The sequence below is a fragment of the Aplidium turbinatum genome, chromosome 10 (assembly GCF_918807975.1).
Source record: "Aplidium turbinatum chromosome 10, kaAplTurb1.1, whole genome shotgun sequence".
Classification (NCBI taxonomy): Eukaryota; Metazoa; Chordata; class Ascidiacea; order Aplousobranchia; family Polyclinidae; genus Aplidium; species Aplidium turbinatum.
Window position 1 is genome coordinate 22,630,821 of NC_137481.1, and position 72,089 is coordinate 22,702,909.

At 38.3% G+C, this 72,089-nt stretch overlaps 4 protein-coding genes across 5 annotated transcripts in view; 2 read left to right on the forward strand and 2 right to left on the reverse strand.

Annotated features, from left to right (window-relative positions):
• Positions 1–18,151: 18,151 nt before the first annotated feature.
• LOC145778683 (uncharacterized) lies at positions 18,152–37,337 on the forward strand. The gene is made up of 5 exons (XM_082590232.1): positions 18,152–18,170; positions 32,008–32,134; positions 33,439–33,605; positions 34,407–34,528; positions 35,515–37,337. The coding sequence occupies exons 2-5, from the start codon at positions 32,040–32,042 to the stop codon at positions 35,725–35,727; spliced, it is 597 nt and encodes a 198-aa protein (XP_082446358.1). The 5' UTR covers positions 18,152–18,170; positions 32,008–32,039; the 3' UTR covers positions 35,728–37,337.
• A 1,610-nt stretch (positions 37,338–38,947) lies between these two features.
• Positions 38,948–45,758, forward strand: LOC145779073 (uncharacterized). The gene is made up of 5 exons (XM_082590645.1): positions 38,948–41,303; positions 42,308–42,409; positions 43,081–43,195; positions 43,607–43,677; positions 44,436–45,758. The coding sequence occupies exons 1-5, from the start codon at positions 38,948–38,950 to the stop codon at positions 44,654–44,656; spliced, it is 2,865 nt and encodes a 954-aa protein (XP_082446771.1). The 3' UTR covers positions 44,657–45,758.
• Positions 45,759–45,804: 46 nt separating this feature from the next.
• Positions 45,805–61,165, reverse strand: LOC145778457 (prostaglandin E2 receptor EP4 subtype-like). The gene is made up of 10 exons (XM_082589934.1): positions 60,968–61,165; positions 60,412–60,513; positions 58,297–58,434; positions 57,495–57,656; positions 51,732–51,829; positions 49,674–49,693; positions 48,812–48,927; positions 48,084–48,197; positions 46,851–46,975; positions 45,805–46,544 (listed from the first exon to the last, which is right to left on the reverse strand). The coding sequence occupies exons 1-10, from the start codon at positions 61,130–61,132 to the stop codon at positions 46,412–46,414; spliced, it is 1,173 nt and encodes a 390-aa protein (XP_082446060.1). The 5' UTR covers positions 61,133–61,165; the 3' UTR covers positions 45,805–46,411.
• A 5,319-nt stretch (positions 61,166–66,484) lies between these two features.
• LOC145778478 (protein SAND-like) overlaps positions 66,485–72,089 on the reverse strand; it is a 14,499-nt gene continuing 8,894 nt past the window's right edge. For both annotated transcript variants that reach the window (XM_082589960.1, XM_082589961.1), the window contains exons 7-11: positions 69,172–69,306; positions 68,433–68,576; positions 67,692–67,818; positions 67,194–67,349; positions 66,485–66,764 (exon numbers count right to left, since the gene is read on the reverse strand). In XM_082589960.1, the coding sequence (XP_082446086.1) occupies positions 66,624–66,764; positions 67,194–67,349; positions 67,692–67,818; positions 68,433–68,576; positions 69,172–69,306 (703 nt within the window). In that variant the 3' untranslated portion in view covers positions 66,485–66,623. The remainder of the gene's footprint in view (positions 66,765–67,193; positions 67,350–67,691; positions 67,819–68,432; positions 68,577–69,171; positions 69,307–72,089) is intronic.

Consider the following 72,089-nt stretch of genomic DNA (forward strand, 5'->3'; position numbering starts at 1 on the left):
AGACGCAATGCTAAAAATATTAAAACTTGAAAGTAGGCTAAACAGTACAGAATTATGAGAACGTTGAACTGCACCGCAGAATACCAGCTGGTGACGAATACGAGACAGCAGTCGGTACAAAACTATGTTGTATTGGTGTAACATACTGTGATACAGAATTTAGTGTCGTGAATATTCTTTTAAGGCAAAAATGAAAGATTAGAATTAGGCTAAAATGGAATAGCAGAAATTATTATATTGCAAATGTGCAGTAGCTTACATGACCTTAAAAGGGCACCACTGCCCCTCCTGCCCCCCATCCACAGAAAAATTGAGGGCAGGGGTGGCATCCACCACCCCCTGTCCCCCCGCTTCCGGCGCCCCTGTCACAACCCCCCAAGGAGTCGCGTAACAAACTTCAGGGGTCGCAGAGAGTTTGCCAATTTTACATAAAGTACTGCATATTAACACTTCTGTGCAAGTTATTAGCTGTAACCAAACGCGTTGAGAGTAACGCACCTAATAGCCTACACGTATTTTTGCAAATTGGTGTGGTAAAACAGAATCTGAATTCAAAACCCTGTTATTGCAATGTGAAGTAAACGGCTTTCAAAAGTTGAAGCTAAAAAGGTTATTAGTGTTGAAAATTGAAGTCGTGATTTTTCTAACGAAAAAAAATGCAGACCTTGCCCATCATTTTCGCAATGACATCTGGTTCTTGAAATTTAGCTATTTAGCCTATCAGATTTTCTTAAAAACTGAACGAACTTAATTTGCCTCTCCATAGAGAAAACATCTATGTTTTTTAAATTTGTTTTACATTGCAATCTAAAGTTAAAGCGCTTATCAACACATTAACGTCTGGAAACAAGAAGTTGAAAATGATTTATTTGAAATGTTCTGATTTACAGAAAAGTTTTTGGCTAATAATGATGTGCAATCAAATGTTATTAAGCCTTTGGTTATTAAACGTCTGTCAAATCTGTTGACAGTTTCAGAAGTATTTTTTTCCAGAATCGGGTAATACCAAATTTTCTGAATTTACAATGTGACTTTTGGCCACGTCTTTTCCACTGTAGAGTAGGCCTCCAAAGCCACATCCGACTGGAAATAAAACCAATGCTCGGACACGAGCTGGAGCCTACAGTGCGAGTCAGCGTTTTTAACGTTGATGAACAGACATCATCAAAACTAAGCAACGTTCAAACCGCCCTGGGACCAGCATTAGCCAATTGAACCACGGCTGGACTTGCTTTGTAACAAAAAACGGTCGCATCCATCACACTCATAAGTCATAGGCTACCCATCTGAATAAATGAGTTTGGTTCTTTGTTTTGTTTCCAGTAGGCTACGTGTAAACTGTGAAGTAACAGTCATTGAGTAGGCTCAGTGGCGTAGCTAGGGGGAGTGGGGGGGGGGGGGGCGGACCGCCCCGGGCGGCACGTCTGGGGGGGCGGCACTTTCAGACAGGACGTTTTGTTGTTTTGTTGATAATGCAAAAGTACAGGGAAAATAAAAGCAAACAAAATGGCAACGTTCAAAACAGTGGCGTAACCAAGGGGGAGGAGGGGTTTGGGGGTTACAACCCCCCCTTTTGGAACGCATGTGACGTTACAATATTGAGAATGATGCTTTCAGTCTCTATGTCTCCAAAACAAAGTTTGCCTAATTTTAAACGAAACTCCATTAAAAAAGCGAGTTTTACCAATACCAAACATTCAAATATCTCAGCCAGGAATTAGCAACAAGAAAACATAGAGACTTAGCTTTATTAAGTTACCGAAAAATTCCCAAAAAAACATGATCTTATCCTTTTGCTATGCCACCGGACAGCACCATTTTACAGGAATATTTATACTAGGGGATTTATACCCACATTTTTGTTGAAAATGTCTCAGAATGCACCAAATCCAAAGTAATTTTTCAAAATTTTCTGTGGGAGGCCCCCCAGACCCCCCGCCGCTGGGTGTCGTCTTTGACGAGGACGCCGTCGGGCTTCGCCTGCCGGCCCTTAAAAACCCCCCTTTCAAAATTACTGGCTACGCTACTGGTTCAAAACATACAATAATTCCACTTTAAGTCAATTTAAAAAATTTCATTTTCACATGCTTTTTCTTGAAGGGGCGGCAAAATCTAAATCCGCCCCGGGCGGCACATTCCCTAGCTACGCCACTGAGTAAGCTACCGTCAGCTTGTTTTAAGTTTTCATTTGAAAATATCACAAATGTAGGCTATATTTCGCACTATGTGTCATTTTGACCGTGAAGGGTTGCGAAAAGTTTTGGAGATGAAAAGGGGTCGCGAGCAAAAAAGTTTGGAAAGCCCTGCAGTAGACAGTGGGTACTGGATAGTCTGATCAGCATTATAAGAACAAATTAGAGTGTTTATTTAAACGCCAAAAGTTTTTTTCCAACAACTAGTTTTTTAGCCTATTATTAGAGCTGGGTTTTAATTATCAAAAAATAATAAAGAATTGCATTTAGTGAGACGAAACTGCTATAATGAACGTAGCTTCGAAAACGTGACAAAGTGTCTAAATTTCATACGTAGGCTATACCGGTATTGAATCTATTTTCATAGCATTTGAATCTATTTTCATAGTAAAAAGGAAAACCCCCCGACGTGGAAAAATTTTTATTTTGTGGTATTTTTATTTTTCAGCCTTTGAAGTTTCTGCACAATGCTGTGCAGTGCATGACGTAAGACGTCAAGTTCAGTAGACAATGGTTTTATCAGACAAAAGGGTAAAAATTTTCCCACAGCATTCACTCACTGAACTGCAATTGACAAGCAGCACAACTTGTACATTAGAAGAGTGCCGCACCAAAACTTGTGACCACGAAATATCTTAGGCCTACAGGCAGGGCCTTCGAGAGAAATCAGAACTAGATGGGAAACAATACGAAAAATGGGCCTCCAAAAAACAATTTCCAAAAATAAAAGCGACAAATTTGTGTCAAACGTTGCATCATATCTCTTAAGCTAAATGGCCTACTTTTCTTAGTGTAAACTTGAATTTGTTTAAAGTTTAGAGTTTTACAATGTATCGTTATAAAAAAAAACTTCTTCAACATAAAAATCAACCCAAATCACTCGATTCAGGCGCGGATCAAGGATTTTTTCTGGGAGGGGGCAGAAAATTTGAAAATGAATTGAAAAGAAAGAAAAAGATAAAACAGATATGAACAATCAGTGGCGTAGCCAGGAATTTGAGGGGTTTTGACGGCCGGCGGGCGAAGCCCGACGGCGTGTTCGCCAAAGACGACACCCAGCGGTGGGGGGTCTGGGGGTCCTCCCCGAGAAAATTTTGAAAAATTACTTTGAATTTGGTGTATTCTGAGAGCATTTTCAACAAAAATTTGGGTATAAACATTTCTGTAAAATGGTACTGTCCGAGTGTCCGGTGGCATAGCAAAAGGATAAGATCATGTTTTCTCTGGCATTTTTTCGATAATAAAGCAAAGTTTCTATGTTTTCTTGTTGCTAATTCCTGGCTGAGATGGTTGAATGTTTGGTATTGGCAAAACTCGCTCTTTTAATGCAGTTCCGCTTAAAATTAGGCAAACTTTGTTTTAGAGACATAGAGACTGAAAACATCATTCTCAATATCGTGACGTCACACGCGTGCCAAAGGGGGGGTTGTAACCCCCCCCCCCCTTCCTTGGCTACGCCACTGTGAACAATGATACTACGACATATACGATATGCTATAAAATAGACATTAAAACAGTCATGTTCATCAACAAATTTTGCTGGAATAAAAATTGCTAAGCATGCAAAGTAAACTTGAAATCTGGTTTAAAACCCTGTATGCAGTGTCCATGACCAATTCGATATTTGTATGTTTGCAGACATATAGCCTACGGTAATTGATTGAAATTATGATGAAGGCTAAAAACTATAAAACAATTCAGGTTTCAGATTGTTTCAACTGACGTCATTTGGCTTAGCGTTGGTTTCAGCTGAGCCAGCTCCAACAAATGTTGCTATTAAAATGTATAGCCTAATCGATGGATAATTTCAACCTTAATAATAACAAAAAATAATCCTCCTCCCCGGGATAAGTTAAGTCCGCTGTGGAACTAATATCAGCTGTTTAGAAGCATATCAAACCATTCAACAATTTCTCACAAAATTTCGGGGTAGATCCGCGCCTGACTCGATTACAGTTGCATCAAAATTCCCATTGCTCCTCATTATTTTTTCTAGAAAAATTGTAGTAGGCCTATAGTCGTATGGTGTGCGCATCGCATATGCGATGCCTCAAAAATATCATCACATGCGTGTGAGCTACTGCTCCATATTTAGATTTTAGTGGATGGACAATCCTTGACTAGGTCATCGACGTCTTGAAAGTTGGATTCGCAGTGTGAGCATTCAGGGCTGCTGAGAGTAGGTCTACCCAGGGGCGTTGACATGGGGGTCTAGGTGGTACTTTTGGACTTGGGACCGAAATATTTAAGGAGCCCGGATTTAAAAAATTCCCCGCGACTTCAAACATTATCAAGATCTTAATATAATCAGATCTAAAGGAATTGCCATCAGAGGTTAAAACAGCCATTTCAGCCGTCAGATGGTAAAGTACCGGGTCATCTTCTGGGTACCGGGCCCATTGAGCTCTCTGGTGGTAAAATAGCCACTTCAGCCATGAAACAGTAAAATAAAAATTTAGTCTAGTACCGTATAGTGACTTCCCTAACCACGAATATTACTCGAAACACGAATTTCAAAATAAACAGGCTAATATTTGTTCAAACTCAAAAACTAAAATGGCACAGGTAAGAAGATTGCTATCACTATTTCTGCACTAAAAATTAGACCAAAACCGCTTTTCAGATTGCAGCAATTAGCAAATGTTTGACCTAAGACCGAAAACCTTTCCCAAATCAAATTGAAAACTTTCTGACTGTCTGCACTACCTTTGGTGTAAATTCTCTTCTGGAGAGCCTAGAATAACCAGTGAAATATCAATGGAATCTGGAAGTAATACTCTAGCGCCATGTGACAAATAAAAGTTCAAAAAAGCAACCACTAGATAGAGATAGTAAGTTTTGCGGTTCAAGAAATTTCAAGATTGTGCAAGATTTGTTAAAGGACCATGCTTAAACGACATCAATAAAAGTTTGTACACAACCTTTATATTCATAACATTGTTGATGAAGGGGCCCCGAAAATAAATTAGTACCGGGCCCGACAAATCCTGTCAACAGCCCTGGGTCTACCCCATATAAATAGTGTTTGGGCAGTGCGGGCGTGTTTGCTGATGATCCTGTTAGCTGTTAGGCTACCCATTCTTGTCTGTGGTCACAGCGGTAAACCATAATCTCTTCGTGGGAAAATTGTAACGTAAGATTCCCAAATCCGTTCGTCTGCATGCAATGACCCAAAAATAAACACACTTTCGAAACGTCTATTCAAACAGTGTATTCCAGTAAAATTAGCCCGAGGCTATCGAAAATAGGTGTAACGCCTACACCTCTAAAAAAACTGTCACTACAATACAGATTAATTGGATAAAAGACGGAACCTTTGTCCAGCTAGCAAGCACTAAGCCAACAGTTAAATGTGCGGCCAACTTTCAAACAATCATTTTACGAATGACCAGAATAGATATCAATATCTCAAATTCACGTAGAAAATAACTGTGACGCAATAGAAAGACATTGTCACGCAATTCAAAACAGGTGTTCGAGCTAGTGAACCAATGCATTCATGTTTAAACAGGCCCAAACAGGTCTGACACAAGTCTTATTAACGATGGTGCAATTTTGGAACACTTTCCAGCAACTTCCATGACGTAATATTCAGAAGACTTGAACTGTTTTTATATGACGTTTGAATAGGTGAAAATTGTCGGGAACAGTCTGTTCGTTGTGTGAAGTTCTAGAAAGTAACGTCTCCTCCCCTTGACAAGTCTGCGTGCCAAGCCAGTATTAGTTCCAATCTTGGTGCGCATCGAAATTGTTGTAGCTTGTAATTTTAGTATAGCCCAGATTGAGAAAACTTTGTGAGCACACAATAGGTTGCTGGCAATAAAAATAGCTTAACAAAGTATTCAATCCACTCCGGACCTTTGGCAATGCAAAGTTGTGAGTCACAGCATCAAATGCAACGTATAATTTAGTGCACAACTTGTAGGCTACTGGCTGCGCAATCGGTTTTGAGTCATGGTTTACAAGCAGTTCTTTACAATTCCTTACAAATTTCAGTACCGTCTGCTAAATCCACGTTTTAAACACGCAACCGTTGGAGGTACCGGTTTACGTATACATAAGCCGTTCCGTTTAGCCTACGTAAAAGATTCTCAAATCAACAAAAATATTTGAAGAAGTGTCTCGAAAGTTGCGATTAATGATTTCCTTGAGTAAAGATCATAGGTGACAAGTTCCGGTTTGCAGCTCAAGTTTTCTGTACGGTAGGCTACAGCTTTCTTTCAAAAGTAGGCTAGGCTATCAAATCATCTAAAATGTCATTATTACAACTTGTTTAAATTTGTTCTACATGCTTGCAAGTTGCAACTAGGCTACACATCAGACATACGATAAAATTTCCATAGAACTTTAAACTAATCGATAAAGTGTAGCGTTTGCTGATACATCTGTTACTAGACAATTAACAGCTAGCTAATCTTTTCCAACATAGCCTACAATAGAATAGGCTAAATTTCGTTTGTTTGATTGAGCCGGTGAAGCGGTTTTGTAGGAGCTTTCCGTCCCCACAATTTCTTTTTCATTCATATTTCCCACAACAAATTTAGCTTGCGAGTAGCTTAGTCTTTCCAGCTTGCTCTAATTTTGTTTACATCTTCCTATAATTTCATTAAATTCATCAGCTGATTGTCTATTGAGCAGTCCTTTCGCTGTATGAATAAGTTAGTGGAGCGAATCTCGTTTAGGACTGTAATCCACATAATGACATAGATTTTAAACAACATTTTAAACTGTAAGCTGCAAGTGTGCTGCTTAAATAATGGGACAGTTTTCTTTAGAATTTCCAATCTGGCCGGTTACAATCGACAATGACACAAGCTTATATTCGATCAATTATTCCAAAATTGATATGACATCTGGACAACACTATTGTTCCAGACAATTGTTTGTACCGACTGCTGTCTCGTATTCGTCATCAACCAGTATTCTGCAGTGCAATCCAACGTTCTCATAATTCTGTACTGTTTAGCCTACTTTCAAGTTTTAATATTTTTAGCATTGCGTCTGGCAGCACTCGCCAAGGGTGACTGATTTCGCCTATAAAACAGGCTGGTGTGGTAATCTTCTTTCTTTTCAATCAACAAACTTCTGATGGAATGACGTGACGTTTCTGAATCCGCCTTGATCGCTTCACACGTGGCGTAATACAAGATGTACTTCCTGATACCAACAATCTAGTGTCGTTGTCAGCCACTCTTAGTCAGAAGCATTCAACCGGCTTTAACCTCCTCTGTTACAATGGTGCCCCGATATCAACAGAACTCACGACTTGGGAACAAGACCTCACTCCATTTCAATAGAACTGACGACTTTGGACCAAGATCTCAGTCCATTTCAACGGCGGCTGGTAATGCTACCATGCGTTTTTTATCTTTCTTTAAGTAATTGCAATTAACTACCGTCCTTGTAATTATCTAGCACTGGAGCATACATTCACTATTTTCAACCACATAGGCTACAAATTCTATTCCATGGTACCTTACTCTTGTGGTTGCTATAGAAACCACTGCATACAGATTTTTTTTAAGTATCTGTACAAGAATCATCTAGTAGCTTACTGTAGCCTACATTAATCGTTTTCAACCACTTATAAATAATTTCTATTCCATGGTACCTAATTCTTGTGGTTGCTATAGAAACCACTGCATACAAAATTATTTTTTAAGTATCTGTACAGTAATAATCTAGTAGCTTACTGTAGCCTACATTAATCGTTTTTAACCACTTATAAATAATTTCTATTCCATGGTACCTAATCCTTGTAGTTGCTATAGAATCCACTGCATAAATTTTTTTTAACTTGTCGCAAGTAACTAGTACGGTAGCCTACAGGTAATTGCCGCCCTTATTCCTTATCAATCTCCCCATTATGCATCGATTTCCTAACAACTGCCACGTTTATAACACGTCATGATGTCTCTCTGCGCTCACGTAACTTTGTACACTCTTTTACTTAAGCCTACTGCCACCTTGTGTTATACTTAACGTCATCTTGCCGCAACTCGTGTTGCTGTTTTGTATTTTATTTTGCCTAAGTAGGCCTATCTAAGCTTACGCCATGACCACGTCATGCTACGTCATTACAACATTTTTTTATGCTCGTGTTTGTCGCTTTTTTTTGATGAGTGCTGAGCCTACTCAGTACCTATACTACGACTCTCATAGTTTCATGTCTAGTTTCCTACCTATCATCAGCCGGCATTTGTTGCCATGACCACGTCATGCCTTGCAACTTTAACAACTTGTATGCCCGCATGTATCGCTATTTTTTTTGTAATGTGTCGTTGTACTGCTTTCTAGCGGATGCTACTTTGTATCAATTTTATTTCAGACGCGCCCATCAACACGGTTGCTGCGAGACTTGATGCGCGACTTCAATACAGCACCACGATGATGTCACGACAAGCTCACTGATGAGACCACTTCAACATGGCACCACAGCACTCCATGTTCTCCACGACTTGCACTGAGTTGAACAGTCCCTCATCACATACCTCAACCACGAGATGCCTCCACGGAGATGACTTTCAATACGGCTATCCACAGCTACCGACGCAACCAACATGGTAAATCCCATGTCTGCCGCTACTTCCTGCGACACACCTTCGACGTGCAATTGCTGCATCGTTCATCACTCAAGCCTTCTCTGCGTCAGAAGCACACTGCGACGTTTCAAGCCTTCTCCACGTCAGAAGCACACCGCGACGTCAACCAAACCAGTGCCGCTATTTGCGCCACTTTCGACATGCAATGGCTGCATGTCACACAGCTTGCAATTATACAAGCTGGCCTCTTTCGTGTCATATTCGGCACACATCAACGGACTCACAACTCAACAGCTGTCGTGCTCGTCATCCATCAATGGACTACTAACTGAACTGCTTATCACCTGCTGTCGTGCTCATCATATATCATCGAACTTTCACATCAACTGCTGTCTCGTCCTCCCTCATCAAAATACTCGAACTAATAGTATGACTTTAGAACATCCTGTCTCGCACAACCGAGCGCGCAACGTTAGGCTACATACATTTTTTTACTATTCTGGTTTGCTTCCATGGGTGTCAGGTCCTATCTCTTCGGAGGCAGGACATGGACAGCCATGGACGCTTACCTGTTTGTATACATGCTTAATTTTTTTCTCTAAAAACGCTTGTAAATTTTTTTCTCATGGCTGATTTTACAGTTGCGCCCCAGTATTCAATTTCAGTTTCTAACCCTAAATCATAACTTACTGTTTTCGTCATTCACGACATCTCTCCTATGTTTCAATGTCGTTTTGACTGGGGCCAACGTATGTACCGACTGCTGTCTCGTATTCGTCATCAACCAATATTCTGCAGTGCAATCCAACGTTTTCATAATTCTGTACTGTTTAGCCTACTTTCAAGTTTTAATATTTTTAGCATTGCGTCTGGCAGCACTCGCCAAGGGTGACTGATTTCGCCTATAAAACAGGCTGGTGTGGTAATCTTCTTTCTTTTCAATCAACAAACTTCTGATGGAATGACGTGACGTTTCTGAATCCGCCTTGATCGCTTCACACGTGGCGTAATACAAGATGTACTTCCTGATACCAACAATCTAGTGTCGTTGTCAGCCACTCTTAGTCAGAAGCATTCAACCGGCAATCCCAGTAACGTTACATGTTCACCAAATCAAACGTCATGTAAAACCGTTCAGGTCTACTGAATCTTAGCGTATTACGTAATGGAATATTTCTAAAAAATGAGCAAATTGCATTATCGCTTGCAAGACCTGTAAAACATTGCAGCTGCAGCAAACATTACATCATCGTTAAATCTTTAATTACTTGAACAGGTGTAAGCCAAACTTGAACAGCTGCTTGAATAGCTTATCATTGCTTTTTATTATTACGTCACAGTAACTGCCTACGTGCGTTTGAGATATTGCAATGTATTCTCGTCATTCTTAAAATTGTTACTTGAGAGTTGGTCGCATATTTAACTGTTTTGCTTAGTGCTTGCCAGCTGGACGAAAATTCCGTCTTTATCCAAGTAATTTGTTTTGTAGTGACAAGTTTAGTGGTGTATCGCGTTGCACCCAGTTTCGACGGCCAGTGGGCTATTTTTTACAGAAATACAATTCTTGAATAGACGTTTCAGAAGAGTGTTTCTTTTCGGTCATTGCATACAGACGAACGAATCCGGGAATCTTAAGTTACAATTTTCCCACGAAGAGATTATGGTTTACCGTTGTGACCATAAAAAATAAAGACGGAATTGTTTCTGGTTAGTAGCCTACAGAAGCAAAGAATAATAAAGACGATTTGTTGCTGGTTGGTAGTCTACAGAAGCACAATAATAAAGACGTTTCTTCTCAGTTGGTACTGAAGAACTTCAAGCTAAAAATTAAAGACGTTTCTCTATTGGTTATCAAGAAAAACAACATTGACATTCATTGGCAAGAAAAAAGATTAAAGACAATCGATCTGTGCTTGAAGATTCAAGTGGACGAATCCAAGCAAATTTTGTGAAAATTTAGGACTTTATATACCCCTACAACTACGGTACTGTGCATTTAAATTCTTTTTGTATTTATACGGTCTTTGCAGTTAAGTATTTTATAACTTAATAATTTGTGAGTTTGTGTAACTTAATTTTTTAAATGTTAAATTTAGCCCCAACATTTTGATATATCTACACTCGGTGGCGACAGGGACTCGGCCGCCGTCGACTCGACTGAATTTAAGCCTGATGATCGGGCAGGCCATTCTGGGGAGGGACCCAGTAACGATGAGGCTAAGTCAGTTTGAGAGGCCCGGCATCTTAGAAGGGATATTTTAACTCAAATTAGGGAACTTTCTGTAGCCCTAGGTTCTTTGAGTGATAAGCAGGAACTGTTAATTTTTCGATCTAACTTATCTACTTTAGAAGAGGAATTACGGCATTTCCATGCTCTTTTGAGTAAAATTTTCAACTCTGCAATTTTGGCAGAACTTCGTGATAGGGTAGATCCCGAATTTAACTCGTTAAAAAATAACTTCGAACAAAAAGAAAGTGAGTTTTCAGATATGTTGGATGCTGACATACATCCTGAGGATAGCGCCTCAAATGTAAGCACTAGGATGTCTAGGAGCTCGTCACGGATAGTTGCACAAATTGACCAACCAATGACCAAGTACTGCAGCTTAGACGAGAGGAGCTCCAGATACAAGCCGAGGCCGAAGCGAGAGCTGCTGAGGCCATACGAGCTGAGGCCGTACGAGCAGAGGCCATCGCGAGAGCTGAGGCTGAAGCGAGAGCTGCAGAGGCCACCGCGAGAGCTGAGGCCATACGAGCTGAGGCCGTACGAGCAGAGGCCGTCGCGAGAGCTGAGACCGAAGCAAGAGCTACTGAGGCCGCCGCGAGAGCTGCTAAGTTCGCACTTAAAGATGCCCAGTTGAGGGCTGAACAACGTAAGGAGGTAGCTTTAGCTGAATATCGATCAGAGGTGGGCTCCCGACGTAGCTCTAAGAAGGGATCTTTTAGGCATTCCAGAAGTGAACATCAATCGCGGTTAAATTTAGATAACCTTTTCCAGACACCTGTTCAATCCGTAAGTGGTCCAGTACAATCTACATGTTTTCAAGCTGTTTCAGAAGGTCTCGGGGCTGCAGCTAAGGATCTTCCGAAGGATCTAAAGCCAAGGCCTGCGAAATATAGCCGGACTCCTCCCCCAGAGCGTACAGGTCACGGGGCCGCCATTAGAAGTAATGTTTTGCCCTCTTCACAGTTTTCTGCGCCGCTAATTTTTGATCGCCCAGCTACACGTAATTTGCGTGATTGTGAGAGGCGTGTCGCGTCTACTGATTTTAACGTGTGTGAGGATCGTGATCGGCTGTGCATGTGACTGAGCCCCCTCAGCCTCTTAAGGGATATAGCTTGTCTTCTCCTGCTAAATCGAGTTCTCAATAGCAGGATTGCTTTTTTGAATACCAAAATAGTAGGACGTTTGTTGATAAGGCGGCCTTGATTGGTTACGATGGTAATAATATGACATTTGTCTTCTTTAAAAATCGTATTACGGCCTTGATGGCAGCTTCGCCCTTTAAAAGGACTCGTTTGACTTTGTTACAAGCAGCTTGTGTTAGAACAGCTGCTCAAACGATTGCTAATTTGGTTTCCGACACTCCTGGCTTGTCAGAGGAAGACAGGATAGAAATGTCGTTATATCGCTTGTCCCAACGTTTTGGAGTTCGTGGAGGTCTTTTCGCCGAACCAGAAATTAGAAAGTATCGCCATGGTAGCAAATTAACTTCGATCTCTTCTAGTGATTTGAAAGAGTTTAAAGATGAATTGTCGCAGTGTCTGCTTTACGCGCAAGCTTATGGTCAGCGCGATAAATTGGAAGGACGTTTTGTTTTGGATTTGGCTAAGCGACTCCCGTTTGACGCTAAGCAGCGTTATCTTGACTTTTTAGGTGATTAGTATGGTGGCACTAATGAGCCTACTTTTCAGAGTTTGTTCGATTTTGTAGTACGGGAGGAAACGCGTAAGTCGACTGATTTTAGCATATGCTAATGGGCGATTCTGGTGAGTCGCAGCATTTTAAAAAGTTTGGCAAAGGAAAATTGCCTTCATATCCGGTTGGGCAGACGTCGGTAAAACTCCATGATAATGTGATTTCAGGAAGTTTGCAGTACTCGACTGTTGTTGGCGTACCGCGCGGTGGTGTGGCCAGACGTAGAGACATGCCGGCATGTTTTTATTGTTCGTCACGTGGTCAAGTTGAATATCATTTTTTGTCTAACTGTAAAAATTTTTTGCGCTTGACACCTAAAGATCGGAGAGATGTCATTGTGAAAGCTGGAAAATGCTTGAATTGTTTGCGCCAGCATATGGTTAGGGACTGTAATCATTCAAACAACTGTTGTTAATGTGGGCCTAACAACGATAGGAAACACTATTTTCTTCTGCATGATTTTTATGTGACGTCACGTGATTCTCTGGATTCGATCGGCAAAGATGATGCTTTTGCCAGAGTTCATGTGCGTAATGTTAAGATTGGAAATGTTAAAGCAGCTTTTAACCGCATTACTGCTGCTCGTGTTTTGAATCCAATAACTGGCAAATCGAAGTTGGTGTATTGTCAGCATGATCCTGGTTCGCAGTTAACGTTTGTTTCGAGTGATTTAGTGTGCGAACTTGGCGTTAAACCGTATGATAAAGCGTCGTTTAAAATGGATACTCTGGCTGGTCAGAAAGCTACTTGTGCTAACCTTGTTAAACTCAACATCCAGTCGTTAGAGACAGATGAACTGTTTTGTGATATAACTTCGGTGGTTAACCCAGCTTGGGCTGACGATGTTAAAACTTTACCGCATAAGCAGGATTTAAGTGGTTTCCGTCATTTTCATGACGTGAATATGTTTCATTTGAATGATTGTAGTACTGTAGATGTAGGCTACTGATTGGCAACGACAACGCTTATTTGATGTGGGCTAAAGAAGGGCTTGTTGGTGAAAATCGTAGTGAACCGCATGCTTAACTCACTCCTCTCGGTTGGTTGGCTTGTGGTGGTAAGTCACCCTTAGATGAAAGCGTTGCTAATGTGTGCAGAGTGCAGACGTCTTCAGAGTCGGATGTCATCTCTGGCTTTCAGCGTAAAATTGAGTCTCGTGATATGGAAATAGCAGACCTGAATAAAGTTATTCAGGATTTGACCTTGCAAAATGAAACCTGTGAATTGTCTCGCAATGACATTTTGGCTAGAGAACTTGTTGAACCGAATATTGAGTTGAAAGATGGTCGATTTGATATACCTGTACCGTTGAAGGAAGATATTGATTTACCTAACAATTTTGTGTTGGTGTCAGATAGAGCTGCTGCTTTAAGGAAGAAAGCTTTAAAACAACCTGAACTTTGTGATTTCCTCACTGACACCATGAAGGATCTTAAATCTAATGGTTATATCGAGAGTGCTGGTGAAGCAGAAAATGTAAAGGGATTTGAGTGGTATTTACCATACTTTGTGACGTCTCAGTTAAAAAAGCGCATTGTTTACGATGGCAAGTCTGAATTCCGAGGAACTTGTTTTAATGATGTAATGTTTTCGGGTCCTGACTTGTTAAACCCTCTGGTAGATGTCTTGGCTAGATTTCGGCTTGGTAGATTTGGTTTCGTGGCCGATATGACGAAGCAATTTTTTCACATTTTGGACACTTCAATACGCAAGCCCAATTTTATTGAACTGCTTACGTACACGAGCAGTGCTGTTCGGATCGTGAACGAACGCCCTTTGGTACCTTTGAGTGACGACCCTAGGGATTTTACTGTCATCACCCCTGCCTCACTGTTGACCCCATACTTAGACCCATACTGTGATATTGGGCAACCACATGATCGTGACCAACTAAGAAGGGATTATCGGTTCAATTTGTCACTTTTTCAGCAGTTTTGGAGCAAATGGATAGATTTTTACTTGCCAGGGCTTTAGGGTCGGAAAAAATGGTTAAAAATGGCTGAGAATTTGGAGCCTGGTCAACTTGTAGTGGCGGGTTCTCTCCAAGACATTGGAAAATGTGGGAAGTATCAACTTGGGAGGGTGCATGAGGTGGTCCCACAAATTAGGAAAGGGAAGCCTGTGGTTCGGAGAGCTGAAGTTGCCGTCTGCAACTATGATGACAGTACGAGGAAAGTGAAAGTAGACTACGTGTTGAGGGATATTTCGTGCCTCGCCCCCGTAAAGAACATTTAAGTGTTAGGGTTTGAGCCTGGTTCTGTCTGCGGTGGTCGACCTTTGTCTGAGCCCAGAACAGTCGGTTATTATCGCAACAATTGAAGAGCTTGTTTCCAAAACCGCTTACATCCACTTTCGTGATTTCGAGAAAACCACGATAAACATTTATGCGCGTAAGTGGTTTTGGAAGAAAACGCATTTTTTAGTGTCGAGTTTGAAGCAGAAAGAGAAGATTTTGGAAAAAATAGAATGGATAGTAGGTACCTATGGTAATACTCTACCTAATGACACTCTAAACACAATTTTGGTAAAATGGAGCCTAAGCGGTTTTGGAACGGGAACTTAAAGAAAACGGGAACTTAAAGAAAATATATATTAACTGTGACGGCCGTTGAGACGGAGAACTTGTGACGGCCGTTGAGAGGATATTTTGTGAATAATATATTAACTGTGACGGGAACTTAAAGAAAATATACGTCACAGTAACTGCCTATACGTGCGTTTGAGATATTGCAATGTATTCTCGTCATTCTTAAAATTGTTACTTGAGAGTTGGTCGCATATTTAATTGTTTTGCTTAGTGCTTGCCAGCTGGACGATAATTCCGTCTTTATCCAAGTAATTTGTTTTGTAGTGACAAGTTTAGTGGTGTATCGCGTTGCACCCAGTTTCGACGGCCAGTGGGCTATTTTTTACAGAAATACAATTCTTGAATAGACGTTCCAGAAGAGTGTTTCTTTTCGGTCATTGCATACAGACGAACGGATCCGGGAATCTTAAGTTACAATTTTCCCACGAAGAGATTATGGTTTACCGTTGTGACCAACTATACACTATGAACCTAACTAGATTAAAGCAATGCCATCCACAAGCAGAAAATATGCAGGAAGGGTTTACCCTACTTCCTTTAATCTTGCTTGACAATCTTTCACCTTCCCAGACATGTTTGTTAATTTTATAATCGCCTTGAGTATTATGTCAAGTACCAGCCGAACAAGCAAGTCTTGTTGTTTTAAGAAAACCTTTAAAACGTCAATCGTGTTTTCGTGTTGATAGAATTATTACGTTACTTTTACAGACATAAAGCTTGTGTTTACTTAAATCCATATATCTCTTTCCACGGAGTTGGTGATCTATCGAATTGTACGAAAACAATTTACATTTTTAGCAATTCCTTATTCTTCCCGAAACACAAGTTTAAATAATTGCTGTCAGTTTCTAGACAAGAGACTGGGCTTGCAAGGGATTGTAACTCATGAAACGGCACCAGAGTATCTGTAGTGTGTTGTTTTAAAATGCTATTTTTAACTCTACTGCTCTAAAAAACAATTTTATGTCATCTTGTGGGCTGAAAATTAATCATTGTTTTTCATCATCCATTTAAATGTTGGCATAGCATGGCCAACGTTAATTCAACGTATAAATGCCGTGTGTCTGTATGTGACTATAAATACTGGCTAAGCGCGTTGTTTCTTCGAAGCCTTTCGCCGCATCTTGAAAGATGTTGTATGAACGTTAGCGAACGATTGTTATCCGCTTGCTTTCTTCAACCAAGGCATATTACTGAAGCTATTTTTTCTTATCGTTGTCTTTATATAACGCATCTTCTTTGTGTTTTGCAATATCAGCATAAAAGGCTTAGCAAAGCGAACGTTTGAGAGCATAGACCAGAAATTCCGTTGAGTTTTGTAGTAGCTGCATTTGATAAAACGAGATGTTTAATGTTAATTCTTAAGCATAAATTGAGAAACTTTATGTTAAGTATTTCTTGACCATTTACTAATTGTAAATTTTGTATTCTATTTGAATAAGATGCACTAGTAGAATCAATTGCTGTATGACTGTTACGACTTATTATTATTTGGATTATTATTTGTACGGATTATCACTTCAAGCCCTGATTGCTGTCTCGGTGAGTCTGAACTATAATCACCAGCTCTATCTAGAATTGAAGTAGCCTATATCTGCCCACTAAGTTTGTTAAACAACCTTGCGACCTGCAACCCCGTGATCTTGCAATCTATCTGCCACAATAAACTAACAGAACTCAAGACCGTGTTCAGATTCAAACTACTTGGCTTGTTTTTCTGTCTGTTGTAGGCGCATAACCGTATTAACTGAGCGACGCATATAATAATCCAATCCACTGCTTGGCGCCAGTGAGAAAGATATTCTTTAACGTAGAATTCGCGTCAAAATTCTACAATGTTCGATCAATATGCCTTGCCAACGTAGGCTAGTGTTTGAAGTCAAGGTTCAGTTGGTCAAGCAAGAATACTAATCTTTACGCTAAGCCAGGGCTACTCAACTGGCTGACCGCGGTCCGAATCCGGACCTTCTAGGTGTTGATGGAGGACCTTGAGCTTTTGGAAGAATAACCTCATAGCCACGTTTCAGGACTTCTGTAAACAGATTTCTACTGGGAGGAAGCAATTTTTACTGTGATTATTTTAGTTGCTGGGGGAGGGGGGGGCTTCGACTCCCAGACTCCCAATACTTTCTCAGAAATCCAATTCGAGTTACATTTTACCTAAAAAAGTGGTTTGGTCCGGATAGTTTAACTTTCGTGGTTGCGTGTGAAATAACTTATTCACCTGACCGCAAAAATATTCAACTTGTCAAACTAGCCCTTTGTTAAGGTTAGTTGAGTCAGTGCCGGTCTTAGGGTATTTCGGGCCCTGTGCGGAATATTCTTTGCGGGCCCCAATGACAATGATCCAATTCAGTAGCGTAGCTAGGTATTTTGAAAGGGGAGGGGTGGTGGTTTGACGGTCGGCGGCAAAGGCTAACGCCGTGTTTGCCTAAAGCGACACCCAGCGGTGGGAGGTCTGGGCGGCCTCTTCCAGAAATTATTGAAAAATTACTTTGAATTTGGGGCATTCTGAGAGCATGCTCAACAAAAATTTGGGTATGAATATTACTGTAAAATGGTGCTGTCCGGTGGCATAGCAAACTTTTCGAAAATAAAGCTGTGTCTCTACAGTATGTTGAGTCGGGATGCAACCTATTTCGTCCCCTGAACAATTCTTACCCCGATTTCGTACCCTGAAATCGGTGTGATAGGGCGCATCTAGAAAATGTTATTACTGCATCCCTTTTCCCTTAGCTTCCATTTAAGCAGAAAAGCTTTGGATTTTTAGGTTGCTTCAACAATTGATGACATTGAATCAGCGCAATAACGGTGAATTCTTCGCTAAGAATGGATGGGTGTACCTACTTCTATTCTCATCAGCGCAATTTAGTTCAAGTCTTACATCACAAGGTCTGGCTTTGATCTCCGAGTAATATTGATAAGGCAAGGTTGGTTACAAAATTAATTTGTACGAGTAGGCTAAGTTTTGGTATTACAGTAAGAAAGAAAAGGCTCAGTAAAAATTGTATAAGTGAGAATGAATACTATGAACCTAGGCTACTTGCTCTCCATCACTTTCGCTCACATGCCACGCAAAAATAAACCTAAAGATAAAAGCCCAGTGAAACGTTGCACAGCAGAAAACAGTAACGTTAAGGTGCGTCTACACGAGAAAGTGTTCTTGCTTAGAAATTCTTGCTTAAGCTAGTGATTAAGCTCGTTTCGTCTACACTGGCAACCTCGACGAAGATTTTGCTCGCTTGAATCGCGGTCACGTGAGTATCTAATCCCCAATGACGTCACGTTTTAAAAAGTTCGCGCCAAAGCATAGCAGTTCGCGCTAAAGTACAGCAGAGTAGACCAAGCAACTGACTGTTCTTTAACCATTTGAAGTTGTTGCAGTCTTTCAGTCATGGCTTCCCAGAAGTTGTGTAAAAAATGCTGCAAAAACGAAGGATGCAAACATGCAAACCCGCAATTTACTGCTTATTGAAGCATTTAGACACCTCAGTGAGGTTGAAATGTTGGAAACAGAATTTCGTGTCAGCGTGGGTGACTGGTAACAACCAGCAAGATCATTCCTCCGCTATTTTTATTACCCAGCGTACAATGGCAATGGTTTTCTGCTGAGATCCTGTTTTGGATTTGAAATTGGAAAATATTGTGCTTTCTATGGGCTATTTCGAGTACGGTCACCGCCAGTTCAGCCGCAACATTAATAAGAACTGGTTGGGATCAAAACTTAACGAAATCTTTTAACGATACCGCCCTGCCCTGTCTGGATACTGAGCTGAGAGGAGACCTGAGATTTTGGCGGGAAAAACATTTCTAAGCAAGAGAACTCACTTAAGCGCCCAGTTTTTCGCTCTGGAGCGTATTTTTTCTCGACGGCTCGCTTACTCGCCCATTTTCTTAAAAGTAAGCGGCACAAACTGCGATTAACTTAAAGAAACAAGAAGTTTGGCTAGCTTAAGCAAGAAAACAATCGTCGTGTAGACGCACCTTAAGTGCAGAAGTTTTCCGACTCGTGCCCAGAGCATTGTGACGCAAGAAGCCACACAACCTCGTTCGGTGGAAGTTAATCAGTTATGTTGTGTATTGGGCAGCTACAGGGCGTTTTGACTCTTCAATGGTCTGATCTGATGAAAGCCTTTCTGAGCGAAAAATTATCAACATAAAGTGATTAAGCTGCTCAGACTGGACACGTTTGTGCGCTGTCAACAAAATCGAATTTCGACCTATTTTGTCCCCTGAAAAGATCGAGAGAAATTTTGAAATGTTTGCGGCAACTCCGATTAGCGACTTCGGCTATGTTGTTTTTTTCGGTAGCCACTTTAACAAGTCGAAATTCTGCCACTGAAATTGACTACAATGCAACCGCCAACCAATCAGAACGTGTTATAAGAGGCTACCGTCCAATTGTGACCCTTCTAGCACTCATCCAAAGAGTTAATACTTGTTTTGAACTTTATTTGGTAATTCCAGAAGAAAAAGAGCAATAGCAGTGGTGAGAATCGAACACGCGTCAATGAAATGACTACTTTCTAGCCCTAACCCTAAGCCAACCAGCTGACAAAAATCCATCACTTAATTTGCTTTTTATGATCTTCTTTTCGCCATTTTTTACGTCACTTAAACCGTAGCTTATGATTGGTTGGCGGTGTCATTCTAGTCAATTTCAGTGGCAGAATTTCGACTTGTTAAAGTGGCTACCGTTTTTTTCTCGATCTTTTCAGGTACGAAATGTTCAGGGGACGAATAGGTTGCACCCTTTGAGTCTCTATGTTTTCTTGTTGCTAATTCCTTTGTTGAATTCACTTGTTGAATTTTTCCATTGGAAATGACAAATATTACTGCATTTTCTGAGTAAATTGCGGGCCCCCTAATTTGCGGCCCTGTGCGATCGCACGGTTTGCACACCCCAAAGACCGGCACTGGTTGAGTAACCCTGTGCTAAGCCAAAGCAGCACCAGTTTTCGAGTTAAAACAGCAGAAACCGTTCAGTGATACAGAAATTAGTACTTAGTAGGCTTAATAGCATCAGATTTTACGTCTTGAAGCAGTTGAACATAGCCAACCTTAATACGACAACGATTTGTTCTTGATGAGAAACAAATAAAGTAGCATCAACAGTAGGCTACAATGATACAAAAATACCTGAAACTACCTATTTCACTCAAAAATTTGTTCATTTTTAAGTTGGTACATTTTTATTTTAGTAGCAATAATGGCCCCCTTCAAAAGTGAAAAAACAAATCTAATTTCAATTTGAATAAGCTTAACTGAAGGTGATCTAGCTGATCGAAATCGATTTTTAGCTTACAGCTTACTTATTTATGATTGAACTGACTCGTGTGAAAATAAATTATTTTGTATTACAAGACATGTAAGTAACCGAGTCGTTCATATCAAGCATTGCCGCAGCCGTGGCCGAGTGGTTAGCGCGTTGGGCTCGCAGTCGAGAGCCTGCATGTTCGACTCCAGCCACCCGCACTTGCTGTTGTTTCTCTGGGCAAGAAACTTTACGATAATTGCCTCTACCTAGTGATCGATTTCGAGTAATGGGTAGTACCAAATTTAAGTCATAAGTAGAGTAAACAACCGGAAACAGACATTGCCGTCGGCTGCAGCGTGGGTCAGGTGTATGTCGAAAGGCGTACACCGATGCATAGCGCTCAAGTCCGCTTTCCCGCAATGCAGGATAAAGATAAACAAACAAACAAAAAAAAAAGCATTGTTGTGGGTTAGACACCTGTCAGAAGACATTTTCTTTTTTAGCTAAATTTAATGATCGTATGCGTCACATGACGTCACAGTTTTTGTTGACCTGGGCGACACGCATGACTGGTGACCTAGCACATGAACCATGAAGTCAGAACTCAGAATTGCCAAATGCCAACTTTGCCAAGTGATCTTTGAAGATTTCATACATTATTAAGCTGAAATTCAGACATTTCAAGATTTTCAAGAAGAACACTGTACATATTGTTTTGTATAATAAGCTCACCGTACGTTTATTCTTAAATGCTCGTGTTTTTGATTTTTCTTTTTTTTGTATTGGTTGTAAGGTTCAGTCGTCACCGCATGGCTTCATCAACTGTCAGACCTCCAGTTGCTTTAGGTATGTGGAAGCAACTGATTCTTCCAACTAATTCATCTATTTTAAACTGTTAGGTCTGGTGGCTGTGCTTAAATTTACTTTCATCGACGTATCCTTTAAATTTACATCGCATGCATGTTTTAAACTTCTTTGGTTTTGTCGCCGTTTCCTTTTGTTGGTTTTATTCCCGTAAACTATTGGTAACTTTAACATTGCTGTTGTTTTCCGACAAAGAAAAATAAATTGAATTGTAGTCCAGCGCTTCCTTGATTATACAAAAAGTTAAAAATTGGCATAAATAAGAGTTCGAATAATTTGCTAGCCGTCGGACACAGCATATAAAATTAGGCCAACGTACCGGTATCGCTTTCTTGTCCAAATTTTAGGCTACCTGGCAACTCTTTATGAAGCTTCTTCAAGTTCTGCCCTGAAGTTTGTTGTGCAATGTGCTTGTAACAGGGAAGGAAATGAGATGCTCCATTGCTATATGTTGTACAATATACCGGTAGCGCCTCCAGACGCCTCGTTAGCGCGTGACTTCGTAAATGAAGAAACATCAAGATTAAGCGGCGTTGGTTCGACTCTCAGGGTGTGTGCTTAAGTGCAACGCATTCTAAGCACCATTCAGCGGCACCTAATGAATGGAATAATTCCCTTGCAAAAACATTTCAACAATCAAAAACTTCACTCTGGCAATCTCGTTAACAGCCTCTACAAGTACGTATGCGAAACTGCCTTAAATAACCCAATTAACCCATCAAGGCTTTGTCTGTCTGAGGATAAAGATTTAAAAACCAAACCATTGGATTTCTGCATTAATTTTTTACTTCTGTGGACAATGCACCAAGTTTTGCAGGGGAAATTTCCGCCTTTTGGTGCTTTTTGGTTCTTCTTCAATTGACTTACCTGATCCAAGCATCGACGGCCTCAGATGAATAATTAAATCTATGACATGTTGTATGATTGTTTCTGCCTTGTCGTGAAAGTGTTTTAGATAAGTTTGTCTACTGCATGCTTTCTAAAAATTGTGCCAGTTATAAAGAGGTGCTCCAGTTTTTCTTATTACATGGCGAGAAATTTATATTGTCTTGTTTTAATATTTTCAAATAGAGGTCTGGTTTGGTTTACTTGTTGTAAAACGTCTTTGTTTATCTTCTTTCTAAGGGTTCTGTTTCGTCCCTTATATCCCAATTCACTACGGTGAGGACCGAGGTGTTTGGATTTGGACCTGTTTAAGAATTGTTCCATTAATTAATAAATCACAAATAGGAGTTTTGGCTTCTTTTTTCTTTGTTATGACCATTGTTTCAGTTTTCATTTAGTTCCATGCCAAATATTTTGTTCTTCGTACACTCAATATCGAATATGTTCTGCAGTTTTACTTCTGAATCAGCTATCAAAATGGTGTCATCAGCATATCATATGTGGTTAATGTTGTTTCCTCCAATACTAATACCTCTTTCATCTTCAATACCTATGTCTTAAAATTATTTCACTGTATATATAATGGAAAAGGTCAGGTGATAGCACACAACCCTGTCTTACTCCTTTTACTGTATAAGTCACTGCAATCATCATTAATCCTGATAGCAGCGGATTGTGCATAATATGAATTTTGGATAATTTTTACATCATCATCATCATAATCCATCGTCGGTTTGTTCCCCACTAGTAGGGGTGGCCGATTGTTTCCGCACAGCAATTGTTTTAATCCCTTTTCTCCATTTCACCCTGTCCCTTGCATCTTCCTCCTTCAGTCCGACTTTTTTAAATTCATCCTTCACTTGTTGTTTCCACGTTCTTCTTGGACAATCGCGTTTCCTCTTCCCATCCACCTTTAGATCTAGTGCCTTTCTAAGAAAACTTCCTCCCTCCTTATCACATGTCCATACCATCTTACTCCATTTGCCCTTGCCAGTTGGTCTATGGTCTTTCTCATCTCTAGCATATCCAACAATTCTTCAGTCCTTTTTTCCCTTCTCGTTTTCACCCCACACTTTGCTCTCACCATTGACCTTTCCGTTCTTCTCAGGATTGCCAATTCACTCTCTCTCAATACCCATGTCTCGCTACCATATAGCATTGCAGGCCGCACACAGCTCCGATATACTTTTCCTTTTATCCTGAGTGAAAATTTTCTGCCATGCAACATTTCCCCACATTCCCTGAACTTTGCCCAGCCCAATCTTGCCCTTGTTGTCACCGCTGCTTCACATCCACCACTTCCATTTATCCGATCACCCAGATAACAAAAGTCTGTCACTGTTTCGATGCCATGGCAGAACTCATCATCATGGCCTTCCACTTCATTCCTTCCTTTACTGCATTTCCCACAAACAAAACACTTCGCCAATCTTGTTGTGGCTCTCTTGACATTAGCACATCTTGCATGTACGGGTTTGCTACTATTCGGCGAGTCCGATTCGGCGAGTCCGATTCGGCGAGTTCCCTATTCGGCGAGTGCCCTATTCGACGAGTTTTTGACATTTTTGAATGGAAATTATCGGGTACCGTAGCCTAATTATAATTGCCGTTTTTACATCATTTTTACATCGCTAAACGTTGAAATCGTGCAAAAAGGAATAAAAATAAAATGTTTGAACTATTAAATTAAAATTCGTTATGTCAGTTCAGTTGTTTTTATTTCTGATCATCATATGAAAAACAATACACTTCAACATAGCAAAGGTAGAAGCGACAAAACGCGAACGTTAAAACGTGCTTGAATTCGTCATGTCAGTTCAGTTGTTTTTATTTCTGATCATGATATCAAAAACAATACACGTCAACATAGCAAAGGTGTAGAAAAAGGTAGAAGCGACAAAACGCAAACGTTAAAACGTGCTTATGACCGAAGTAAGTTATTGAGTTGAAAGAAATTTGGCACGGTCGCAACACCTTCAGAAAAATTTAAGACATGAATGGAAAATAAAAAAAAGAAAATGTTACAAAAAGAAAAATCATGTTTATGTCTATAAGTTAGTACTTTTGAATAGTTAAAATGATTAGTTTGGATTAACAAATGTGTGGCCTACAGCTTGGATTGAAAGGAAATTATCGTGTACCGTAGCCTAGTTACCGGTATCCCTACCAGCAAATATTTGTTCCAAGAACCCAGTTGGCCTAACAGTTCATTTTTATATTGTAGTAACAGAATGAAAAGACTAACCAAATGTGTGGCCTATCGTTTTAACGTCGCTAAACGTTGAAATCGTGTAGAAAAGGGAGCTTTTGCTGACTAGGATACGTTGAAACTGAGAAACATTCACAGAAGCCCTTCGATTTGTTTCAAGAACCCAGTTAGCCTAACAGTTCATTTTTACATTGTAGTAAAAGAATGAAAAGGCTAACCAAATGTGTGGCCTACAGCTTGGATTGAAAGGAAATTATCGGGTACCGTAGCCTAGTTATCCCGACCAGCAGAAATTGCCGTTTTTACATCGTTTTAACGTCGCTAAACGTTGAAATCGTGTAGAAAAGAGAACTTTGCTGACTAGGATACGTTGAAATTGAGAAACATTCACAGAAGCCCTTCGATTTGTTCCAAGAACCCAGTTAGCCTAACAGTTCATTTTTACATTGTAGTAACAGAATGAAAAGGCTAACCAAATGTGTGGCCTACAGCTTGGATTGAAAGGAAATTATTGGGTACCGTAGCCTAGTTATCCCTACCAGCAGAAATTGCCGTTTTTACATCGTTTTAACGTCACTAAACGTTGAAATCGTGTAGAAAAGAGAACTTTGCTGACTAGGATACGTTGAAACTGAGAAACATTCACAGAAGCCCTTCGATTTGTTCCAAGAACCCATTTAGCCTAACAGTTCATTTTTACATTGTAGTAACAGAATGAAAAGGCTAACCAAATGTGTGGCCTACAGCTTGGATTGAAAGGAAATTATCGGGTACCGTAGCCTAGTTATCCCGACCAGCAGAAATTGCCGTTTTTACATCGTTTTAACGTCGCTAAACGTTGAAATCGTGTAGAAAAGAGAACTTTGCTGACTAGGATACGTTGAAACTGGGAAACATTCACAGAAGCTTTTCGATTTGTTCCAAGAACCCATTTAGCCTAACAGTTCATTTGTACATTGATTCAACGTCTGAATACATTATCTTAAAAATGCAACGTATCAAAGGGCTTCTGTGAATGTTTCTCAGTTTCAACGTATCTTAGTCAGCAAAGTTCTCTTTTCTACACGATTTCAACGTTTAGCGACGTTAAAACGATAGGCCACACATTTGGTTAGCCTTTTCATTCTGTTACTACAATGTAAAAATGTACTGTTAGGCTAACTGGGTTCTTGGAACAAATTTTTGCTGGTAAGGATAACTAGGCTACGGTACCCGATAATTTCCTTTCAATCCAAGCTGTGGGCTACACATTTCTTGATCCATACTAATCATTTTAACTATTCAAAAGTAGGCTACTAACTTATAGATATAAATATGATTTTTTTTTGTAACATTCTCTTTTTTTTATTTTCCCTTCATATCTTAAATTTTTCTGAAGGTGTTGCGACCGTGCCAAATTTCTTTTAACTCAATAACTTACTTCGGTCACAAGCACGTTTTAACGTTTGTGTTTTGTCGCTTCTACCTTTGCTATGTTGACGTGTATTGTTTTTCATATGATGGTCAGAAATAAAAACAACTGAATTGACATGACGAATTCAAGCACGTTTTAGCGTTCGCGTTTTGTCGCTTCTACCTTTGCTATGTTGACGTGTATTGTTTTTCATGTGATGGTCAGAAATAAAAACAACTGAACTGACATGACGAATTTTAATTTAATAGTTCAAACATTTTATTTTTATTCCTTTTTGCACATTTAGCGATGTTAAAACGACGTGAAAACAGTTAGGCTACGGTACCTGATAATTCCCTTTCAAAAATAAATTTTCAAAAACTCACCGAATAGGGCACTCGCCGAAAAAGGCTTTCGCCGAATAGGGAACTTGCCGAATCGGACTAGCCGAATCGGACTCGCCGAAACGGGCCATTCCGTGCATGTACCCACTTTCCACATTCCTTGCATTGCATTTCATCACTCTCTTGCCACATATTCCACAGGGATCTACTTTGTTCTCAACAACTGTTCCTTCTGCTCCACTCACCATCACTTTTGTTTTTTCAAGATTCACCTTCATACCCTTGGTTTCAAATGCTTCTTTCCATTTCTCAAACTTTCTCTCCAGTCCCTCCATACTATTACTTGTCAAGACCAGGTCATCTGCATACAAAATTTAACTCAATAAGCCCTCCCTCGCTCCTTCAGTTACAACGTCAACCACAATAACAAATATCAGAGGTGACAAAACTGATCCTTGGTGTACATCTTTGCTGTTAATTCCAATTCGGTCGAGCATGCATAACATTTCGTTGTGTTGGACCTTATTAAAAGATTTTGTATAGTCGATGAAGCACAAGTAATAGTATTATACTGATCTTTTTGCATTTCAATTCATCTTTGAGCTAGATTTTTCAGAATGAAGACTACATTCCTTTTTCCTTCATGAGGCATAAACCCACATTGGGTTATGTTGGCTATGTTTCTTAAACTTGAATAGGTTTTGGTTTGTATTGAACCAATGTGATTGTTTCCCCGGGTTGTTCAAGAATGAATAGTTGACAACATTAACAGCGTATGAGTATCAGTAGCATCAATGCATCATATTGTATATACATTCAGTTCAGTCATTTAAATGTGTGACATTGTTCTTGAATGATGCTATATTTGTAAACACTTGACATTAGGTAGATCACTCACATGCTGCCACCATTTGATGTCACTGTGCAAGACACACTCCAGCTGTGGAGTGGACTCCAGCTAGCCTTTTTGTCTACTTTTCCGCAGACTGCTGCACACTTGCCAAAGGGCTAACTGCCACGGCTCTGCTACTATTCGGTGAGTCCAATTCGGTGAGTCTGATTCGGTGAGTTCCTAACCTCTAACCCCTAACTCTAACTCCTAACCCCTAACCCTAAAACGGCAATGATAATTAGGCTACGGTACCCGATAATTTAAAAAAAATTGAAAAAATCCCCCGTTAAGGGATCGGACTCACCGAATCGGACTCACCGAAACAGGCCATTCCGAACTGCCACAGCATCAGCATTGTCCTAGGTGTAATAACCAAACTCATGTATCCCAAATTATTGGACAATTTCCCTGTTCTTGCTGGCATCCAACCTGCTGCCATTCAGTCGACGAGTGCTGGAGCCAAACCACCTTCTTCACTTCAAGGTCTCTGCTCCTTTAAACCAGGGATTGTCAAACTTTAGAGCTCTGCAACCCATTTTAGAAAAAAATTTATATGCGACCTCTTGATGGTCATATACTGTACATATAGTATACTTATATAGTCTATACATGTGAATGATATTTAAACTTGAACACAATTTACAACTCGCACATACCGTACCGATTATTGTGACAAAGATGTAACAATGCATATTGTTTCGTGACCCCAATTGGGGTCCCGACCAACACTAACAGTTTGAGAAGCCCTGCTGTAAATGAGCACTCTAGTTGACCGAATTCAAAATACCAGTTTGTGCCAGCCATTCAACTTCTGTTTAATGAATCTAGCAAAAAATCTTTATAACTAATTAAGCAAACCATAAATGGAAATCTAAATGTATGTCAAGTACCATCAGACTCCGTTCATTTAATGCCAACATCTGTCCCATCGGCCTGACCCTATCGAGACAGGCGTGGGTGCGCCTTAACTGTGTTTGTACGGGTGCTGGGCTTTTCTGTTCAACCACGCATTAATGAAGAATTTCATGTTCCTCCTTGTGAATGTGATGCTGAGGAACAGATTGCAGATAGCATCAACAATTGTACAATTGTTTCTAGCACTAGCTGCAGCACTCATCTGATGAAAGTAAAAGCAAAGACAAACAAGTTGGTGAACGATGCAACAAGTGCTAAAACAATAATTAACCCAATGAACAGTTGAACACCCAAACTTTTCAGTATTCAGATTGTCGGAATGGCCCGTTTCGGTGAGTCCGATTCGGTGAGTCCGATTCGGTGAGTCCGATCCCTTAACGGGGGATTTTTTCAATTTTTTTTTTTAAATTATCGGGTACCGTAGCCTAACTATCATTGCCGTTTTAGGGTTAGGGGTTTGGGGTTAGGGTTAGGGGTTAGAGATTAGAAACTCACCGAATCAGACTCACCGAATCGGACTCACCGAATAGTAGCAGACCCTAGATTGTACCATCTTCAACCCACATAATAAAGTGGAAGGTTTATTCATCTTGAATAAGGAAAAAAAATACTAGCTGCTCTTTAATAGCCTTCCAGTGTTGTTCAAAAACATCATGAACCTGGGGAGGTAAAAGGAGAGACTCTCAGTAGGCTGTACCAAATTTTGGTAACTTTATCGGATTACTTAGCAAGTTTCCCAAAAGTTGTGGCTTAGGTACCTAATCAATACGCCATATTTATTTTTTGAAAAAAAATTGGTCTTACGCCTCCACAATGCTTGTTTCCATGACGACGGGCCCAAAATTGACGAAACCGCTATAACTCCGGAACCACTAGAGGTAGAACCAAAATTTATTTTCAAAAGATGCAGAACACCCAAGTTCCTATCTGTTGTCAATACATTTTGTAGGCCTATGTGCAGCACTTTTCCCAAAATTTACAAAAAAACGTGTTTTAGCCTATTTATCAGCAACAACTGCAAACACAAAGCAATGAAAATGAATTAGTATAATAGCTAACATCCTATTTAAGCAAATAAACAAAGGTTAAACAGTTTCACACATCAGTTAGCAAATAACACTTCTCTAAACTTGCACATTTCAGCATGTCTACCTTGAAAGAAACATAAAATACTATACAAACAGTCAGCAACAACTAAACAACAATCGATTGGCAATATTAAGCTGAAATCTCACATTGCAACCAAAAAAGTTTAGCTTTGTAAAATTGATATTGATATTTCCAGGCAAAGAACATTACACAGTGCAATAATACCATTATAGAATAGAATTGCAGAATAGGTTTCAACAACAAACTTAAAAAATTCATAGCAATAACTAGTTTATGCCAGAAAGTACAATGCAACACAACAGGCTGTGGTCCACAGTCAATTGATTGTTTAATTCATCACAAAACTCATCCTTGCAGCTTCAACAATAGTTTAGGTGCTGGAGTGCTGGTGTTCATGGTCTTGAAAATACTTTTTTAGTCACTCTTTCACTAGATGTTGCTGCTCCAAGTTGAACCTGTCGTAACTGAGAGACCATTTTTAACAATATTTGCTGTTGTTACAATGAGGTGCTGCTGTTCGGACAGGATTTTCCTAAAAGAGGTCAAATTTCTGACCCAGTCAGAAAAGACCACAAAGAGTTCCTGTGCTTAAGCTTGATCTATTTAGGAGGAGTCTTACCTGAAGACACAATTTTTTCAATAAATGCTCCTGGTGCCATTTCCCATGCCCGTTGGATGGCCAAAGTAATTTATACATTGAAAATTGATTTGTTTTCGTCTTCCCTGCAGCACAATGACTTACTGGATAAACAGTTACTGGAACAGTTCAGATATTCGGCTTTGTTTCTTGTGACTTATCACTTGAAGCCTTGGTGAACTTTTACCAACCCAACTTTAGCACCAGTTGCAGATTTGAAACTGCATCAAACCCTGAGAACCGACTTAACATCCATGGAAAGAACCTCTTCAACCCATCAAACTGCAAGGATGATGCCAATGCTTTCAGCATACCTCAAAAAACTGGACTACCATTTCTGGTATATATTTGTCAGAAAGTCTAGTCGTTTTTAGTAATGTCGTACCCATTGGTGACAAGAAAGCTATGGTGAAATCTTGTTTGAAATGCAAGAATAGCAAAACCAAACTTTCAATCCAACAAATGCCGGTTCTTTATGACACTACAACATTGGCAGACTTGATTGGTCCTGATTCTTGGACACTGATTGATATATTGAATGTTGACTGGTCTTTTCTAAAGACTGATCCAGGGTGTTGGATTGTTAATACATCATACAAACATGCTCAAGCCTTAGTGCAGTCACTCAATGTTGTGAATGATGCAGCAGAACGGGCATTGGGTCTGTTGACTGCCTTCCACACCAGTAAAGTAACTAAAAATCCAAAACAACAGCAAATATCTCTAAAAATGGTGTCTCAGTACATGTTCAACTTGGAGCAGCAACATCTAGTGAAAGAGTGACTAAAAAGAGTCTTCAAGACCATGAACACCAGCACCTAAACTATTGTTGAAGTTGCAAGAATGAGTTTTGTGGTGGATTAAACAATCAATTGACTGTGGACCACAGCCTGTTGTGTTGCATTGTGCTTTCTGGCATAAACTAGTTATTGCTATGAATTTTTTAAGTTTGTTGTTGAAACGTATTCTGCAATTCTATTCTATAATGGTATTATTGCACTGTGTAATGTTCTTTGCCTGGAAATATCAATATCAATTTTACAAAGCTAAACTTTTTTGGCTGCAATGTGAGATTTCAGCTTAATATTGCCAATCGATTGTTGTTTAGTTGTTGCTGACTGTTTGTACAGCATTTCATGTTTCTTTCAAGGTAGACATGCTGAAATGTGCAAGTTTAGAGAAGTGTTATTTGCTAACTGATGTGTGAAACTATTTAACCTTTGTTGATTTGCTTAAATAGGATTTTAGCTATAGTATTACACTAATTCATTTTCATTGCTTTGTGATAGGCTAAAACACGTTTTTTGTAAATTTTGGGAAAAGTGCTGCACATAGGCCTACAAAATGTATTGACAACAGATAGGAACTTGGGTGTTCTGCATCTTTTGAAAAAAAAATTTTGGTTCTACCTCCAGTGGTTCCGGAGTTATAGCTGTTTCGTCAATTTTGGGCCCGTTGTCATGGAAACAAGCATTGTGGAGGCGTAAGACCAATTTTTTTTCAAAAAATAGATATGGCATTTTGATTAGGTACCTAAGCCACAACTTTTGGGAAACTTGCTAAGTAATCTGATAAAGTTACCAAAATTTGATACAGCCTAACTCTCAGCCCTATAAGCTCAAACGGAAGAACTCCTGAATAATCAATCAGCCTATAACATGTGGCAACATGCAGAGTGCATTGAAAGGCAAAGGGCTATCTGTGATAACAGGATGACATGATAGTCTGGTGTGCTTCGAATAAAAGAAGAAGCTTTTGTGATGAATCAATGTGATTAAACATTCAAGCTGAGCACAGCTAAAAAATTGTAAGAGCAAAGAAGTATTATACTTTCTTCATTTTGCTATTTTCTACATTAGAATGCAAGTCAGAAACAATGGAATAACAAACTGTGGCATATGCATGTGCAGAAATCACAAATTTTGCAGATGGAAGATGTTTTTGAGACTGAATAGAGGATTGAGAAAATCTCAGGATTGAGCATGGAAAAGTCATCTTCCATTCTAAACCTTGCCTGTATATTCTTAGCTTTTCCGGTCAGTTGTCAAATAAGTCCATTTGTCATTCATTTTACACTTAAATGTCTGCAGACATTGAATGCATGTAAAAATTGACTCATTTTCTGTCCGAATATAGGCCCGGGTATCCTAGAAAGTTTACAAATGAGTCATACCGTCAACTAGAAAACAGACACCACCCGAAGTTGTAATTTCAATGACTTCTTGACTAGTTGATAAATTTTGATTGATGTTTTATTTTAGATAATATTGAAAATTACCGGCAATTGTATAAAATGGGTCGTGCAAAGAAACATCAAACAAAAGCATCTAATAAAAACAACTCCAAGAGATTACGAAAAAAGTTAAAAAAGACTCAAAAGAAAAAGAAGTATGGTATAATGTTATTATTGTTGGTTGCTTTGTCATTACCAAATTTTTTTAATTTATGACCAGTTGACCACCTGTAACATCAGTGATAAATGAGAATGATCAGTACCGTACTACCGTATATACTCGAGTATAGGTCCATCTTGAAGTAGTATGTGGCAAGTGCCAGCTTTTTATATAAGTTTTGTAAGGTGAATTGAGGAAAAGGGAATACATGTTGCTAAAATAACATAGCTTGAACACAGTAATAATTTCATAAAGCCATATGTTTTATAAAATGTACCTTGCTGTTTCAAAGTCTGTTTATTATTGCACCATATCATCACTTATTTGTAATGTATACAGCAGTGGTTCCCAACCGGGGTGCCGCGGCACCCTGGGGTGCCAATTTCCATGCTCAAGGGTGCCGCGAGATAATTGAGATATTGTAATACTGCGGCCCATAATCTGCGGTATGCCTTTGTTTTCTCGCCCAGGAAAAACAGCGTGAAAGATATTTTGACTCGTTGCTGTTCTTTCCATAAAAACGTTTGAAACTCATCATTATTGCCAGGTTTCATGATTTTATTTTGCGAAGAAATCCATTTTTATTGGACTCTCATATTGTTTTGAATCTTAAAGAAGAAGAAGAATTAATTGACATTCGTAACAATGGAAATTTTAAGCTTATGCATAAGCAGATGCCTCTCGACGAGTTCTGGATAAAAATTCAAAATGAATATCCTTGCGTTGAAAGAAAGCTATTATAAGCTTTTGCTTGCTGCAGTTTTCCACGTCATACCTATGTGAAAGTGGATTTTCCGTATTAACGAACATAAAAACTAAAAAACGAGAACGACTGCTTATAGTCGAGGAAGAAATGCGGGTGGCTTTATCGAATGTGCCCCCAGATATTAAGGGACTTTGTGCAAGACGTCAAGCCCAAATTTCACACTGAGTTTTAAATAAATACATTTATTTATGCACACTATAGGCTACTGTACAACTCATTCTGTGTCATTTCATACAGCTATTTGAAATACAGAAACCTCATAAAATTGATCCAGTTTTGCCAGGGTGCCTCAAACTATGTATCTCTTTGATAGGGTGCCGCAAGGTCAAAAAGGTTGGGAACCACTGGTATACAGTATTGTGTTAAACACATTTAATTGTTGTTGAATTTTTTTTTGATACATAATTTACAGTACCGTATTTAACAATTCCACTTTAATTTTCACAGCACCTTGAACTGCTTCATTTCATCTGTTACGTATCATTGATGTGTGATTGTAGTAAGCTGAATTGAAATTTTGATTTATATTTCAGCTTATCTGAAAGAACTATTTCAAATCTAAACCAGTCGATATTGAATACTCATATCACCCAAAAACTTACATCAACCCCCAACACAATTCAACTGGTGAAATCTTATGCGCCGACTATAATAAAGGAGGAGGTAAAAGAAAAACAATGTCCTGATCCTAAGAAGCGTAGTAAGTTAACCTAGTTATTTTATAAGACTATTATTATAACTTACAATTTTTGTTCAATCAAAACAAAGTGAACCAAAGCTGTATTATGACATCATAGAATACAGTATATAAATCGACTTGTACAGTAGTTGCAATTGTCATGACAGTGTTACAATGTTTGTCATAGCATTTTTGTGTTGGAAACTTGAAATGCACTTTTATCTTTTCTCTGATTAGACCTATGCTATCAAACATGCAATGTCGCATGTATTGAAATTCCAAATTTTATCATAACGTACTCTTTGCTGTAATGCATGGAAGGTTATTTGCAAGAAAAAGCATTCTGTCAAGGGGTACTTTAATTATCACTTGGTTAAAGTGGATCATGCACGATTGCACATGCTTCTGAACTGCATGTGATGGGCCATTGCCTTTACAATAGCATGAACTGACACATGAGTATTTTGCATTCTATAGCTTGCTTATAGACTTATTCATTCTGATTGACGAAACGTCGGAATAACGGCAGATTATCACCTTACATCTTGTGCTAGTTCAGCTTAGTTTGCACCAAAAGAACGTTTATCATGTTATTTAACTGAATGCCTGGTGAACAGCCTATTTCAATTTTTGGTATAGCATTTGTTATGTTTTCAGTCAAGAAAGAGCTTTCTGGAATGACAACATAAAATTGACTAACGTTAAATTGTTTAAACATGACAAAAATTCAAAATATTTTCTTTCAAAAATCATTTGTTACTCATTCCAAACGCACTGGCCTATTAATCCACTAAATCCCTTTTAAATCTTTACCTGTTTTAGGTAGGTATTCTAAGCAATTTACAATTGTAACAGAAGACAAAGAATCATTTCTGATAACGCTTTTCCCTGATGACATAATATTTTGCGGAGATATGATCGAGAAACATGGCGACAACTATAAGGTACACATAAATGTAGTATATTATAATAATATACATTATAAACTTTTTAGATCGGTGATTTTTAACATTTTATTTTGCAATATCCGTGCTTACTCTCTGCAGTTTTAAGATTTAGAATTTTAGATGATGGTGGACGCGAAGCTAAAAAAGTCAATCTTTGTGCCCATCTCCAGACATGACATTAATTGTCTTACCAACTACATAGTAGCGCTCTCTTGAGTGCTATCAAACTGTGTTTTTCGACAGTCGAGTGTAGCAAGAATTGACAGCGATAGACACGTGTTTTGTCAATGAGACTGTGCTTATCAGTATCGCACCACTAATTTATGCCACATAGTTCTCAACCGCTGCTTTTGTCAGTCAATTGATGGCTAGTGTGGAGGCTCAACTGGTACGGTTAGCGAAACACAATGCTCGCTGTTCTATAGTGAGTACTCAGGTAGTGCTGACGCTAGAAAGATCGCTCCTTCTCAACAGTGCTATCAAACTGGCATTCTTTCTAGCATTTGGCACGCTATCAAACTGGCATAATTTCACTACACTTGGCTATTCAAATTTCCTAAATGCCACATCAGAAAGTAAATGGATTTCCTGTATTCCGTGAATGGTATCTTGTGACAGAGTCGGGTCGACTGATTAAAATTAAAAATGAGAAGTACGTGAGATAGTTATTAACGAACATCTTATATTCGCAGTAATTACCGTTTTTGATACCTTTGGACTTGGTGAATTAAATAGGCTTCTTAGATCTAACTCGAAGTTACTTTGCAAATTGTATGACACTATCAATCTAAAATGTTTGAGATTTTAACTTGCTCCCCCCTACTACATTGTTGTCCACAAGTCCAAGCCATTGAGGAAGTGCAGCCGATTTTCCTCCCATTGTTTGATTTCGCACTCTCATAAACTTCTTACGTCAAGTGGCTGTCTATTGCGTCATCTTAATGTAAAGTTGCGTGAGTAAAACGTAACTTTGTGTTTTCCAGGCGATGGCTCGGGATGAGAAAAACGTCCGTAAATTTCCTCCGAAGGTTATTCGCAAACTAATACGAGGATACAAAAGAACTAATGAGAAGTATAAAGTTTATATAACAGGAAAACAAGCGCAGGAAGAATGCTTTTCCATGTTGCAAAACCTAAACATTGTGTCGTCATCTGGTCGTGATGAAGGAACAATGGCGTCATCAATGGACACATGACGTCAGCACACGATTACGACATAGTTGTTGTAATCTCATCTTCCATTGAATGTATATTGTCTGAAATAAAGCTGCAAAATGCGATTTAAACCTTGCGGAACTTTGCTGACTTATTTTTCAAACTCGACCGCTTTTTCGTTGATTTATCGTTTTCAAGCGTTATTTTAATGCAATAGTCTTTCATTTGCTTTACCTAACTTGGGCTAGGCTGTCGTGACTTTAGTCAGCAGCTGCCTGCTATAAAACAATATTGGTTACTGAAACGTTGACACGATGTATAGTTATGTTGCTTTGATGATTGTGCATGGTATCAGTTTGCAATGTTGTATTGTTTCACTGTTGGCTGTCGTTGCTGGCTGATCAGTTGCCTACAGAGGTACAGTACTACATTTGGCAAATTCTTATGACAGTTTTGTGTTTTTGTATTGTTTTCGTCGCCGTATGGAAAAATACGCTGTTGCTTACTGAGTTTTTTCACTTTAAAAAGAACATGCGGTTGTTGTTTTTGGGAAATTTTAGGCATTGTATTTTCTCCAAGGCTGTGACTCATATTTGCGCGGATACTGTTTTGAGTTATTTCCGTCCGTCATGAAAAAGTAACGTTTGGAAATTCTCAACTGAAGGCTTTGAACCAAGTGATTGAAAATACTAGCAGCCTAGCTTAGCCTACGTAGCAAGAATGAAGATAAGATGTTCTGAAATTTCTAGATAGTAACGGAAAAGCTGGAAGTAAGCTTTTCTTTCGTGGGGAAACAAGGTATTTTTGCTACTGTAGCCTAAGTTTAACCACTTCAGTGTATGTGAGTTTAAGCTTTTTATTTTATAAAAAGTGCTTGGAAGAGAATATTGTTATAAGTATATTGTAAAAATCCTGAACATCTGGCGTACCAAAAGTGAGACATTTTTGGCAATCAAAATCTTACCAGTCACAAACAAAATCATTGAAATTTTGCAGAGTACCTTTCAGATAGAGTCACGATATTTGACTTAATACATTAATGATTTTTATTTCTAACCATGATAGTGAAAGCAGTAGCTCAGCCACTTGCCACAACATCGCAGCGGTTCAGATAATCGCAGAAGCAACAAAATGCGATCGTTAAGACATTGTTGACAATGCATTTAAGTAAGATATATTTAAAGCACAAGCATGGTTGCAACACGTTAACCTGCGTAAGCAGCGAAATGGTAATAATCCCGTGGGCTACAACAATTAGACTACGCTACACACGTTCTGCTATTGGCCTACTTACCTTTTGTAGTCATGCGCTGTAGAACAATTTAAATATTATGACGACATAGTGTGACACCTACATTGTTGTGTCATCAGGAAAAACTATTGCACCATTGACGTTGCATAAGTTACTTCGCCATAAAAGCGAATGCAGTCTTAGATAGCAGCTTTAATTAGGATGAATTTGTTTTGTGTCTTGAATAATCTGTAAACAGAATTTTACATATAAATGTTTTTCCCAATTTAGCATATGTTTAGGGCTACGCTGTTTCGTTACTTGCTACCTGAGTAGTTCATTTTCAGTTTACCAGAAGCCGATCATTCAGAAAAACGTCACCGAGGTAAAGGAAAGTGGTGACCCTGGTATGAGAAAACAACTGAGTTAACTCCTCAAGTAGGTTACGGAAAATACATCCAATAAAAAACTAATTGAAAAAAATTTATTTTTTTTGGTTGTGTTGATGCAAAGAGTTATGAGTATTAAGGTTAAGGGTATTCCTTTTGTAAGCAGACCTCTTGCTAAACTATATACGTATACGACAAAATATGGTCACTTTGTATGTCAGTAAAATTAACGAGTTTTGTATCCGCACAGCTATTACTTAGACCAGGGATCACCAACCTTTTTTTGCATGCGGGCCACTTTGGCACTAAGGAGAGCTGTGGCGGGCAGCACTAATAAAATTTTAAGTATGTTCATTATGCTATGCTAGAAAAGAACTTATTTCATACCCAGTATCCAGCGTACGTTACATGTTGTTACTATTTATCTTAGAATACCGCAGCAACACAATTAGTCGAACAACGCTACCGCCAGGCCAAGCTCCTTTAACAACACTTTTGGCTTCTTTAACAATGCCTAATAAACGAGGCCACATGTTTTGCGCACTTAGGCCTATAGAGAGGCGAGCGAATATTCATCGCCAAGCAAGAATGGTGTTGTCACTTCGCTTCGCAAAAGATATCTTGCAATTTAACAGTTTCAGAAAACAAGGAAATGTTTGACACATCGTAATACAGGCAACAATAGTGACCTGCAAACATATCAGTGAAAAATGGCTCCAATAACAGGGAGAAAGAAACCAGGCACCACGAAACAAACGCTTGTGGAAATTACCGAAAAAACGTTTCTATCGTAACTCATGGACAGCGTTCCCTCTAAAAAAGCAATTTGGTTTTTCATCCTTTTTGCGAAAGTCTATAAAACCGTCTTTCTTTGATTAATTATTAGACAACTGTCACTTACAGTGCTTATCAGCATGGCAAGAATTATTGATTAACAACATTTTGCAGTAAGCTACTAAGCCAAATATTTTCATAATACAACCAGAAAAAGTTTTTAAATTTATATATAATATTTTGCCAATTTATTATAAATCGAGTTGGCAAACCGACTTATTTCGCCAGCAAAAACTTGCATAAAGGGAACACTGCTCGTGAAACACAATAACTAGTGTTTACATGACATTTACAAACTTAAAATAAGCAACCCTGTACTCACAGACAATTTCGAAATTCGAAAACAGACGTTTTAATTAACCACTGGGACAGTGTGGCTGGACATCGCATTGGAATAGCCTAACTTTAAGCGACCCCCGCCTAGAACTACAATCTGATTGGTCGGTCGGTGGAATCGTATGCAAAGCGAAAATATGCTTTCCGGAAACTATTTTTTGCCTTCGTGCTCTTTAACTCCTCAAGAAAAGTATTTTTGGTTATACTTGTATGCTGATACCTTCCGCGGGCCGCCAGTTGGTGACCCCTGACTTAGACAAACAACTTGTTTTTTATCAATCACTTTTTTATAAAATTTTTGTTATGCTTTTTACAGGTTGGTTTGAAATAAAAGCATTTGACAGTTGTGAAACTTTTGAAATACTGTCGTCTCTTGAAAGTTGAAACAACAATAAAATATAACCAACAAAATATTGCTTGTAAAGAGAAAGTCCATTGAAAGCTATACAGAGGCATTTTGTACTTGAATCGATGACAACATATGAAGAACCTTTACTGACAGTGTCAAACGCTTTGCTTGAAGACCAATCATCTGCTGTTAGTCCAACATACGGTTCCATCGATAATTCTGGAGACAACTTCAGTGGTTCTGAATTTTCATACTACCAAACAGCCACATCAACTCCTTCAAGCAAATTTCAAAATGGAACGACTTCTACCCGTTCAACTGAGTTAAGTCCAAAACCTCAAGTCACAAAGCAGTTTTCTATAATTTTGGGAGAAGGCAGCTCAGTTGGAAAAAATTATAAAGTTCTATCCACTTTTTCTAATGAAACTGCAAGTAAACGTGATGTTTCCACCATTGTTCCTACTTTCGGGTTCATCAGTGATTCTGAAGATGACGCTATCGGTTCAACAGATGTTGCTCGAACCGAAACCAACGCGTTGACTGTACCGGACGTAACGTCTGATGCATCAACTTCTATCTTGCCATACAACACTACCGCAGAGAAAACAACCATATTCTCTCCACTTACCAATAAGTATATTGTACCATTGAAAAATGCCTCTTCAGTTCCGGATGGTAATGATTTTAGTTCAACGACTGTCTTTCCACCTTCAACATCTGAAATACCAAGACACAACATTGACACTAAGACAACAACATCAACTACAGAAACTGAAGTTTCTGGAAGTTTTTCCTTTACAGATTCATATTCTTCTCCAATAATAGCAACAGAAGATTCCATAACACTTTTCCCAATCACAGACAGAAATAAAGTACCGGTTGCATCAACAGCATCAACACTAAATTCGTTTTTCAACACCACCAGTCCTCCTATAAAAGCTTCAACAGACGTTTTTGTAACCTTTGCAAAAGTTGAATCTGCTACGACAGAAATAGTTGATCGAATGTCTCCGTCAATAAGAACCAAAACTATTACATTCCCATTAGAGACTATGCAATCGTCATTCAAAAGAACAACGCCAATTGGCGATGAAAAATCTTCCACTGCGAATGCAACAGGCAGTTTAACGCAAACCCTCCATCCTTCTAAAGTTTCTACAGGCATTATTACTCCCAATCCTATACATGTTATGACTCCACCATCACAGCCAGTATCTAACACTCCAATGGACGAAATCTTAAAATTAATCACCACGTCGTATTTAGACGAACAAGAAATCACTTTTTCCCATGAACAAGAAATTTCAACAGAAAATGTGCTCACTCCCATATCAAAAAGTGTCCCTATTCCCAACAGTGTAGCAACATCAGAGCACCACTCGAATATAAATACAGCATCTTCGTTAACTTCCTTTGAAGCGATTTCCAATCTTCCCGAATACAACGATGGAGAAAGATTTACCAAAACTTTAATTCCAACTCCACGAGCTTCTGGAGATGACGCAACTATGATGTCAAGCGACGCCACATTGATGACTTCAGCCTTTTTGACTACATCCAAGAAGGCTGCCGGTTCAAAAGAACCAGAATTGTTTTCCACGGGATACGAAGCATCTGCACAGCCTGTGACATCAGTGAGCTCAATATCAGAACGACAACGAACTGTTTCGTCGCGATTTAACGAAAAAACTACCGCCACCGAGGGCATTGTCGATATAACCACTACGTTTACCCGAAGTGCATTACTCGAGCCAAGTTCTCGACCTTTCTCTAAAACTGAAAACAATCCAACTGTTTCATCAACGTTAATAAGCAGAATTACGAATGCATCCGTTGCAGTTGAAACTTCGTCGAAAGACGTTCATGCATCATCTGGGGGATCGATTCAATATACAGAACAGATGCCCGCAAGTGCATCTATGAAAACTACTGAAACAAGTTTGCCTTCCACTGCTAGAATGACGCAGTCAGAATCAAAACCACCAGATTTTACAACTTCAAAGAATATTTATAATCAAACCACAGACGTGATATCAAATACATTGCAGTCTCTCTCCGAATCATTGTCATCTTCATCAATAGCAGTTAGCCCTTTTAACGCATCCACTTCTAATGAAAGCCATGAGGTAAGCACACCAAACCAAAGGACTTCTAACTTTACGGAAAGTTTTTCAACTTCAAGTTCATCTACATTATCAAGAGCAACTATGAAGACAGTACCTTCAATAAACAAACCGTCTTTGTCAAACAGTACCGCTGATTCTTATGTAGAAAGTACATTTTTCTCTAAAACTAAATCCTTACCTACCAAACTGGTTACCTCTTTGACAAGTTCTGTGGCATACGAAACATCAACGTTGAATTATTCTGCTGCTGTGACAACACCTTCGGCATCCACAAATTTATTTGAAGCCAGCTTGAGCGTTTCGAATTCTACCTTCCACACGGGATCAACAGATAAATTTCACAAAACCGAAGGTTGGTGTTTGAAAACATAGATTTCGATATGTTTGCTGTTCTTTTTTTGTCGTATCCCAGCTTGGTTTGGTTTTTTGAATCTTTATTCTCGGACTGAAAAAGCCTTGATAAGTTATTCCTGGTAGTTTTACATTCTTGGAGAGGCTTTTGACATAGGGCCGGTTACCGAGATTGACAGAGTGAAGGTTCCGATTGTTGAAGTGTTGTTGCCTGGTGATTATTCCATTCACAAGGTGCCGCTGAATGGAGAGCAGTCCTAAAATGCGTTGCTCAAGCGCACTCCCCGAGAGTCGAACCAGCGCCGTGTGATCTTGAGCCGGGCGCGTAACCACTGAGCTAACGGGGCGGACTAAAGTGGTGTGCATTGGCCCTGTTTGGCGTTTATTTAATGTTTGTTTTTGTTTGTTGTAGACTACAAACAAATTTGTGGATTAAATGGAATAGAAGCAAAATCACATCCTCTGTATAAAAAGCTTTTTTTCTGAAACAAAATGCAATAGGCTACGTTTTATAGGCCATATTATAAGCAGTGGAAAGAGTGAGTTTTAAAAACAGTGTAATTTTTTTGATAACAGCAAGATTGTAGTAAATGGATGAATTGAGAATTAACCCTTCTAGTAGGCTACTTGCAAAAACAGAGTTTCTTCTCAGCAGTATTGTTAGCACAAAATCTATTTAGTTTCACTTGTATGGTTAGAAGTATCAACTGTGGGTTATTATATTTACCGACTAAAGCTAACATGCTGATTAACTAACATATTTTGCGGACTAATTGTTTCGCATATACCCCAACCGCAATCCGCTAATTAGAATTGTCAATCATTACTGATTCACAGATGTATTTTGCACAAACTGATTCTTGACTAACTAATCAGACGATTAACTTAATCGGTTGCTTAAAAAATCTGCTGTCAGTGCCTCAGTCCAACCCGTCGACTTTTTTAGACTTCTCTGTCAATCCTTATAATCATACAAATTAGTTTTTAATGTTTTGAATTTAACAGCAACCACAAATTCTTCTGGTAACAGTGAAGCTGTAACGTTTTCGACGGAAAAAGGAACAATTCTTGTGCATTCCACCGAAAGGGCTGTGAATTTTTCTACTGGTAAGATGTTTTATTCAGATATAAGAAATTAGTTTGAAGTTGATTTCAACTTAATTAAGTCTATTAAATAATTTAACCAATTTCTATTTTAATCATATTCTATGGCATTTTGCGGAAAGTTTTTTTCGGTGTGTGTAGAAAAATGTAGACATAGGTAGCCTATGTTATATAGTTTATGGTGTGCCATTGCTAGAGACAAATTAAAGTTTCTTGGATTTGGATTAAAGTATAGCTTGTGTTTTATTGGGCTATTTTGTCTACAAAAGCAAACAAATGGTTTGATAAAACACCTAAAACACCTAGAGAAGCAGTAGTGTTCAAAGCAAAGCTACCAGTAGGCTAGTAGATTACTATATCCAGGGCTGGATTTAGATGATGAGGGCTCCGGGGCACATTTAGATCAGGGGGCCCCGTGCAAAAAAATGTTTCTCGCCTATGGCGCAAAAAAAACACCTCTACGTCTACAGTAACATTAATCCAGCACCGCACAGCATTTTGCAGAAACTTCAAAGGCTGAAAAAAAAACACAAAATCACATTTTTCCACCTTCAAAAGAGGGGCCCGGGGCACCTGCACCCTCTGCCCCCCCTCTAAATTCGGGCCTGACTATATTTAGTCTGACCTATAACCTTCACAACTTATTTGTGGCTCTCAAATTGATTGCTCTTCAGGTGCTTCCGTGACATATTCTGTTCCACTTCTTGTTATTGCTGGGTTTGTCGTCCTCCTCATATTCATTCTCGCACTAACGCTTCTAATTGTCGCATGCTCCAATGAGGGAAAAAGGTAAGGTGAATTTTCTGGTGACAGCGAACATTGACAGGATAATACCCTACATAGGCCTACTTGCTTTCCTCAAAAAGTTAAACACCTCTTTGTCATGTGGGCTATAAACCTACGTAGAACTGAAATCACTAAAACTGAAATGACTGAAATCACTTTTCCGTAAGGCACGACGTTTGTCGAATAGTGACGGCGCGTGTCGAGCGGGGGAATTATTCCATCCATTAGGTGCCGCTGAATGGAGAGCAGTCTTTAACGTGCGTTGCTCAAGCGCACATCCGCAACTGAGCTATCTGGGCGGATTGTGCGTTTGAGCAACTAATGATTTTTCCTCCTTGCCATAACCTTCTTCTAACTAAAGATGTCTACGTTACTTCCTTATCTCTTAATTCTCATTGCTAACTTATCGTTCAGCAAATCAAAGATAAATCAAGCAGGAGAAAGTTCAACCAACAGGGACCGAATTGAGATGCCAGTGTACGCAGGTAGGCGCCGCCATGAAATCATATGAAAGGCTCCACATGTTGTGAGTCAATAAATGTAAAGTTTCTGTTTGTCGAAGTTTGTAAATAATGTAATTAGTAAAATATATAGTAATAATAATAATAACAACACAGTTTGCAAAGTTTTTAGGGCGAGTATGAAAAAAACGGTGTCCGACAAATTGTTCGTGAGCAATTGTTCGTAAAGCAATTGTTCGTAAGCAATTGTTCGTAAAACAATTGTTCGTAAAACAATTGTTCGTAAAATTAATTCTTCGTAAAACAATTCTTCCTAAAGCATTTTTTCGTGCATGCAGTTAAAATTTGATGTATACGAAGAAATGCTTTACGAAGAATTGTTTTACAGATTTCATTTTACGAAAAACAGTTTACGAACAATTGTTTTACGAACAATTGCTTACGAACAATTGCTTTACGAACAATTGCTTTCGAACAATTGCCTATAACCAAAAAAACACTTGAAAGATTGAGGCTAAATTGTCTTTCTGTGATCTTTTGCAGCGTAGAAGCCCAGATGGGCTATGCTTTGGTCATTTGGTATTTGATTTGATAATACTAATATGTAGCGTTTTTGACAATGGCATAATTTTATCGGCAGTTTTGTTATGGTACCCATATCGCAACGTATGTTTTCTACCTTCGACATAATTTCATCCCATTTCCCTAATTTCCCCGTTGTTTTGGATACGCCTGTGATCTCATTGAATGGCATTTTCTGACTGTGACGTAACTTTCAACAGGATCCAGCTGGAACAACTTCTCAGAAGATGCCGGTTCCAGCGTAATCATTGGACCGAAACTGAAACTGCATGCAGCAAATAATCCAAACTTTTCAAACTCGCCAAACAAGTCCAGAATACTCGGCAAACTGGATCGACTTTGGAGTTCATCGTCTGGGCTGTCCACAGATGCTTCTATTTCAACTTCAAGAAACGCCAGTTGTGCTGGGGACATAGTCTAGTAGATCAAATGGAGGAAACCTTTGTGAATTCGCGGTCCATGCAGTAGCCTATTATTGGTATTGCCAGAGAGAACCATCACGATGATGCAATACAATAAGAACACGCGCAGCCTAGTTAGAGTCTGAGGGCCTATTTGTTCAACATGAAGCTAATTCCTACACGACAATTCAAAAATGTCACAAATGCATTTTATCGAACATCGAACTGTTATCAAACTCATGTCTACAGATTCATAGCGTTGTTTTGATAGGCTATTGTTTTTTGTGATTTAGCTTCAGGAGTTGTTTGTACTATCATCCAATGGACCACGTTGGTTATAAGCAAAAGCTTTAATTGTGCAATAACCTACTTATCTTTCCCTTTTACTAGTTGGTAATTTTATTGCGTTATCGTGCTTTTTAAATTATTGTATTTTTATCATTAGTTGCGTATGTCCTTCGATAGATGCTGTGAACTATTTATTCCTAGTCAGATAATTTATTTGTTCTACTGTTCGTTGTGCTGCGATTTTACAACCTTGCAGGTTACTAAACGATCGAGGGAAACTTTTCAGATTGCTCAAGTCACGGCAACCTAGTGATTGGTTATAATTTACTTCATTTTCTTCAAGATATGTAATATTTGTCCTAGTTTTGCAACAGACTATATTTTGGTGTGGTGACAAATGCTTTTCATGGACAATGCATTTTAACAATTCCAAACAACAATAGAATCTCACATCACAACAGGAAATGCAAACACAGGATAAGCTTGGTAGGCTAAATAATACTTCTAATTTATATAAGCTTATTCTGGGTTTGAAAAAGATGATGTGTCTACTGAGAAACCTCACTTTTCCATCTTTGGATGTCATTGGAACGAAGAAGAACAGCTCCATGGAAAAAGTGACACTACGTCTTCAATTCTCCATTCACTCAGATTTTAGTTACCATGGTTCGCAATTTAAAGGGTCAAACTTTTCTTTATTTATAAACTACAAATGGTGTCAATGACAAGTTTTTCATACACAATTGCAAAATAGAAAAAACACATTCAACGTCGATTTTCAGTAAATGCTAGTTGGTTGCGTGTTTCTACAGTAGCCAACCACGCTCTACAGTATATCAATGTTAAAAGCTGCAACGCATAAGCAAATTGTGCACATAATAAAAAAGCCTGCATGCAACTCGTCAAGGATTGCTCTGTTGGTTACCGCGTGACATCGTCAAGATCAAGCGGTGCTGGTTCGAGTCTCGGGGTGTGCGCTTGAGCAATGCATACTAAGGACTGCTCTCCATTCAGCGGCACCTAATGAATGGAATAATTCCCCGGCAACAACACTTGAACAATCAGGAAACTTCACTCTGTCAATCTCGGTAACCGGTCCTGCGTCAAAAGCCTCTACAAGTATGCGAAACTACCAAGAATAACCTATCAAGGCTTTGTTAGTCCGAGGATAAAGATGCGAAACCAACCAACCAACTACACACTGTGCGAACAGGGCCGTCAACAGGATAACTTCGGCCCCAGTACCAATGAAAGCCTCGGGTCCTAAATCAAGCAACTTGTAAGACAAACCGACGACATCCGAAGAATACGCGGTGGTTTCTTCAAGCTCCCGAACCCCGCGGAAAGGTTATGACCCCCTAAAATTATCCCGTGACCCCCCGGACCCCTCTGTCAACGCTGCTGTGTGTGATTGTTAGGTAAATGAAACAAAAGAAAGAAATGCTTTGAAATATTGTACTGTATCCAGTTTAAAAAAGAAAAGCAGATTATTTGACGAGTCCAGATTTCCACTTGTTGCCAAACTTCATTTCTAACTGTCCATCTCTGCTTTGCGACCGAGATGAAAGGAGAGTTTGCTTTCTATTTGATTCTTCCAGGATGCTTTTGTTTGAAGCCCGCCTGGTGGTTAAAGTATAACTTATAAGCTGTAAGTTTAATTTTTATTGACAGACTATCTTTTTTCTATTTTATTTATGTTTGAAATCCAGTGCATAGTGAAATAATAATCAATAATCATAATTTTATGCAATAACAAAGTAACTTTGAACTTTGTCACTAAAGGTGGATCACGCTTAAAAAGAGCTCAAAATTGATTTTACTTAAACAAGACATGAAATAAACAAAACGCTATCCCATTGTCACCTTGACAGCAAATCTGTCGTTTTTTTACATTGATTCAACGTTTACAGATGTTATTTAGGTTACCTTTTAAACTCTCGTCCCGAAGAAAACAACGCAATGAAACGGTCTTTTGTGCATTGGCACGTCACAATCATCTTGACAAACTTGAAGAATCCGACCATTGTTGATCTTCGGCATAAGATATAAACCTAAACAAACAGGAAAACATCATCATCATTTTGTTCCTTCCTCGTATGGAGGGTTGGATACAATGCGCCATTGTTCTCGACCATGAGCTGTGCGTACTGCACTTTCATACGTTAATTTTGTCATTTTGTGAAACAGGAAAACAAAGCAAATAATATTATGCAAAAAAATAGCAAAAAAGTAGCAAAGAATGATATTATATGGCAAATAATAACTAACCAAGGTTAGGGAATTAAAAGCTGGAAAGAAAGGGACGAGTCTGAAGTAGGATACTTTTGTTCTCAGCCTATGTATAGCCAGGGCCGTTGATACGATATCTTGGGCTCGGTACCAATGACATTTTTGGGCCCCAAGTCAAAACATTTTGTTAAGAAAACGCACGATATCCAAAGAATATGCGGTGGTTTTTTCATGGTCCTGGGTCTCTTGAAAAAATTCTGGGCCCCTAAACCCAGCCAGCAAGCCTATATGGGCCCCACATGGGGACCCATATGGGCCGATGTACGGGCCCCATGTGAGATGCCCATATGGGGCCCATACACATTGTGTCCGCGGGCATCACATTGCCCCCATATAGGCTGCCCATATTCATTTATGGGTTTCATGTGGGTTGCTCACACTCAACCCACAAATCTAATATGGGCTGCCCATATGTAACCCATAAACCTAATACAGGCTGCCCCATATGTAACCTAATACAGGCTGCCCTCCCTGTCAACTCTACTGTATGTAGCGCTTTACGTGTGGAAGCTAGAAGGCCTTTGAAGCTTCGAGAGTCGGAGTTGGTGTTTGAATAACTGCGCAGTCAGGGATTCGTGCTTCGACTGTAGTGTACAACCGTGGCTACAACTTAACAACCTAACCCGAAATTTACCTGGGATGGCGCGGTGGCCTTATTACTTCTATGAATAGCCACAAGAGAAACGCTATTCTATAGCTTTTCCTATCAACGATGTGCTTAGAATTGTACGGAAAACAACTGTCTTCTACTTTATTTTGACTGCCGATCCGCATCATAATGCCAAGCAACCCGACTGTATGGCAAACGCATAACATTTGATATTATGAGACACAGGAAGCTTGGAGCCAATTAACTGCAAGGCGTCTCACCCACGGGTCAAGAACCGGGTTTATTGAAGCCATTCTAACGGCGAACAGATTCCAAGATACAGATTGATCTTCAATGGAATAGATTGCTGTGATCTGACTGAGAGTGATACGAAGCTGTGGTACAAATATATGATTAGAGAGTTTGTAGCAAGAACAGAAATTAAGCTGGTGACTTCAAATAAACTCGCAGAGATGTTTGAAATTATTTTTTTATTATTGAGGTTAAAAAAATAAAAATTTTATACCACTATGAAGGGTGATGCAAAACGAAACCAAGATAAAAAAAAAGTTTATAATAAAATAAATATGTCCGCCCTATTAGCTCAGTGGTTACGCGCCCGACTCAAAGATCAAACTGCACTGGTTCGGCTCTCGGGGTGTGATGGGTGAGTAATGCAGTTCAAGAACTGTTTTCCATTTAGCCGCACTTCCATGGGAAACTTCACTTTGTCAGTCTCGGTAACCGACCCTACGAGGATAAAGAAGCAAAGCCAACCAACTAACTTGAAAAATACTTTTGTTGCCAACACCTCTTCAAACTACTGTAAAGTAATTTCAACGCTTCAGATACTTATTTGTGTTTGAGTCATTAAGCAAACAGGTAATGTCAAAATAATTGCATTTCATAATTTCATAGCTGTATAGCTTTCACAGCGTTTTTAAAAATAATTATCTTTTGATTTATCGACTAATGTCCTAAGACTAGAACGCAAATTCTTGGCCCCTACCAGCAGAGGAAGGTAACAAACAATGAAAACGCAAGTCATCACAGCCAGCAGGGTCATCATTTGGATTTCATTCAGTGCAATCGTGCGTAACTTTTGCTTACTCATCATTTGAAGTGCTGCATTCATCAGTAGGGTGCGGTGAAAAATTAAAATTTTAGTATTTCAACAAAAAGTATGTCTTAAATGGTGGCCCTACACCTAAAAACATGTCTGATGGTGTTTTGAAGTTGTTGCACCCCTAACTGTCCGTGCAACCTTGGAAAGTTGTATGCGGGGGGGCCAAAATCATAAAAAATAGCATAACTCATGATCCATGCGTCGTAGAAAGTTAATTTTTGGCTCTATGGAATCAGAAACACCAAGTTTTTATTTGTTCCAAGAGAACTTTTAACTCTAAGAGCAATAGAATTTAAGTTACGCGTGAAAATCGAATTTCAGGCCCAAGAGAACGAGAAAAGTTCAAAACAGAAATCAGAGTAAACGAAGAGAAGTTTTTTCAGCTGGTTGATGCGATTTATTTTGATGGCAGAAAGGATTTAACTCTAACCTTGGTAAAAGAACAAACAGGAAAAACTTCAATGTCTACACAATTGGAAGAACACTACGTTGTTGTTGTGGGTGAGTCAGAGGACTAAGTTTATTTGACACACTTTACAACAAGCAATAGTAAAGGAGAAACACTTGCTGAAAATTTGTATATATAATGTCTTATCAGGAACTGATCTGGAGCATAAACTGAAAATTATTGGTTCTGATGGAACTGCTGTGAACACTGGCAATATCAATGGCTGTATTGTAAACCTGGAGAGATACCTTCAACGCCCATTGCAATGGGTAATTTGTTTACTTCATTGCAATGAACTGCCATTACGATTTTTTTTCCTTACTAGATGGTTGCACAAAAAGTCCTGACAGCTTTTCAGGTGCAATTGGAAAAGAAATTGGCGGTTCAGTTTCCGAATGGCTTATTGCAGAGTTTCAGCCACTTCCATATTCCACTTTTCCGACTTTACCAAATGACGTTACTGATGATCTAAGTTCAGACCAATTCTACGCTTATAGAATTTGTTGGTTCATCATTTTAGGAGAAGTGGATGAGGATTTGAGATTTATGGAAGTAGGACCTATCGTGCACTCTCGGTGGTAAACTCTTGGATGAAGAAGAACCAAGAACCTTAATGTTTTGGCTGAATTTTGTTTGAAAGTATATTCTTCTTCTTGGTTTGACATCAAACTGAATAACAAGATTTCCGATGACAGCAAGAATTTCTTCAGAATGTTGACGACGACGGGCGTGTTATCAAATTTTAAAATCAGCAAGTAAAAGATGAGGCCTTGAAAACTCTTCAAAGAAATGCTTATTTTGGCCACCACGAAAACATCTTGCTTGCAATGTTGTGTGAAGAGGATGATGATATTCGAAGATTGGGTGTAAATAAAATACGAGCATTACGAGATGGCTCTACTTCTGGATGGTATCGAGAAGAAAAGGATGTGATTGTTGAAGATGTTGATAATTCCAACCAAGCAATTCGAAAATTTGTTTTACCAAAACTTAATGTCAAGGCAAAGTCATATCATGAACTTACCGATTTGGCACTCGAAAGCATCACAGAGCCACTTGCTGTCAAGGACTTAAGTGATGCTGATTTAAACGTGCTGTATGACAAACCGTTGAGTTTAAAGCATCCCTGTCACAATCAAAGAGAAGAGAGACATGTCAAGCTTGTTACTGAAGCTGCTGGAGCAGTAGCTAGTTTTGAAAAACGAGATGGCATGATACGCCAGCGAATCAAATCAAGAAAACTTATGAAAAAGTTTCATACTAAGCATCAATTTACTGTCGACAAACTCTCTTAGAAAATAAATTTGACAACACATCGTATTGTGTTTACTGATGCACTGCTTATGATTGTGTAATGTATTGCTTATGATTAATGTCCCACACGTTGATTAGTCAAGTGACAACATTTAGAGAGCTTAGCTTAAGTACCGGTAATTAGCCCAAACTACAGAATTTCTTGTCCCAAAGTTATTTGAGCGCATCATACACAATTTTGCATCATTGTTTTGTAGGGTACAGTAACAGTACCAATATACTATAAGCCAGTGCTCCATTATCGAAATTTGAAGTGTAAGCTCAACAGTCAAGCACTGACAAATGACAGAAATGAAAATTTTTCTTGTTTAAATTTTGTCATTGGTTTGTCCAAACTTGTTGTCAATTTTGTGACATTTTTGCCCACAATATGTCTCAAATTTAAATATTTGAGCATAACTTAAATTCTATTGCTCTTAGAGTTAAAAGTTCTCTTGGAACAAATAGAAACATGGTGTTTCTGATTCCATAGAGCCAAAAATTAACTTTCTACGACGCATGGATCATGAGTTATGCTATTTTTTATGATTTTGGCCCCCCCCGCATACAACTTTCCAAAGTTGCACGGACAGTTAGGGGTGCAACAACTCCAAAACACCATCAGACATGTTTTTAGGTGTAGGGCCACCATTTAAGACATACTTTTTGTTGAAATTCTAAAATTTTAATTTTTCACCGCACCCTATTCATCAGCTTCATTTTCCTGCAAAGCTTCCAATTAGCTTGTTTGATGTACTTTTTCTTGCAGAGCAAATAAACAACAATTCAAAGATACGTTAAATTCGATGGAAGCTCGTTTTTTTGTGAATATAAAACTACTATTTTGACAAAATGACAATGCAAAGGGTTTGAATGCTTTTGAGTAAACTGTCAAGCAACGCTATCACGACTTTGTAGTGAATCCATGATAGTAAAAATTTGCAGCAGAAAGAGTTCTACAATATGATACACTTTAGTTTCCAAATTTGCACTTTTTGTTACAAGATTTCACGAAACTTGTTGTCCGACTTCCAACAATGCGGTTTAGCCATATAGTCTAACCTTCTTTTCAAAATGACGGTAAAAACAACGTAAAGGTTGCAAAATAGAGTTCCTGCCATCATTATTATTCCCATCGCAACCACAGTCAAGTTAAAAACCTGCAATTGTAAAACAAATGATAACACAGGCCAACAAAAAAGATAAAAAAATTTGTGTCTGCAATGTAAGATGTGATTTGGAGTATATTGAGGCTGCTGATTTCAAAAATCATATCAGATTTTACCCATCACATCAGGTTTTGAGATTTTTGCATGATATTTTTTCTCATAATATTGGCTTTTTGGCCGAATTTTCTCTTACTGTGTTACGGACAATTTTTACCAAATCAAACGTCATATAAAACCGTTATGGTCTACTTAACCTAGCTGGCATCTTACGTCATGGAAATTGCTAGAAAATGTCCAAATATTGCACCATCGTTCGTAAGACCTGATGAAACATTGCATCATCGCCTTTGAACACCTGTTTGAATTGCGTGACAATGTCTTTCATTATTGCGTCACAGTTACTGTTTACGTGAGTTTGAGATATCGCAAATTATTCTAGTCATTCGTAAAATGGTTGCTTGAAAGTTGGAAGCATATTTAACTGTTTGCTTAGTGCTTGCCAGCTGGATAAAATTTCCGTCTTTTATCTAAGTATTTTGTTGTAGTGACAAGTTTTAGTGGTGTACGGTGTTGCATCCCAATTTCGACAGCCAGGTGGCTAATTTTACAGAAATACAAATTTGAATAGACGTTTCAAAGGAGTGTTTCTTTTTCGGTCATTACATACAGACGAACGGATCCGGTAATCTTATGTTACAATTTTCCCACGAAAAGATTATGGTTTACCGCTGTGACCAAACTGTTACCGTTTTATAAAGACCTTATGAGCCAATAGTGTTTGAAAATTTGTCATAATCATGGAAATGATTTTATTTTGTAACATTTGGAGATGTATATGACACCATGACCATTGGAGTGACCGACCTATCTTCAGAAGGTACACTAGTCAGAAGGCCCCCTAGCTAGATGGTCCACTGGTCAAAAAAGTCACCTAGACCATCTGGCTAGTGGACAATCTGTCTATGGTAGACCATCCAACTTATGTACCTTCTGAGAACTGTCCATAAACTACCCCTTGCAGGCAGGGTTACATTCACTTTCGCCTGAATGTTTAGTACCACCCCACTTTTTGATATATAACATAGGTTTTATCTTTTTTGCTGAACGTGGAGATTTAAATGTGAAACTTGTCTATAACTCATTCTTATTTGAATTTCCATGTACTCAGATTTTTTCATATTAGCAAGGTGTTAATTCTGTTTGTGGTGTGAATAAGTAGCAGTGGCACCGGCAGAGGGGGGGCAGGCGGGGCAGCTGCCCCCCCAATGTTTTGGGCATCATCTTTTTAATTTTTTTATATTATTACATATTGTTATTAGTTTTTTAATATTTGAATCCCAACCTGAAGTCAACTCAAGTTGCAAGGGCGGGGGGGTAAAAGCTTTCTCTTTTATTTTAAACTTGCTCTTCTTGCTGCTGTTATTATTACGATTTTATGATTATACAGTATTCACGTACTTCGCCTGATTGGCTCTTGCTTGGTTCTTGAGTGGTGGCAGTGCATACAGCAGTGGGTCATTCAATGTTTCAAGGAAACAATGTAGATGTAACTCAACGAAGTCTACTAAAGCAATACAGTAAGTAACCAGTGGTTTGATGAGTATCTCTGGATGGCACATTTTGCTTTCCCTGTCTAGTTTTCAACAGTTTGGTATGTTATAGTCCTGTTACTATTAGTTAAAGTTTATTTTATTAAGCCGCAATTATGCTCCACCGGTGTTAAATGATTTTTTATTCTTAATGTTTCTTTATCCGATCCACGAAGATTTCATGCGCAATATAATGACGATAAAGTTTAAAACACAAAATGAGCGAACAATGTTATATACGTATTAAGATGCAAAAAATGCAGTATGACGAAATAATGCAACTAAAGTCAACATGTTCCTACGCTTATCAGACGTTAAAATACGTTTCACTTGTAGTAAAATTCTTTTCTCATTCTTTTATTTCTGAGGATATTGCGTTGCTTATTGCCTTTAAATTGGAAGACTTGCGTCCCCGCGAGCAAGATTGTGCATTTTTTACATCGATTCAACGCCCTACAACGTTGAATCGATGTAAAATCAGCAGATTTAGCTGGCTGGGGTTGGCGCTTTAATTGATTATTTTTACTTTCAGTGAAGTTTGTTTTTACGTCTAATAAACGTAGAAACATGTTGACTTGCTTTAACTGTATTGTTCCGTCATACTGCATTTTTGGCATTTTAATAAGAAATATAAAAATTGTTCTCTAATGCTGTGTTTTAAACTTATCATTTGATATTGTGCATTTTCCTGATGAAATCTTCGTGGATAGGAAGAAGAAATATTAAGAATAAAAAATCATTTAACACCGGCTGACTATTTATTGCAGTTGAACTACGCCCGGTGGCCGTCACAGTATATTTATTCCATTAACTTTTATTAGCCTTAATTCTCACAATGTCATAGGCTACGCAATACGCATGTGACCGCCTCTGCGTTTGATATATCTACTATGTTTTGACATCTGTATTTTCCAAGCATAAAAAAACGTTTTCACAGCGTTTCAGTACAGTATTTGATAATTTCTCTGTCAACTAACAGACTAGTCAAAATCATGAGGCATATTTAACTAACAGACTGTTGGATAATCAGAAAGTGCATTTGTAAAAAATGGTTTTTCAATCTGGAAATAAGCTACGCAGAATTTCGCTAGCCATGGCAGTTGCAAGTCCCATACGGAATCAAACTGTGATTTATTTTGAATTTTATTTTTTTCAACAGATCAGACATGTCAAAAATGTAGGACTTTTGGTAGACTATATTGCAGTAGACAATAGCAGTAGAAAACAAGAGAAATTAAATAATATATCACTGTCTTGCACCAGTGGCGTAGCCAAGGGAGGGGGTTTTAACCTTTCAAATTGACTTTACGGATGATAATACATTGTTTTCAAGAAAAGTTTTAGCCTATGATGTAATTTCACGTCAAACTGTGCAAGGATGCAAGCCATCTGCAACACTGCTGAGATCGCTTGTTCGATCTAGATTAACGTCTTTAAACAGCTATTTGTTATACAAAACTTGAATATATCAGAAATAAAGTAACTTCATTGTCTCAAAGCTTTTTGTTTTTTCGCTTTTTGGATCAACCAAGGAGAAAATTGATAAATAATAAAACTCTATAATCTCGCAAAAAAAAAGAAGCAATCAATCTATGTCTCTAAAACAAAGTTTGCCTAATTTTAAACGAAACTGCATTAAAAGAGCGAGTTTTGCCAATACCAAACACTCAAATAACTCAGCCAAGAATTAGCAACAAGAAAACATAGAAACTTAGCTTTATTTCCGAAAAATTCCCAAGAAAACATGATCTTATCCTTTTGCTATGCCACCGGACAGCACCATTTTACAGGAATATTCACACCCACGATTTTGTTGAAAATGCTCTCAGAATGCACCAAACTGAAAGTAATTTTTTGAAATTTTCTGGGGGAGGCCCCCCAGACCCCCCGCCGGCCGTCAACACACCCCCTTTCAAAATTACTGACTACGCCACTGTCTTGCACTGTCAATATTTTGCCCCTCCCCCCATTGTTGAAGGTCTAGCGGCGCCACTGATAAGTAGCAGGATAGCATCTTCAAGAAGAAAAGTGTGAAAATGACCCTGATGTTTTTTGTTACATATGTGGCAGTTATTCTGTTCCTAACCAAAGGCAAATCATAACAAGTTTTGTGAAACAAGCATATCTTGCATACTTTAAATACGCCTGGGTGATTAGGACAAATCATGGGCTCCACAAACTGCAGGTAAAGCTTGTGTGAAAAACCTAAGACGATAGATCAATGGAAATCCTAAATCCACTCACAACATTCACAAAAATCATGCAAGCGAAAGTTTGTCCCAGAGTAACGTTTCCCAAATGTGCATGTGAATTTCTTTTTTTCTGTAGAATTGAACCTATTTTTAAGTGTCTATTCTATTCAATTTCTTCAATTTTATTTTTCTTTACTGGCGCAAACATATAGCGAATGACATTACAAACACACAACTGTAGCACCAACAAAAGGAAAAGATGGCAAAACTAAAAGGTTTAAAATATGCATTGGGGATTTGCACAGCCACCAAACCTACTTCTTAACGCGAAAAAATAACAATGTAGCCTACTTTTGTAAAAAAAATGACGGTGAACGTTTAGTGTTAGCAGATAAACTTTAAAGAATTGGGTTCAAGTTACCAGACTTCAATAAAATTAAAAATTAAAAAAAATGAAACAGGTCTTGAAATACCTCAATGTTTTCATTAATATTAGGCTATGTTTGTATCGACTTTAGACTTTATCGTGATGAATTTAGACTTTATCGCAGACCTTGTTGGCAAAAAAGGGTTCAAATTCCATGAAACGCTATAGTCTACCAATATAGATCATGAGTTGATTTTACCAATTTTTATCATAACAGCATTCAGATATCATAAAATCCTGGTGATACAAAAAATCTGATGTGATTTTTGAATTCAGCACCCAAAATATACCCTAGAATGATATTTACTATGCTGACACAAAAAGTGTGTTGGCTTGTGTAATAATTATTATTATTATCAGCTTTATTTCAATGTAACACAGTCCACGTGACGCAACAGATTCCGCAATACGACTATAGGCTTACGTTCCTGTAACACGATGTAGGCGAGACCTAACAATCCATACGAAACTTTTACGACAAATTATCCTCCCTGTTAACTATCCTAGATTTCACATCGCAAAGAATCGAAAAAGCAGTAATTGGGATGGAACAAGAACGTATGCTGCTGAAATTGCAGCTAATTGGTATTGAAGCTTTTGAGAAGATGATGATAATTAACTTATCTGAGCAACTCCATACGCTCATGTTTATAATGTGCATGTAAAAACTTATTTTCATGTTCGGAATAGGCCCAGTATTTTCATCTCCAAGTAAATAATAATAGCTAAATCACTGGTGCGTTATTTAGTACAATAAGGTTTTGGTAAATATCCTACTTGGTACATAATCCTTACGTAATGCCCATGAGCAAGGTCGTTGAAAGGATAATTTGGGCCCTGTACCAATAAGATCCTCAGCCCCTTAATCAAGACACTTTTATGAAAAGCGAAGAATACGTGGTGGTTTCTTTAAGTTCCAAGGTCCTTTTAAAAGATTACGTGCCCGATTATCATTCTGGTCTGGGTCTAAAAGTACCCACTGGACCCCCTATCAATACCAGTACCCATGAGCAGTTTAATTTGTCGATAGGTTGAACACATTCCATTTAAAGTGACTGACATGTTGTTCCTGTCAATAATGCAACAATAAACGCATTCTTTCTTTGTAGCCTAGTCAGGCCCGGATTTAGGGGGGAGCAAAGGAGCAGTTGCCCCGGGCCCCCCGACTTTTGAAGGGCCCCTCTATGTGGAAAAAAATGTGATTTTGTGTTATTTTTTTCCTTTTGGCCTTTAAAGTTTCTGCAAAATGCTGTGCAGTACTGGACTGATGCTACTGTAGACGTAGAGATGGTTTTTCGCGCCGTAGGCTTGAAAAAATTTTTTGCACGGGGGCCCCCTGATCTAAAAGTGTCCCGGGCCCTCCATCAGCTAAATCCGGCCCTGAGCCTAGTTGCCATATTTGTCTTTGTATCAGCGCATTCATTTTGTTCTTAAGCAGGTTTTTTCACCTGGTGACGGATGTTAAGAGATTTCCAATCAAGGAAACACCATGTTCCCGGAGGTTGCTCTTTGATTTCTCCAAATCCAACTAAGGGAAGAGCAGAGAAGAGGAGAAAAAACAAAAGAACCAAACTAACAATCACTTTTGTCTTTTTTGAATCGACGTTTGTCTGAAAATGCATTTTTATTTAAAACGTTTAGCCACAAAACTTTGTAAAATATCATAACATTTTTTAGAAGAAATGAATGAATCCGAACTTTAGAGCCCATAATTTACTATCACTATATGGGTGTCCGACGTTTTCTTCGTAAACAGTTCTTCGTAAAGCAATTCTTCGTAAGCAATTTTTCGTAAAACAATTCTTCGTAAAGTTAATTCTTTGTAAAACAATTCTTCCCAAAGCATTTATTCGTGCATGCAATGGAGATTTGATGTATACGAAGAAATGCTTTACGAAAAATTCTTTTACGGATTTCATTTCACCAACAACTGTTTACGAACAATTGTTTTACGAAGAATTGCTTTACGAAGAATTGTTTACGAATAATTCGCCTATAACCCACTATATGTGTGGTTACAAATAGCCTACTTGAAATGGTTACAATTAACGTTTGTAATGAAAGCTTTCTGGTAGAAAAGAGCACTTAAAAATGACGCAATCAGCAGTTGGTACATCCATAGGCTATCACATTCAATGGCTGCTGGGGTAACCAAACTTATCTATGCATATTAAAGCATTATATTAGAGACCAACATTTTTAACCTTATATCAACAAAAACAAACATTTAAAAACATGAAAAAGACTCACCCTGTAAAAAAATGCAAATCGCACCGCAATCAATCGCTCTACTGCCATCGTAAATACTACAGCCATGGATGAAATACCAAAGAAGACCATCGTTATGCCTGAGTAGTCACAGAGAGCTTTTCCTCCTAATTCTGTTACCTAATTAAAACGACATTTTTAGCAGCTTACTTCAATTAAGTGCACAACACTGAATGAATCTTCACATTTCTTTTTCCTCAGACCGAAAAATCCTAAGACTAAAAATAGACCTAAAAATGTAAGTTCAATCCTGGGAGTTTCGCATACTCAGGGGCTCCGAGAAGAAAGGGAAGTCGGGCAACTTTCCCCCTAGTAGATTTATAGCATTTTAAAGGTTATAACATTTTATAACAAGTTTATAACATTTTAAAGAAAAAAATAGAAGTTTGTTATGTTTTCATTTTTAAGGAGGGCTCATATTTACTATTAAAATAAAAATATAGCAACTTAATAATAAACAAATTTTTGAATAATGTGAGTAATTTCAACCATTTTTCCATTATTAGTAAATGCTACTCCAGATCTTTTCATCACGAACAAATTATTTTCGACTTAAGATCTGTTAAACTGCTTCAAGACGTAAAATCTGATGCTGTAGCCTCCTGATTTCTATATCACTGAACGGTTACTATTATTTGATAGTTTCAATTTGGAAACTGGTAATGCTCTGGCTAAGCCTGAAGCCCACTATTCTTGCTTGACCATCTGAACTTTGACTTTAAAAGCTACGTTGGCCAGACATATGACAATGGATCCAACATGTCTGAGATGGAGAAAGGTGTCCAATGTCCATGAATTGTGTACAGTGCTGTCTAGATGCCATACCATTTTTGGAGTAATTGATCGACTGTAAGCTTATGTTATTTTCAGTTAAAGCCCAGCCAGATTGGAAATTCTAATAAAACCTGTTCTATTTTATCTTTGTAAAGAAATTCTACTTCGAGATTGCGCAGTCAAACCCATTGCTTTGCATCAGTCCTTTGTAATTAAAGCTTTAAAAACCTTATTTAATGCCTAATTTAGTAGTCTACCTAATTTAGAACCAGGAGCTAGATCGAACGTTATGTCAGCGCTAAAGCAACCCACTTGAGCAGTTTTAAATCTGAGCTTCTCCGTATTCTGTGGATTACAGTAGCCTACTAAACGAAATTCACCTATAAAAGTTACAGAAAGCTGGGAAAAGTAGGCTACAGTAGGAAGCTATTACTCGCAAGCTAAAGTTGTTGTAGCAACTAGAAATTTAAAAGAAAAAGATTTTATTTTCCTGAGGAAGGAATCCTCCAATAACTCCGCTTCCCCAACTGAACCATTCAAACAAAATTTATTTCAACGTAGGCTATGTTGCAAAAAAACTCGCTACATGTTAATAGCAGAGGTAGGCATCCGCTACTTTGAAAGTAGCGTGATATCGCTACTCGAACCAAAAGTAGCGCGCACTGCCGCCACTTTTGTCTTATACCGACACCAGGAAGCACTATTCAAGTAGGTTACCTTGTGAAGTCCAAACGAGTGATAGGCTATCATTTAACTAATAACGTCCAGATCTTAACCAACTAAAAATAATGTTCTTTTGCCGATAACTTTCAAATTGAACCATAGTCATACGAAGCTGAGCAACGTGATCAAGTTTAACATATTCAAGTTTATTACATTTACAGAAACGCAAAACTATGCAACAAATTAAATATCGAACGTTTTCGACATTACAAGATGTCCTCTTCAGGAATAACATACATACAATTTAACTACCCTACATCTGAATAAAATAGAATGCTTTATTCTCGTGGAGCCTATACCGTTGAATTTGAGCTAGTTAGAAGTACAGTGCAGTTTTTATTTTTTCCTGTTCATAGATTTAATAAACCGTTCTATTTTATTCAGATGTAGTTAAGTTGTATGTATGTTATTCCTGAAGAGGACATCTTGTAATGTCGAAAACGTTCGATATTTAATTTGTTGCGTAGTTTTGTGTTTCTGTAAATGTAATAAACTTGAATATGAACTTGATCGCGTTGCTCAGCTTCGTATGCCTATGGTTTAACAAGACAAACTCTCTACTGAAGCTCTAACTTTCAAATTACTCATCAATCTACTCACCGAGTGTCCAACAGTGTACGCGATAAATGTGACAGGAGATGTTGCTAGAGTGCTTATTAAGTCCAGTAAAGCAAGTGCCATGACCAAAGTATAAAACACTGACTGAAAAGTAACGATAAGATGGACCTTTTTGATTGTAGAAGATATGTTTAAAAGCAAAGGTTAAAGTTTAAGTGCTAGTTTAGGTCATACTGGTGTCGGCTACCATATCACCTACCAAAGAGGCTACTGCAAAAAACAAAGCTACTATAAAAATATATATAGGCTATAGGCTACTGTAAAAAACATAGCTTATTCATATTTTGGCGATAAAGTTGGATTTTCAAAAGGATTTTACTTTTCCGGAGTCAGACATTAAGACATGGCAGAGGTAGATATTGCTGATCGGACTTTATTTTTGAAAATGACCACAAATCTCATTAGGCTGTATTGTGGGCTACACAGCACCCGAAGAACTTAAGAATTTAGGCTACAAATTCACTTTGGCATTCGCATTAGCCTACGCACATTGGGATTTGTTTCATAAAAGGAGTACGAGAAACTATTGTTGCCTTACTTGCTTATCCAACCTTCCTTGGTTTCGCCAGATAACAAAAATTGCTATCAAATTTCCCAAGGTGCTTCCAGTAAACGTAACTAGAGGAACTGTCATCCAAATCTCTTCTGGAATTCCGCTAATATTTCCATGATTGTGGAAGGAGCTGGTGTTGTTGGCATCCATTTGTAAAAAAAGATTTTAGAATTGTCATTTAGGCTGAAAGTTTAAAATCTTACTGCAAATATTTGTTTATCAAGCATTACAATAGCTATTAAAGTCACTGATTTTCTGGTTTCATCTTGAAAAATACAAACATTGCAATAAATTCGATGCCTTTACAGCTGCAATGAAAAGTTAAATTTAGTATACTTAAGCCTGCAAGTACAGAGGAAATGGTAAAAATATTTAGGGTCACAATTACCACATAGAGTAGGATATAGCCCACAAATTGTCACATCGAAAATAAACACATTTTAAAAAACTGGTTGGCTTTTTAAGTGTTTTTAGTTTGTTTTTACTGTAATAGGCTGTTCAATTCAAACATTACAGTAAATTGTATTTATTGAGTTCCAAGGGGATCTCCTGACTAAAAAGCAGCAGGCCAGCTATTCTCCGTCAAGTATCAATTCAGTACCGTATTTTATTATTAAAAGTTCATGGAGAATCAGTAGAGCCTTATTTATGGCATATGCATTTCGCTCTACAATTGTATAGCATCAATAGTGCCTATAAAAAACAAACATACAAAAGCATCACCTAAAAAACTATTACTAAATAAATAAAGAATCTGCAGTAGCCTAACTAAGCAACTAACCAAAACCTCGGCTATCAGGAGATCAAGCCATCAGTAGATTTTTTGCTTGTTTTTCTCAAAAGTCTATACTTTCAACATCATTTACCCAAGAAACTATTGCTTGAATGGCTGTTTAATAAAACTAGTTACAAACTAACGTTTAGCCATCAAAGCGCGTTGACTGCAAGCCTTCTCTCAATAATGTCATGTAGTATTAGGAAGGCCTTTCATCGAATACTTTCAAGTTACTTTCCGGTAGAAAGTAAACAGAAATAATCTCAAACAGATACGACATATTCAAGATCTCAAAGAATCCCGTAAATCTAAATTGACCGTTCAACTAAAATTGATATTCGGCATACAATCGCGAAAATCTGCTAAACGAGTTTCAATACCTCACCACAAAATGTTTATAGGCCTATACGCGGAAGTCACAGTTTTTATATTTGAAGTTGTAAGAAATTCTAATCATATCTACTCCAACTTTTTTTAAATCTTAATGGTCAAAGCATGTCCCTGTGCAAAACCTTTCTCAATAAACTAATTAGTTTCGTCACACCACACCGGAAAATGTCGCCTAATTTGCTGTAACTTTGTAAAACTCCAACATCCGTTTTCTCAAAAACTCGATTTTGTAACATGCGTCTTCAGTGGTCGGCGAAAGTGGACTTGTTAAATTCCAAAATTAAAATTGGCTGGTGACACTATTTTTTACTTGCAGGCAGAAATTTTTTTAAGATATAATTTATTTAAATTGAAAACTTCACGACTGGTTTAAAACTAATTCATCATTCAAGAATCAAATCGATAGAAATTATATTGCAAAACTACAAAAAAAAATCCATTTTAGCCTATAATACAAAATTTTCATTTTTATTGTCACAGTGTAACAACAAGATTCACAACACGAGGCTTAATATATATTTTCTCAAAGTGTGCACCATACCGCCTTCAGCAAAAGGAAGAACATATTTTGCTTTAAATCTTTATTATTTTCTCTATTCATGACAACTTCTGAGCCTGAATCTCTCACTTTGAAAAATTCCTGCATGCTGGTTGTTTGTGACAGTTAAGCAATCAGTATTTTATTTTGACAAAATAAAGCTTGAAATATTCCTGCAGTCTTAGGCTTGCTGCTAAATGTTTTGCTTTGCCTCCATATTCTTACCCTGATGCATGCCGGCAGTGATGAGGATGAGCTTTTTCTTGTCTTTGCGCAGTAAATGTTACAAGAATACGTAGGCTGCTTACAAATGTTTGTTGGTGAACAATGCCATGAAAGTATTCTATTGGAACAAATTGTTGCGAACTCCTGAACTTAGGCTAGGTGTCAAAGAAAGCGTCACTCTATTATCTCCTCAAACATATTTTATACAATTAATAAATCAATAGCTTCATGTTGAATGGTAGTCAAATTCACAACAAAACAACGTACAAAAATGTAAAATAAAAGTAAAAATGTTGGATGTATCATTTCCACTTTGTGTGAATCCTTCGTGAGAAACAAAGTTGTGGTTAAAAATCATACCCAGACAGCAAATCAACTTTTTAAATCAGCCATTTAACGTCTGCAGACGTTGAATTAATGTAAAAAGGTTAATTTGTTGTTTGGATAAGAACCTATAGCTAGCTACAGTATGCTACTGTTTTGCATTGTTTTAACATCTGAAAGAAGAAATGTATGGGTTACAAGCCCTCAATTTATTACAATGGACAATGGCTTGAGTTAATTAAATTATTGTGCGGTGTGGTTTCTTTGTTTTGGGTCTACCTTATCTTGTCTCAACCGGGGTAAGAAGAAACTCGCTTTTTTCAAAATAATTTTGTATTTAAAAGCCATGAAAGATCGATATCCTATAGCACAGATTTGATCAACTTTTATATTGATTCGCTTTTAACTTGATTTACCTCTTTACATCACAGCTTTAATTGATTGACTTAATTTTCCGTTAACAAAGATTTGAAAACTTTTTGTTCATGAAAATTTTGATAAAATACCAGCAAGGGTTAACTTAAAGTTTAATGTTGGAATAAATAACTATATTAACGCTCACCCTGTTCGCCATTGCTAACCCAGAAGAAACTGAACACTCTCATATAAATATGAAATCTTTACTTGCATTTTATGATGTAGCGCTGAGGATTGCAAAATTTGGAAAACCACACACCGTTGGACGGTAAAGTGTCAGTGAAAGACTGTTTGTGAATTTACTCATTGTAGACTTGCAAAACCAGGATTGAAATTGTTAATGCCAGTATTTTTGTTTGAAATGTGTGACTGGTACGTGGAACGACAGTAAGGCCTTGCCGGTAGATTACGCTGTTTTATAAAGTTTGAGTAACACTGCACTAGTGATAGCCCACAAGCTTTCGTAGTCTGTATTGCTTTCCTTGTGTGGTAGCCTACTATGACACTGACACTATGACGTAGGATCACACTTTGTAGTTGCCAGTTGGCTAGGTCTAGGTAAAGTTTTTGTTATATAAATTTGTTCAGCCTGTGTGTTTAAAGTCAGGGTTTATTTACTTTATTTTTCTTCGGATTTTTCCAATTTCGTTACTAAAATGTCAGCTTCTCAAATAAAATATTTGAATGCAGTGCTCCTTTAGAATTTAGATTTTCATCAAAGTCATATGAAGAACTTTCGTATTTTGAACTTCATTTAGATATTTCTGTTTCATTCAAGCGTCTAAATTCTAGCCTATCATCAGTAAAACGGGACTTTAAATGGAACTTATGCATTGACCATCTGATCTGCGCTTCCTGTTGATCAACCAAGCTGTGAATATAACAAGCTTGTACGAATAAAGCAACAACATCAGCTAAGCAGCATTTGCAATTAACAAGTTTTTTTGCCTAGCTTTGAAAACATTGCTTCGCTAGCGATGGATTTCAACACCAGAACATAAGTTTTTGTAAATCTTTCCATGCTAAAGTCTGTTCTCAAAATAAATTAGTAATGAGAATGAAAAACAAACTCATAAAGAAAACATTTCATTGTTTACCGACACCAGTAGCCTGCTCTCACTCTCATACAATAAATTTTCTTATTCTTAGTATTTCAGCATAGGCCTATAAGTTAGGGGAAGGTGGGGCAAGATGGGACGTGGGGCAGGACGGGACACCGTGGATATTTTTAAAAGTATTAGCTTTAGCGTCCTCTACCCATTTAGATGTTAAAGGACACCATGATTCTCGATGACTTGCAAAAAAAAGAGATGTTCAGAGAAAAAACGTGGTCGTGGCAACAAGATAACTGATTAGAGGCTAGTTGCTATAAGAAATCTTATCAAAACTTTTCACATTTTAGCATGATTTCAGAAAAATCTGGAAGATGATACGTGGTCTAGAGATACAGTAATAAAAGTGCTTTTTGGGGTATCTGACTTTTTAGATGTGAGTTGCATATATAATAAACAAACAGAAAACTTCAAAATGTCAGTCATTGGGGCAAAACGGGACAGAGCTGCTTGGGGCAGGATGGGACATCTGTTCTGCTTATAATGGGCGTGGCAATTTTGTATGTGATTTTTATGGAGAAAAGTAGTCTGTCATTTTGCCCTGATGTAATTACGTGTGCTGTAAATGCAAGTCATTTTTGAAATTACAAGATATTATCAGTAGATTTGTGGTTTTACAGGTGATTCCTCCTATGAACAATACGCGTCCCGTCCTGCCCCAGGTGTGGGGCAAGATGGGACAAATTAATTTTTTTTGTTTTAGTTAATTATAAGGTCATGCGATACTAACTGAGTCTTTGTATCTTGCTGGTTGGTAGTGGTGTGCAATAGAAATAACATGATACCAAAGTTAGCGATATTGATAAAAAGGAATTCTGCAAAACATCGATTAAAGTTAAGTGTCCCGTCCTGCCCCACCTTCCCCTATATCTTTGAATTCATTTCTTCGTTACATGGGCCGTAAAGAAACTTTTTGGGCTTTTGTATAATTTTGGAAATTATTCAAAAATCAATCCTGTGCCAATTCTACTTTGCAACTGCCCGTCTTTAACTAAAGGCTAAGTTACTTACACACACGTAGGCTACGGATCGCGCCGCTGTTCATCAAACTCTGATCTGTTTCCTAAAGTGCAGCGGTGAATGTTATTCTTGTTTAGCTAACGCACTATTTACGTCGCTTCATTAAAACGTTAGGCCTACCTACATTCCTAAACAGCTCTTCTTAAAGATTGAAATATGTGGTTAAGACCAATCTACACCTGAAATGGTCAATTAATAGGCTACCGGTACATGTTCTATCCATAAGCCTGTCCTGTTATCAGTAGTGGATCCACTTGCCATTGAAAAACAAAACATGTAACTTTTCTACGTTATACAAAATTTTCTCACTTGCTCAATTCCACCTAACCAGCAGTAGCCTATTGGACACACATGTTCTCAGCAGTGGATTTAAGAAGTAAAATCTTTTATGGGCTCTATAACTATGAAAATAATGCCAAATTTAATAGTAAGCACAATGCCCACTCAACTAGTTATCAGTTTGACCCAGTCCAATGTTAAAGAGGTCTGAGTTGAAACACGACCTGTAGGCTATAAGCTACTACCATCCTTGATACCACGGGAAAATGCATTTTGAGGTCAGGTCTCCATTCAGAGGCACGGATACAATCATAGCGACATCCAGGACTATGGTTTGGCTTTGTTTGAGTGAAGACTCATGTGTGTACCCGGGTTTATTCAGCTCCACTGCGATCGAATTCTAGATTTGAACACGGCACGGCTTGAAAAGTTGTTTACCGTTGCAACAACTGTCGTCAAATTTTATTTGCTCTGATTAGAAAACACAATTTTCAAGAAACCTCTTTATACGAACAGCAAAAAAAAAAAAAGTAAAATACTGACAATAACGAAAAAACACATCTAAAACACAGCAGTTCTTTTCATAAAGATCTTGTCCTCTCCTTGCTTGATCCATCTGAGGATCTTATCGACCACAGCAATCGCCTGTTGTTTGGTTACCATCGGGTTGAAGACGGCGTATAACTCAAAGCCGGTGGCAACCTGAAAGAAAACGTTGAGTGCAGTTGGTTATGCGCCCTACTTTACAAACGAAGAAATGGCAAGATCAACTGGAGCTGGTTCGACTCTCTGGGTGTCGAGTCTTGAGCAACGCATTTCAAGGACAGGTCTCCAGACAGAGGCACCTGAAATCTGTGACCGGGCGTGTGTCAGTGGTTCAAAGCCTCTACAAGGATGCAAAACTGTCGGGATTAAATTCAACAAAGATTTTCTCGGTTCGAGGGTAAAAATTTCAACAACGTTAAAAATTAGAAAATTTGCAGTCCAATCTCAGTGGAAAGTTTTTCTAAACATTGCTTCAGAGCCTTGTGGCTAAAAATACTTTGACCACACTCTCCAAGTTTCAGCTAAATTGTAGTTCAAATAGTTAGTTTATAGTTTCTGCACACCCCTAGACTACATGATGCTCACCCAAGCCAGCAAGGTCTCTTCGTCGGAGACACAGTAATGGAGTTTAAGTGGAGCTGCAGCGTTATGGATCTTCCCATGGAGATGCTGGTAAAGGTTAAACAGTCGTTGCTGCTGTGTTGGAGTGTTGTAAGGGCTAATTATAGTCGGACTTGTGTACTGCAAAAGAAACGTTAAAGTTATGTTGCGGCTACGTTAATTTAACGTTACAAATGAACTGAAAAGAGGCAAGATACCGATAGTCATCGCTTTTAGATCAAAGATCTCATAAAACACAATAAATACAAGGGAAATATCAATTCACTTGAAATGTTAAAACTTAATTTCACCAAAATTAACAAGTATGTTAACCAGGGCTGTGGAGTCGGGCGAAAAATATACGACTCTGACTCCTCGGTTAATAGCTGGCCGACTCCAACTCCGGACGCACCAAAATCCATCCGACTCCACAGCCCTACACATTGTAACACCATGCAATGCATACTAAACCCGGCAACTTACTTCACTTGGTGTGCGGCTTGGATGAACAGATTTATAAAGAAAGTGGCGAGCATCGGATATATTAAGTTTCTCGACGGTGTACTCTTCTTTGCTGCTTGCCAGTCTCAACGCTTCCAGGCAGTTGTGCCTGGTCAAAGACGATTATGTTTGACGTAATAACTGTGACGCACAATGGTGGGGCATAGAGGGTTGTAGCCACTGACCACTCTATGCAAAACAAACATGTTACTAAACAAAAATATTTTATTTCAACCATAGGGTTTAAAACAGCTCTACCGCATAAGCATAGTGACATACACCTGCCAGTCCTGCCTGCATAAAGCACGCAGGTGGGTATGATAGTAGTAGTAGTAGGCCAGTTTTAATCCGGTGATGTCCCCGTTACCGAGGGTGGCCGGATTCACCTCCAAACTTGATGACCTTGGAAAAATGATAAATGACATGCTTGAAGGTGGACACAAAGTTTGGATTTCCTTGATTCAAATATTTGTATTGCTAACCTCACAGAAAAAGCATTAAAAGTTTGTAAAGGGAATCGGATTGACTGTGTCACGATTCCTGGTCCACACGTGCTATTCCCATCAATCCGATGCTTACAATCGCTTTCCTTTTACGTCGCCCAGCTGACAAAGTCCGTCTTTTTTATATTGATTCAATGTTGGCAAACGTATGAATTCATGTCAAAAGAATGGATGCTGCTAGCTAGGGTCTTCATAGCATACATTCAAGCACAATACTAACTTGTTGAGCTTCGCCACGACTTTCTTCTTGCACTCACACAGAGTGAAGAAGGCGTCTTTGTCAGCGGACAGTAGAATGAGGCAAGTTTGAAGGGTCTCGTCCAAGTAGGAGATGTGGGCGTACAACAGCCCATTGGGGCTAAAACTAAAAGACGAATTATTTATTATTACTATTATTTTTCACCGTCTTTTCTAAATTTCTTGAAAGATTTTTAGTACTTTGTTACAAAATGCCATAAAAAAACGATACTTTCTGACGCACTATAAAAGTTTTAGTGCATAATTATCTGAAATTGTTATCTGAAATTATCTGAAATTGTTAGATCCTTCTAAAAAGTAAAAAAATCTAAATGTGTTAAGTTAAGCTTCTAGGTGACAGGCAAGTCTCAGGCTTTCCAAAAAGTGGCCATAACAGTTGGATTTGCAAAATTTAGCAATTTAACGTTGGGCAGAAATGCTTTGCACAGGAAAGTGCAAGTGGGCTTCTTGGTCATACCTTTTAAGAATGTCATGCTGTTTGTCTCAGTGGTGAAATTTTTGTATTCTGGTAGTAGTGATCGGGCTGCTAGTAACTTGGGACAAAAATCAACTGAAACATCCAGTTCCTAAAGTAAAGTTAGCCTTTCCATTGTATGACTTTAAATAGTTACAATTGTTAACCAGACCTTTTTCTGTGAAAAAATCAAACGCTAATATCCAGTGAAACAAATAAATAAAACAATCAAGTGAAAGACGCTCACCGTGGCAGACATAATGGGAACCAACTTTCCCCAGCAAGGAAGGATGTTGACGACCCAGTGACAAGGTTAAGCAGCAACTGGAGATCAGTGGTCTCTAACTTATGCTGCTTCAAATGACAAACACTGACAATTTTTCTGCAAAACAAAAAATACTACATATTTCTCTTTCTTTCTCTGTAGGTATCACAGCTGATTCAGCCTCGATGTACAAAGATGTACCAGTTGGATACATCGGTCAACAAAACACATCATTTGCTATAAATAAAGAACGTTATAGTAGTGAGGCGTGTAAATTTTCTTTGACCATGGCTATCTGACGTGTTCGAGAATGATGGTCTTGGTAATGATGCCAATAGTGAGATCATAAATCACTATTGAGGCTGGTTCTAGCTTTAAAAGTTCACTTACATTTTGATTATCTGAAGTCAGGTGAAAGAGCATCTTGTGCGACGTGCGTGTCAGTTGTACCAACCAACGAATATAATACAGATAAAATTAAGCGGCTGAATTAAGTGATTAAGAGGCTTGGGATTTGAAATATGGCTACAATTTTGATTTTCAGGCTAAATTTGCATTATAGGCTACTATTATATCTTTGAAATGATAGTTTTGAGAATCTAAATTGCCAAAGTATGATCAATGAATCTCAAATCACTTCAAAACTCCCAGTTTCTTAAGAAAATAATAATCTTTCCCGGTTAAACAGCTCAAAATCGCACAAAATATATATGAGAGTGAGACAAAAACGACATTTATTAACTACTTGCGATTTTGACTGCTATTAAGTGTAGCAGGTCGTCCTCCAGTCAAATGTCAAGATTGTATAAGGAATATAAGTAGGGGCGTGAGACCAGAGGGGGAGGGGTACCCAAAAATAGTACTGTATATCCAATTTTGTTTTGATAGATATACTAAATCTAGGCTGTATACCAAGTTTTAGGTCAAAATATTGAAAAACCCTTCATTAGGGGCAAAAAATGTGATTTTTGACCCCAGCGAGGGAATTTTTTTCATAAAAATTAATTTTGGGTATAAAATCTGACACAGTTGAGGGAATCAGTTGATTTAAAAGTGTATTCCTACTCATTTTTCAGCAATGAATCCATTTTTGGTGGTTAAAATCATCTATCTCATGTAGAAAGTGGCCAAAACTTGGTTTTCTTCCTAAAATACTGAAAAAATACCCCTCAAAAAAAAATTATTGTAAAAATCTTCTTGCTGTGCCCCCCACATCCCAATTCCAGTATTTTAAGCCCTCGTGTGGGATGGTAAGAATAAATGCAAACATTTTGGTGCAAGAAAAAGTGAAAAAGCTCTTGAAATGGCCAAATGGTGCCATTTATGGTATACACGCGAGAATTTGAAAATTTGCTTCATTACATAGCACATAATTAACACATAATATATATATACACAGTATATTGAGCACAAGGATAGACTATAGTCATTAGTCAGTGCTGTATCCCACGGGTGGATGTTCTTCCCAATGCATGTGGAAATTCAAGGGTTTGTATTTGACTCCTTCTTTGTTTGTTTATTATATTGGTGGGGGGAGATTGAGAGATTAGCAGGGGATTATATCAGGTGTTTTGAGAAGAATATTGGGAGCAAGTCTTTTAGGCGCTGACAGTTAGGCGCCGGTCAAATAGGCGCGCACACTGTGGCGTCTGCATATTTAGGTGCGGAGCACTGTGGCGCCCGTTCATTTAGGTGCTATTCCTAGTAAAGTCTGCAGATTGTATGAGCTTGGCAGGAAGGGCAATGCTTTTCACACAATATGTTATATTGAACAGAAAAATATGTTGTTTTGTTAATGCGCGTGCATTTATTTGTTGTTAGTCATGGCTTCAGTGAGTGAAGCTGCTTTATCCGGCAATGCTTTTTACACAAAATGTTGTATTGAACAGAAAAATATGTCATGGCTTCAGTGAGTGAATCTGCTTAAACCGGCATTGAACAGAAAAATATTGTTTTTTTAATGCGCGTGTTCGGCATTTATTTGCTGTTAGTCAGCTGTTATTTCCGAACATGACTGAGTTCACTTTTAGTTATACTGTATAAGTCAAATAATAACTACACTACATCAGAAAAAAGTATACCGTAGCTTATATTCAAGCGGGTGGTAGGCTTGAGTGAAGAGTAACTTAGTTTCCCGCCAAAACCCTGACTAGGTTTTGCCAAAGCTGAGCTGATACAATTCGCAGACTTTACAAGGAATAGCACCTAAATGAACGGGCGCCACAGTGCTCAGCACCTAAATATCCTGACGCCACAGTGTGCGCGCCTATTTGACGGGCGCCTAACTGTCTGCGCCTAAAAGACGTGGACCCAGAATATTCACCTCTGATGTGTCCCAATATTTCTATGTTGCCATAATGAATGTTTATTGTTTATGCATATCAGAATTATGTTCATATTTACTAATATTTAGATCAGCAATTGTGCATGATATTGATACACTTAGAAGGTAGGTTTTGCTTTGTTGAATAGAGCTTCGATTTCTTTGGCATTTTTCAAACAGAATTTGTTTGTTCTACCAAAGTCCCACTTTCCTGTAATAATAAGGCTTTTTCCATTTTCATTTGCAAGGATCTGTTCTACATCAACTTTGTCATCAACTGGTTTTTCTGCATGTACCCAGTAAACATTCTTTTCAGAGTCCTTTCTCACAAGATGTTCAATACTATAATCTTTGGCTGAAAGCATCTCCTTGAAGTATCCAATATACCAAACTACAGGATCTCGTTCCACCATAATGTAGCGCAAAGTTCATTGGCCTCAAAAAGAGAAATAGGAGCAGGTTGGTTCGAGATTATTGCCAATGCGTCTTCATTGGTAGGCAATGCTACATGAGCAGATGATATTGCTGTGCCATAGGAATCGCCTAACAGTATGCATAAATTTTCCACCTTTTCTTC

Excerpts from the sequence above, each read along its gene's own strand:
- LOC145779073 (XM_082590645.1), top strand. The coding sequence starts at position 38,948 with ATGACAACATATGAAGAACCTTTACTGACAGTGTCAAACGCTTTGCTT. Across the intron at positions 41,304-42,307 it reads TAAATTTCACAAAACCGAAG|CAACCACAAATTCTTCTGGT; the intron begins GTTGGTGTTTGA and ends TGAATTTAACAG. Across the intron at positions 42,410-43,080 it reads GGCTGTGAATTTTTCTACTG|GTGCTTCCGTGACATATTCT; the intron begins GTAAGATGTTTT and ends ATTGCTCTTCAG.
- LOC145778683 (XM_082590232.1), top strand. The coding sequence starts at position 32,040 with ATGGGTCGTGCAAAGAAACATCAAACAAAAGCATCTAATAAAAACAAC. Across the intron at positions 32,135-33,438 it reads AAGACTCAAAAGAAAAAGAA|CTTATCTGAAAGAACTATTT; the intron begins GTATGGTATAAT and ends TTTATATTTCAG. Across the intron at positions 33,606-34,406 it reads TCCTGATCCTAAGAAGCGTA|GTAGGTATTCTAAGCAATTT; the intron begins GTAAGTTAACCT and ends TACCTGTTTTAG.
- LOC145778457 (XM_082589934.1), bottom strand. The coding sequence starts at position 61,132 with ATGGATGCCAACAACACCAGCTCCTTCCACAATCATGGAAATATTAGC. Across the intron at positions 58,435-60,411 it reads CGTACACTGTTGGACACTCG|GTAACAGAATTAGGAGGAAA; the intron begins GTGAGTAGATTG and ends CGTTTTAATTAG. Across the intron at positions 46,976-48,083 it reads ACCCGGTTCTTGACCCGTGG|GTTTATATCTTATGCCGAAG; the intron begins GTGAGACGCCTT and ends CTGTTTGTTTAG.